We start from the raw sequence: 62663 nt of genomic DNA, 5'->3' as shown, positions 1-62663 counted from the left end.
GGTTGGCAAAGGTAATAAACAAAACCCACTGACTTGTCTGCGGTGTGACAGCAATAGGCTTGCGCGCTGAAGCCTTATGAGATTTGTCAGTAATGTTGAAAACTTTGGATTCCTTAGAATCTCGGAGATGTGAAGTCAGGGTGTCAGCCCAGGGGTGAATAGTGTGCCCAGGGGTGAATAGTGTGCCATTGAGTTGCACACATGCCTGGTGTTGGCTTAATGGTTAGAGTGATGGGCTTTGGATCTGAGGGTCCTGAGTTCAAATCCCACTTATCTGTATTAATACCAGGTGGGGTAGACTCTGCCAGTCATCCTTGTGAGGTTGGCAAAATGAGTGCCAGGTTGCTGGTATCCTGTGTCGAAGTGGCGACCCATCCAGGATTGTGTCCAATAGCCAAGAAGACTGCTTTGGCAGCATCAGCGCTCTACACAGAGTATGGTCCCAATGGATGGATGGATGGAGTTGCACACGGACCTTGTAGGCTGAGTAGTTTTATTTTTCAAGGAGTGATTCGGAACAACGGAAGAATGATTTCAAGGAATAACGATGCTGGAGTGACAAGTTTGAGGTTTTCCAGGATTGACGGATGTGTTCTATTAATCAGACCAGAATCGAATCAATTCCGCATGAGCAGACAGTGACACAGCTATTGGTGGGCGAGAGTACTGCATGACAATGTGGAAGAGTGCAAAAAGGAGGAGGGTTTTCTGGTATCAGAGGTTACGTATGTACTGTAGTTGTAGTTGTACAAGACTGGGCCTTGTCTCACCCAATATTCTTACCTGCAGGTTTCTTCCCCTACTCTACTGAGCCCAATCACAGTACTTTGCCTTTTTACCCCTTGCATCCTTGCTCATCTACAAGGCCGGATTTTGGACACAAAAAGAGGATGAAAGTATCAATCACCCAACATTTTGGTTCCTTGCTCTTAAGTGACTTGTTTTTCTGATCACATATCACCTGAAGAACGTTAAAAAATGAAAGCATCACCAACGAGTACATGTCCATGACAAGGCAACACTAAGATCTGATGTTTTGACCACCAAGTGGTTTTTCACTGGTGACTGCACACCTTCCAAGGGGAAACTCGGGGAGGTTACGGGATTCCATGATGTGGATGGTGTGATCCAATGTTTTCATTTTCACCTTGCAGGTGGTATTAGATGTGGTCATTTATATGGGTGGACATCTTTTGCTTTTATCTCCAACAAAGGGCTTTAATGTTAACGGCTATACTGTCAATAAATCTGAAATATTCAACGCCATCCAAACTTTAAAAACACCTTCCCCCTTTGTATTTGTTTCAATGGAGGCTTGACTTGTAAATGGCCAATCACCAATGGCCTAGTGACATCTTGCCGAACGTTTTTTGATATCTATAGTCGAGGATCATGGAAGAGCGAGCCCAAGTACACTGAACGGATCATGATGCAACAGGTCAAATAAAAAGGAACATTAGAGAGAGGGGGAGTAACACCAATAGCAGAGTTGAAGGCCAAAATAGAGGGACATTTGGACAAACAATGGGTGTGGGGAGGGATGAGGGTCAGGAGAGGATGCATATGTTGGACAAAACGGATACAGAAGGAAACTCTCAGGAGGGAAAACTGGAAATTTGGAAGGAGGATGGATTGGGGTGGGGCAGTGGCTAATGAGGACAGAAAAGATCATGGTTTTGGATTGGGGACGATCTTAGATGGTGGTGAACAGCTGTCTTGAAGACATGAGGGGGGGGTGGGGGGGATGAGATTGAAGAGGATGTGGAAGTCGGTTCCACAGGCAGGAAAAAAAGGAACTCATGGGTGGAGGTAAGCAGTGATCCTGGATATATGTTGTTTCACCTGTAGGGGGTTGATGGTGGAATGTGTGAGCCCTGCAAAAACCTGGGGGGTGGGGAGGGGGACAAAGCACAGAATTGAAAGAGCAGAGGGTGCAAGACCAGAAAGGAGGCAGTATAAGACAGAGACCACTGACCCGTCTGTGATGGCGAAGTGATCGGCCCATGGAATCAGCTTCATCGTCGGAGATTCCAATCGTTTTAACGTCCTTGGTTTCCACGACATTAAGCTGAGCATGATGTGAGGCAGGATAGAGAAGAGGAGAGTAGTACTTAGAGAGGAGAGCAAAGAAGAAAGAAGAGCAGTACTCCATCAATCTGCAGATGAAGGCCTTGTTGGTGGATATAAGTTCAGGTGTGTCAAGGAAGGACTTCGTATGACGGAGGATGCCCAGTTGGCGACTGGCTTTTGAGGCCAATTTTGAAATGTGGTTTGCCCAAGAAAGATCATGGCAGATAGTGAGGCCCAGGAGTTTGAACAAGCGAACTTCCTCAAGAGGATTGTAAAGAAAGTAGAGGAGGGGGGGGTGTTGCCAGATGGTCCTTTCGGAGTGAGAGAGTGCGAGTCTGAGATTTGTCAGGATTGAAAGTGTTTGACCATCTTGTAATTTTTTCTCAAGGTCTGGAGAGAGAGTGAAGAGGCTGCAGTCTGCCTGTCTGAAGGATGAGGGATGTCATGGCACAGGGTGGAGTCATCAGCAGATAAATAAAGAGTATTTTCCAGAGGGTCAGAGAGATCTTTTATGAAGATCAGGAATAGGACTGGGCCCAGAATTCACTGCCTTGGGGAACTCCAGCCTTGACAGGGAGAGGAGATGAAAGGGTGAAATTGTAACGGTCTTCAAAATTGCAGGTGGATCAGTTCCTAAATGATTAGTCTGATCTTCATAGCCAGCTGTGCTACTTTGGGATGAAGCAACTCCGACGTGATGTGGACAACGCCAACTGCTGGTGCTCATCTTTGTTTAGCTCAAAGTAATTTGGATTTTGGCCATCTGGCCAATATTTGATTTGTGTTTAATATGAAAATACATTTCATCTCAAGATTACCGACAGAGCTGAAAGAACAATCAGGCCTGATCTGGTGATGGAAACAATAATTTATTGGCACAAAATTGGTTTGACTGTCGAGCTGTTGCCGGTGCAACAGGCAAAAACTCACGATTGTAGCTACAAGTTAAAAAAACTCATCTTTTACAGGGTCTGGTGCAGAATGTTAACATTTTAACGACATTCTAAGGGTAAAGGGCCAACATTACCAAACAATACCCAACACCCAGAAATTCTTCCACAATAATAGGGATTTTTTTTTGTTTGTTTCACTTGATCCCATCCCTCCATCAATCCATTGGGACCACACTCTGTGCAGAGCGTTGGTGCTGCTTAAGCAGTCTCCTTGGCGATTGGGCACAATCCTGGACGGGTCACCACTCCGACACAGGATCCCAGCAAGCTGGCACTCATTTTGCTGACCTCGGAAGGATGACCGGCAGAGTCAACCCCACCTGGTATTAATTCAACAGCAAAGTGTGATTTGAACTCAAGATCCTCAGATCCCAAGCCCACCAACCTAACCATTAAGCCAACACCAGGCATACCTGATTCCAAGATGATACATTTCCATGAGCTTGTGCCATAAGAGGGTTTTTGTAAAATGTCTGCTCTGCCTTCACATTGAAAGATGACATGACAAGTTGTCCTACACTTAAACTCACCTGATGACTAATTGGAGTTTGCTGTTAGAATGGCTTCCACACGGTGACAGAACCCCAAGTCCAATCACCCCAGTGCTCTTTTTCTCTTAATGAAATCATTACACATGTATTTAAACAAGCAGACAGGACACATCTCTAGCATTTAACCCCCCCCCTTGATATTACCATCGTTCACACTATCGTCTCGATTTTATGAACACGTCTTGAACATAGCCGTCTACAAATCCTCCTAATTTACCTGAGTGGGTACCTGCTTGCCACGAACGAAACCTGCCACACTTACAGCAACACATCAGGCTAGAATACCTGCACCTTGAGCCGTGATTGGCAATCTACCTGGACACAAGCAATAGTATATCTCTGGTGACGAGTTCATCTTGCCACGCAACATCACCGACGTCTGAACCCAAGAGGGCTTTCACGACCTCACCTTAGCTCTGTGGGCACGAACCGACACATTTAGGGGCCAAGGCTTAACTGGACTGCCCAGAACTTATTCTGGCCAGAAGCAAAATAAGGTGGAACCAAGCTCGAGGTAGATACGTAATCGATGGACATTTTACAATGCATGAAATTTCCATCCAATGAAAAAACAAACAAACACCCAAATTCCACCCAAACATAACTTGTATAATAATCGACGATGCCTACATTATCAGTGATTGTAGTATTCTTGTTAACCCTTTTCTTTATTCTCCTGGTCATCTTTATTAATCGTTTGCGTGGATCGGTGGAGGTGCTCGCAACGCTCGTCTCTCCACACGTCGTTGTGGAGATTGACGTCACAGATTTGCTGTGTTGTCATGATTTGCACCAATCATAATACAAACATTTATTTTCTACAAATAAATTTGTAATATGGGTGATATATTTATTTGAAATTTATTTGTGATATAAACAGATCAAAATGGTCGAAATGGTCACAGGTCTAAACTGTCTAAATGATGTAAGGGGTCTAAAGGGTCTTCAGGGTCTTTTGGATCCTCGGTGACTTTTGGGTCATCTGGGTCTTTTGGTTCTTTCAGAGTATTAAGGGTCTTGGGTAATTAACGTTCAAACAGGACGTGATTCATAGGTATATAGTCTTCATGGACTGACGGACGGCTTCACCGACTCCCAGGAATACCTGACCCCACGTCGTCTTGAGAAAAAGGACATGGGAAAGGTTTTCTTCAACTCTTGCTTTGTGTTTCCAAGCACAATCTACATTTCCTCCGAGCTGCAATTTTGTCTGAATCCCGATATTCTCTCCAAGGCTGAGAGCGTGAGCGGCACGTTTGATCGGTCAAGATGACGTAAAATGGCGTGATGTTTTGTCCAAGTGCTGCTAAACTGGAGGTTTTCGAAAGTGTGAAGAGGCGATTTGTGTTCCACCGTGTTCGAGTATACGACTCAATTGAAATAAAATAAAGATTTTAAAGGTTGGAGAAAGGAAAAAAAAATTCCGAGGTTTCCCGCCGTTGACGCGACGTCTTTTACACCGCCTTATTTAACACGTCGCGTTAGTGTTTTGAAAATAAAAAATAAAAAATAAAAACCAAGACTAATCTTTTGTTCGTGCCATTTACATGTTGGCGCTCGTGTTCTAGCGTGAGTTTTATTGTATTTGACCAACAGGCTTTGCGGGCTTATTACTGACGGCTCCGGCATCGTTCAAGCAAGGTTTGATTGGAATGAGCCGGTACAGCGTGAACCTGCTTATGGAGACGTGTTCATGACGAGCTGACAACTCCTGCCATGACTTGCAAGGAGACAGTGACATTACTACCATCCGTTGCACAATCTATTTTGAATAAAAAAAAATAATATAAAAGTTTTAAATAGTTGATGGACAGTTCCTTCAGGATCGTTTGAGTAACCTGACTTAACGACGCAATTTAGGTTTACCATCACTGTGCTTGTGATAACCGGATTTGTCCTATCTCACAGACATTAAATAACACTAACGTAGAGATCATTGCCTCCGTTACCAAAGGTGGACACTGGACAGGCTAAGGTTTTCACTCCTGTTTGTTTTGTCTGTGAGCAGGACATCTCAAACAACTTACAGACATCAGAATGAAACTTGGTAGACGGCTTGGGTGTGTGCCAGTGAGCAATTGGTTCGATTTTGATGAAGATCCAAATCCAAATTTTTTTCAAAGTGATGAGAGACGGGGCCAAAAACGACGTAGAGCACGATATCTCAAAAAGTTGTCGATGAGTATTGAAAAAAAAAAAAACACTTGGTGGATGAATTTGGTCGTTGACAAGAACAAGCCGATTCGATCCTGGTTGAAGCCCAGATGCAGGTCCGGCCTATTCGTGGGATACAAAACGTAAAATGTTCAGCAGTTGGCGGAGGTATGCGCTCTACCGAGTTCCATTCTAGTCCGTAGATGTAATTAATGAATACTTGAATACCATAACATTATGTCAGTAGCAAGTACAGATGTTTCCTGCCAAACAATGATGGCAGGTATGGCTGAGCTTTCTATATTTTCCTTTTCAAAAAGGAAAATATTTACAAGAATTCGATTCCTCATGATACGATTCCCAGACATCGGTGTAACAACCATCCTTTGCGACGACGAAATGTCTTCCTCGAATACATTTGGCAACGATGAGACGACACAAGCGAGTAGAATGCGAGTTGGAAAACATGCCCGTTACTCAGCCCGTCGCAACCATTCACTTTGAGTCACGTTCTCGTTTCCTTTATCCAATCAGCAGATTCCATTGTGTGCGGTTGCCTCAAGAGTTGTCAAAAACTTCAATTTTCATTTCCTGATAAAATTAAAAAAAATAAAATGCAGAATATAAAATGGAAACCAGGGGATAAATATTGACGAGGAAGAACAGGCAACAGATGTCCAGCTATCTTATCAGAAGCGGATGAAAATGGTACAATGTGTTATAATTATATATTTAACTAGTTAAAGGTTTCCCCCCCCCCCAAACCCCCATCATTTATATAACACCTCGTTCAATCTCCAGGGAATACCTCATCTGATGTTTGTCTCCTCTGACTTCAAATGTTCTGGATGCATTAGTCACCGTCTATAGATACTGAGGTCCTAGGAATCCTTGGCATTGGAAATCTGTTTCCAAAGCAAAGCCTTTAGCCCATTCAGAACCAAGGAGTGGTGGAGCTCGAGCCTGGCTCTACCACCGCGCAACGCTGTGCAGACGCCAAGCTGCCGCTTCAGCTCGTCTCTAACTGCCATTGGGCAGTCATCAATCAAGTAGTCCTGGAGCAGGCGACATATTCTGGGAAGGTTAGGCTCCAGAGAGTCGGGGAGACAACGCTGAGCAAGACGGTCACATGAAGCGTGGCAAGCCGATCCAAACAAGCAGTCAGCGTGCTCCTTGCAGTGCCTCGCAGCAAGATCGGCACGTACAGATGCTTCTGGTGCCATTCCATGAAGGCCAATGACCTTGGCATCATGCCGGTCTGTGCGAGCCACAATATCGGAAGTAGCCTCGCACAAAACAAAACTCCCTGAAGATCCATGGAAAACTTCTTCGGTAAACTCCAGCAAGCCAATTGCGATACGGGCCCGGTGGGGCCAAGCGGGACCGAACCAGCCTTGGAAGACGCGAGAAAGCCCAGCGGGTGCAAGAGCATCCAGGAGTCTGGGAACACCATACAGCCCACCATCACGAACGTACTCTGTCACAAAGGTATCGCCACAAAATCCCAAGAGCCGAGGAGTGTGCTCAGTTCCACGGAGGGCGACAAGGAACAGAAAGTCATCGCGATGGGCCAGGGCCCACAGAGACTTTGCCTCAGCCAATGACACTTGGCCGTCTCGGTCAGCATCTGCCAATGAGAGGTGACGCTGGGCAAGGTCCTGCAGGTTTGACACCTCTCCAAGACGTGACTGCAGAAAAGGATTGAGGTGTTGGGATTTGGGACACAGATCATGCATCGTTAATATCATGCTTGCATTTTGGGTGTGGCTTTTGCGATTTTGGAGTTTGTGTTTTTTAACCTCCACAATCATTATCATACTGTGGAAGAGCAGGATGACAGATGTGGAAGGATGTATAAAGGGGGCTGAGAAAAGATCACAAATGAGCATGGAAGTCGACATGATGTGATAGTGGACTGCCTACCACCTTGAAGCACTGGTGAAAAAAAGTGGGATTGGTTGAACAAAGGGAGATTATTACACCAGCAAGATTATTCCACTATTCTTTTTGTGAATCAGGAACGAGATACAGTAATACCTCACTTAACGCTACCCCATGGAACGTTAATTAATTACAGAGCTCTTTGAACTGGATAAATTATTCACTAACAAGCAAATACAACTATTCGCTTCACTGATGGGAATATTGTGGGGGGGGGAGAGGGAGGTGAGGGAGAGGGAGGAGGGGAGGAGGAAAGGAAGGGAGGGAGAGAGGAGTAATGGCGAGCAAGGGGGGAGTGAGGAGGGAGGAGGGATGGGGGAGCTAGAAAAGGGGATAGAGCAAGGAAGGGGGAGTAGGGAGAGCGACGCCTCAAAAACGTCTCGATACACTCCTGGGGGATGGGGGGTGGGTGGGAGCGAGGAGAATGGGGGAGAGAGGAGGTGAAAAGTGGGAGGGGAGAGGGTTTGGGAGGAAGTAAGCGTGAGGGGAAGGGTTCTCGACTTGCTTTTGGTCGTGGGGATAGTACAGGATTGAATGAAATTGGGTACATTAAAACAGCATGTGGAGACTGCCCGGAGATTTCCATGGGGGATGGAGAGGGGAGGGAGTTTGGGAGGAGGTAAGCATGAGGGGAGGAGGAGGGAAGGCAGTGTGAGGGGAAGGGAAGGCAAGGCAGCATGAGGGAAAGAGAAGGCGGTGTGCTGGGTGGGGAAGGGAAGACAGCGTGAGGGGAGGGGAAGGGAAGGATGATAAAGGGCAAGTCCAAGAATTTGCGCACGTTATGTATGGGACATTCAGAAAGTTTAACCCTCTGAAAAGCAATTAAGATAGTCATTGATTTCAGTGATTTTCATTCTAATGTTGGGCATCTGCAAGGAGAATACCCACAAAAATTTATATGTCACGAGTCCTTGGGATGATTATGTAATTCAAGAAAACATTGTGCGTTACGTATGGAACCACAAAAAAACACGATTTTTAGAAGAAATCTGTTCAAGTTCAAAGTTCTTTGAAAGTATTTTATCATTCACCAGAATTTTCAGTGTGGAGAAAGTTGAAACACCTACATAACTCATAATCCAGTATGTTTCATAGAAAAACCAGAAACTTAGAGGTGCCTGAAATAATGATCAACAAAATCTCATATCTTCTTCAAAAGGAGGTTACACCCCTCCTTACAAATGGAATGATCCCACATCATTTAGTCTGCCTTAAACTGGGCCATGTGTGCAGGACAGGTCTCATGAGAATGCATAAATTTCCAAAATGTCTACTGGTGATGTTGAAGTAGTCTTTCCCACAGACTTTGCAAGCGATGGCCCATACGTAATGGTATTGTCCCATACGTAACATTAAAAAATTACTTGTGAACTAATTATTTACTTATATTTTAAGCTAGAAATACATGATGTATGACCAACATGATGGATTAGAACTTCTGAAAATGGCATTAAATTTTTTTTTCGGAGCTTTTAGTGTAATCCTAAAAAAATCCATGTAATTTTGTTACGTATGGGACATCGGTTGTTAAGAACAGGCCTAATTTGCATAATTAATGAAGTCTACAATTTTTTTTTCTTGTGCATTAAAAGGACATGGAAGAGTATTGATATCAATGTAAAAAATTGTTGTAAAGTTTGGTTTAACTTATGACATCACTATTTCAAATTGTCCCATACGTAACACCTAATTTGCATATATGTAAATTAGTTGAGTGATTTCACACCTTAAACCTATGACTTTGCCATTTTCTTTCAAAGATTAATAAAATTTCACATTCAGACATGAAAATCTCATTGAAGTTAGAGCTGTGGCATGAATATGAAATTCTGCCATCTGAGGAGACCTTCTCTTGGACTTGCCGCAAAATGCACCCAAACAGCAACATTTTCTTTTTAACCGATGGGTTCTACATAAAACCGGGTGGGAACATTTAAAACCCACGCCATCTACCTGGCAAAGGCCAGCCTGCATGCATGCATACCTACACATGCCGCGACCTGTGCACCCCTCCAGTCGTCTCGCTCTGAATCGGATTCATACATGCTACACCATGGGTTCAGTAATTACTTGTTGAGTAAATGGACCCGCTGCCATTGTTTGTACTGCATGCCCACACTCTGAGCCAATCAGCCTTCATTTTGCAGTAGGATGAGTCTCCTCTCACCTCGTCTCCCAACACTGCCATGCAGAGTCAGAGCGACAGCAATTATTACCTCTGCCACAGAAGGTGGATGGAGGCTGTTTTTACCCCCGTTTGTTTGTCTGTCTGTCTGTCTGTGGACAGGATATCTCAAAAAAGTTGTGGACAGATTCAGACGAAATTTGGTGGACAGGTTGGGGGTGTATGGCAAGGACGAATTGATTCAATTTTGGATTGATATCTCCATATAAGCAATGGTACTGTATAATGACCCCTTTTAGCGCATTTTTGATTAGCGATCTTTCCCAGGAACGCATCCAGAGTGTGAAACGATAGTTCTTTACGGTACAAAGAACTCACTTTTATGGGGCAGTGAAGAGTAGTGGATACCTATGCAATTGTTTTCTCGGTAGCCTGCCATCATGGCCACCATCGTTAAATGAATCAGACCAGGTGCATAGGATGACATTTCAATACAAATGTGATGACACTGGCACACACACATATCATGTTCACTGGCATACACATCCTCACACATGTCATGTTAGCCGATAACTTAGCCTGGAGGATCCAACAGACCTTTTATTATGATTTTAAAATTGAAAGGTCCATCCATCCATCGGGACCATACTCTGTGCAGAGCGTTGGTGCTGCCTAAGCAGTCTCCTTGGCTATTGGGCACAATCCTGGACGGGTCACCACTCCGACACAGTTTAAAGGTCCACAGAATCATAAAATCATGTTTAGTTAAATGAATAGATTTGGCTTCACTTAACACTTAATCGTCGTTGTTTTCTTGAATAAATATCTTGAAAGGAAGTTTTTAATGTTATTTGGTGCTCTTTTACACTCGATTGGCCGCGCCCTCCAAAAAATGCTCGATTGGCCTTGCTCCTCCTATGACATCATCTCGACCTCAGGCTCATTCATGCATGTACGTTCTGACAGCACCTTCTACATAATTATTTGGACTATTGTCATAATCTGGGGATTCTTGATTATTCGTCAAATTCACTTTCTGTCGAATCTGAAGCGAGCGGTGCAGCAGTTATCCATTGGTGCTGACAATTTTTCCCTCGATTACATCATGGCAGTCATTTTATCTGGAATATTTATGGGCAGTACCCAATGGGTTTGTTGTTTTGACTGTAACATCTCACAAAATTATTGGAATTAAAAACCATGTTCAGTTATTTGTTTATTACTTTAAAATTAATGTAATCACATCAAAATAAATATTTATTTTTCTGATGCTATGGACCTTTTGAAGCATCGACCAATTAGGCTGATGTGATTGCAAAACCTCGTCTTGGCAAATATGTGTGTGGATAAATGGAATGATGGATCGCTGCTAACAGAGGGAAAGAGATCAATGAAGTTTATGATTTTGTCGTGCAGCTCCTTGATGAAATTCCTGAGATTCGGCATCTTGGGAATTGGTGGACGCAGGACCGGCAGGAGACTCAATGTAGAATGAAGAACTAGTCTTGTTTGTGGAGGCATTAACCTTTCGTCGGAGCTTCTGCTCGAAAAGGGGTTATCACCCAAAACATCAGCCTCTCCTGTCTTCCTGCAGTGATTAGCATACCTCAATCAACGTCCTGTTCATTTCCTCCATTGTTCTACTGGTTCGTCAATGCAGATCAACACTATCCTTCCCTTAGATCTTCAAGCCAACAAACCTGTTGAGTGGATTTTGAAAGCTGGAGTTGTGCTTCATATAATTCATCTGAATGGACGGACAGTCATAAACCAGGCAAAAGTATGGTGTTACCAACTTCAGTGGTTTAATGGTTCGAGTGTCCGCTCTAAGGCTGGGAGGTTGGCGGATGGAACTCCGCCCGAATCACACCAAAGACTAAAAATGGTACTTGCTGCTTCCTTGCTTAATGCTCAAGATTTGAAAAGGATAGAGCATGGACAAACAACCATAGGTTGGTAATAATAGCGCAGGCTTTGATGGACCTAACGGCCTTCTCTGCATCAAAATTCTTTCCAAGGGAACTCATATTATTATACCACGAGCAAAAGTACCCATCCCCAGTGACGGGAAAAGTTTAAGTTAATTTATCAATTTAAATTCTTTCATGAACTTTAAAAAGGTTTATTGTGTAGCACTCTTGGTTTCACTCAAAGCCAAAGCTCTGAGCTACTTATACCACCCATTGCGAAATGGTGGTACAATATAAGGCGGCGGAGGTTGGATTTGTTTAAAAAGAGTGCAAAATATCCTGGTTGCGATATAAAATTTGGTGACAACATTACTCATGCCTGTTCTCCCATCATTTCAAAAGTGAATGTTGAGTTTTTCAAATGCAGTGAAGGAAGCAGCCGTCGTAAACGGGACACAGACGGACGCATTGGACAGACACCATGGTTTGCAATATATAATAATTAGATAACTTTCCTTCCAAGGAACTTTAACACAGAAAAAGACCATTCAGACCATCAAGCCTGCACAATGGTTGCCAAACTATGATAGTTCTTTTGTATACAGCCAAAGCGAGTGGAAGACTCAATACTGACTTTAGGACTGACTCAATCGGTCAACTTCCCGACCCGGATCTCAACCAATGGTACTCCATCTCTTCTGGATCTGATTTTGACAAATTTCCCTGACAATATCTGCTGCTCTTCCTTCGCTCCAATTGGTTCTTCTGACCACGTCCTTGTTAAAGTGGACATCTCTCTGGCTGTTATCAGAGAACCACCTCACCGCCGTCAAGTCTGGCATTTCACTCAAGCCGACTGGCAGGGTCTCCGAGCAGCCATCAAACTTACAGACTGGTCTCCTATCACTACTTTCTCAAACATCAACTCATCCTGGGAATTCTTTCAAAGAAACTTGCTCTCCCTCATGCACAAATTTATCCCCTCTCGTGTTCAGTTGTCTTACCCTTCCTCCCGCCCTTGGTTTACTGAAGCTTGTGGCGAGGCAGTTGTCCTGAAACAACTTGCCTTTGCCTCATGGAAAGCAAACCCAACTGAGGGCAATCTCAGTTCTTTCCACAAAGCTCGGAACAAGTGTGTATCTACCCTCAGGAGAGCCAGAAAACAACATCTTTCTCATCTCAAGTCTGAACTCTCAAACCTCTCTCCCTCCTCAAAATCCTGGTGGCGATTAATCAAATCTGTTTCTGGTGTATGTTCCCCCTCCATCCCCTCCCTTACCTCAAATGGCCGCACTGCTGATACCACACGTGATAAACCTGAATGCCTAAACTCGGTGTCTGCAGCTAAATCTTGTGTCCTAAACCCATCACTATCTCTACCGACCTTACCCAGTCGCACCCAACTGTCCCTGGACTCTGTATCCTTTTCTCCTGACAAGGTGGAGAGCTTGCTTTCAAACCTCGAGTCAGATTCTGCAACCGGTCCAGACGGCATCAGCCCACGTGTCCTCAAAGCCTGCTCTTCTGCTCTTGCTCACCCTCTCTCTGTTCTATTCACCCTCTCATTTGCCCAAGGTCATCTGCCATCTGCTAACATCACTGTCCTGCATAAAAAAGGTGCAAAAACGGATCCCTGTAACTACAGACCAATCAGCCTTTTCCCAATCATCAGCAAGGTGATGGAATCCATCATCGCTTCAGACATGAAATCCTTCCTCTTCTCCAATGGCTTGATTTCCAATCATCAATTTGGTTTCAGACCAGGTCACTCAACCCTGGATATGCTGCTTCTGCTCTCCCATCAATGGATGGAGGTCCTCAATGCCAGACAGGAAATCCGAGCCGTATCCCTGGACATATCACGTGCTTTTGACACAGTCTGGCACCCTGCCCTACTCACCAAACTCTCTTCCCATGGTATTCAAGGCCATCTCCACTCATGGCTCGCAGACTTCCTCTCCTGTCGCAGTCAACGTGTGGCCCTAAATGGAGTTCTTTCATCCCCTCTTCCTGTGCAGGCTGGAGTTCCTCAAGGTAGCGTTCTGAGCCCTGTTATTTTCTGGTTTTCATCAATGATCTCTCCGACTCTCTGGAAAATCCTCTATTTCTCTTTGCCGACGACTCCACCCTCTGCCGTACCATCTGTCATCCCTCAGACCGGCAAGCAGCAGCTTCTTCGCTCACTGCAGATCTGGATAAAATCACAAACTGGTCCAACACGTGGAACATGTTTTTCAATCCAGACAAATCTCACACTCTCACTATGTCTCTTCGAAAGGACCGTTTAGAAAACCCCCCCATCCACTTTCTCAACAATCCTCTGGAAGAAGTCTTTTCTTTCAAGCTTCTGGGTCTCACTATCTGCCATGACCTTTCCTGGGAAAGTCACATTTCCAACCTCGCCTCAAAAGCCAGTCGCCGACTGGGAATCCTCCGTCGTGCAAAGTCCTTCCTCGGCCCTCTTGAGCTCCTGACCACTTACAAAGCTTTTGTCCGTAGCCTGATGGAGTACTGCTCTCCCCTCTGGGCTGATGCTCCTGCCTCCCACCTTTCTCGGCTTTACGCTGTCGAAACCAGGGCATTTAAGATCATCGGCATCTCCCGCAATGAAGCTGAGTCTTTGGGCCTCTCACTCAATCACCGCAGGTTGGTCGGTGGCCTTTCTGTCTTCTACCGACTCCTCTCCAGCCTTGCCCCCCCCTGCTCTCTCTGAGATTTGTCCCCACCACATTTCCACAGGGCGCTCAAGGTCCGCCAACAACCCCCTTCTGGTAAAACTACCAAAATCACGAATCACTGCTCATCTTCACTCTTTCATTCCTCTTTTTTCCCACCTTTGGAATAAACTTCCTCACTCTATTCTTTCCCATTCTTCCCTCCAGGCTTTCAAAACAGCTGTTCACCACCACCTCTTATCTTCCCCCATCCAAATCCTCGATCTTTTCTACCCCCGATAATCCACCCAAGCCCACTTCCTTCAATTCCCCTGCTTTCCTTCCTGAAAGTCCCTGTAATGTCCATCTTCTCTTCGCCATGTTCCCTGTCCCATCCCCATCCCTCTCCCTTCCACAGTTCACCTAATGTGTCTGCTCCCCACTGTTTTGTCCCTTCCACTCCCGCCCCTCTTGTCTCATGCCCCCTTGCTGTGAGTTGTGTGTTCGCTCTCATACGAGCCTCAACAAGGTATACAAAAAGAAAAAAGAAAAAAAAAAAGAGACAATGCTGAACAGATCAGAATACAACAGGACAAAAGGAACAGTACAGGAGTTGGGGGGGGTGGGGGGACACCAACAGCGGAGTTGAAGGACAAAATAGAAGGAGAATGGGACAAACAATGGATGTGGGGGAAATGGACAGACAGGATGGATACAGAAGGAAACTTCGATTTCATGGTGCAGCAACTTGATGAAATTTTTGAGACTCGGAACCTCTCTCTCCCCCGCCCCCTCTCTCCCTTCTCTCTCTCCTCTCTCTCCTCTCTCTCCTCTCTCTCCTCTCTCTCCTCTCTCTCCTCTCTCTCCTCTCTCTCCTCTCTCTCCTCTCTCTCCTCTCTCTCCTCTCTCTCCTCTCTCTCCTCTCTCTCTCTCTCTCTGTCCTTGTTAAATGTTGAGTGTCGAGCAAGGAAGCAACACGCACCATTTTAAAAGTCTTTGATGTAACGAACGATTTGGCCGTGGTTTGAACCGCCAACCTACTCGAGTCAGAGTAACGCTCTAACCCTTAATGAATTATATCATTGAGTCCACAGGCTATTACATTTAAGTTTATTTTTTTAACTCTTTGAAGTTTATTTTTAAGTGTTATTTTTAGGTCACAATGCTAAATGGAGGTTTTTCTTGAATTAAATGATCACCCTGCACTGCAACCCTTGTTCAAATAATTTCAGTAAAGGCTACTGTTTTTTTCGCAACGCTGACTTGGTTTGTTCAACTTTGTGATAATGCTCAGGTCGTATCTCAACACACTGCAAAACAAACTGTGATTCCATGTTATATATATGTATGTGTATATATATATATATATATATATATATATATATATATATATATATATATATATATATATATATATATATATATATATATATATATATATATATATATATATAAAGACCCACCCATATCTTTCACCTGTAAATGGGGGGAAGAGCCAATCAGCTCTCACCTAATCAACAAAACCCATGTGGCTAGCATTATATTATAAACAATTGACCTCTCCCACACTCCTCCAGCCAAAAAAGTTGCATAAAGCTTGTGTAGGTCTTCTTGGGTTGCTTTATGATATTGACCAGCACGTGACCGGAAATGAGCGGTCGTATAGAAATAAAAACCGGACACTTGCTGAGGCCGGGGTCTGTTGTGCCTGATGAAGCCGGCGAAACGTTGCCCTGAGACCCGGTTTGTTCTCGCCTTTTTGCTCAAATCAGCGGAGTTGATCGAGTTTTTACTTTTGATTGGAAGCACCTTCTTCATCTTTAAAATACATACATATACATATATATATATATATATATATACATATATATATATATATATATATATATATATATATATATATATATATATATATATATATACATATATATATATATATATATATATATATATATATATATATATATATATATATATATACATATATATATATACATATATACCGGGCGTAGTGGCGTGCGCCTGTAATCCGGCGACTCGGAGGCTTGGGTTGGAGGATCGCTTGAGGACGGAGGCTCTGCACTGGGCAGGGTGTAGAGCAGCCCGGAATCATGGCGAAACCCAAATCCTGATCCCTGTGTCGTAAGAGGCGACCAGGGTTGCGTCAGGAAGGGCATCCGGCGTAAAACCTGTGCCAAATCAGTATGCGGATCATAACGGATGATCCGCTGTGGCGACCCCTAACGGGAGCAGCCGAAAGATGAACAACAACATATATACATATATATTTTAAATATATATTGTTACGGATCTGGAAACCATATGCATTCAACATACAGATGTCCCAAAAGTCAGTTATGTCGTAAGTATGTGTGTAGTCAGATCCCCTTCCTTTTGTCTAGTGGGAGAATCAAAGGCGTGCGTTGAGATTCCTTTAAGTTAGGTTATTACATCTAACAAGCCATCTAACAACCATCCCATCTGCATGACCCCTCGGCCCATCAAGATCCATCAACAACCAGCTGCCTTCTCGCACCCTGCCGTGCCAAGGCAAGATCTCACGGTTCCGGTTTCTCGGCTCCCACAGATGTTGTAACTCTTTCACGACGACTTTTTGCAACGTTGATACTGTTACTCGTCAAGTATGAACCCGCGTGGAAGAGTGGCTGGGGTTTCCCGGCAAGGGCCGTTGCAGCATTTATACTGTTACTCGTCAAGTATGAACCCGCATGGAAGAGTGGCTGGGGTTTCCCGACAGGAGCCGAGGCCCCACCCCGGAAGGGTGGGCCGAAGGACCTTGTCCAATCAAAGGCGGACAGCGAGGTGTGTTTCACCAAGGGCCCCTCCCCGTTGAGGGAGGTCGATACATCCCCGAGCACTCTCTGAGAGCGGAGTTTTGGTGGGTTTTTGCTGTCACGAAAGGGTTTTTTGCTGTTACGAAGGGGTTACGAAGGCTGTTACGAAGGGGTGGTAACAGTGGTTGTTACAAGGGCTATCACGAGGGTTGAGCAGAAGGTCGTTGAGGCGGCGAACGTGTCTCTGCTGGCCCTCTACAAGGAAGGAAAGAGTGACGTGGACCCCGGCCATTCACTACCCGAGCTCCGCCATGAACCTCGAGTCCCACACGTGCGGCTGGGGACCAAACCAGCGACCATTGTCAGGTGCCGCAGCACGGAGTACCCCCTTTCTCCGATGGCCTGGTACGCATCCAAACTCGAAGCCCCAGCTTGTCTCTCTCCTCGGCTGCAAGGGTCCAATAAAGAACTCTGGGTTTCTTTTCATTTGTGTGTGTCTGCTTGTGGGCCCGTCATTAAGTAGAACTGAATCAGTGTTTTTGGATCATTATAAATATTCCTTGCTTGCATATTCGCATTAAGTCTTGCTTTGTGTCTTCATTTGCTGTAAATAAATCATCACAGAAATGTTCCCAGTCCGTTTCCGTCCCTTCTTGAATTGGTCCAGCATGGTTCGGATCTGAGTTTAGGCTGGGTTTTATCCCCGGTAATTAATCGGACAATTGTAGCCGGGACATCCTGGGCAGGCCCGCTCGACTGCATCCAAGCCGGAAAGGTGGGTGGCAGAGTGGTCGTCGGTAGGTGTAATTTTACCGCTGCCGGTAGAGTGAATCCGGTTCGTTCAGGCGTTCCGAGGGCGTGGATCCCCGGTAGCCGAGACCGTGGGATTACTCAGGTACATTGGATCTAGATTCGAGACAAAATAACCTTACGCCACGCGGTTGAAATATTGGCGACCACGGTCGGTTAAACGACCTGCCGGCTTGCGGAGTTATCCGAGCGACGGCCTTCAATTCCGGGGAGTTTGGTGGGAGACGACACAAGTTTTCCCCACCTTGTGGTCGTTCTCGCCACCGATCCCAGGCGCACAACAATATATATCTCTTCTTCTTCTTCTTCTTTCGGCTGCTTCCCGTAAGGGGTCGCCACAGCGGATCATCTGTATGATCCGCATAGTGATTTGGCACATGTTTTACGCCGGATGCCCTTCCTGACGCAACCCTGGTCGCCTCTTACGACACAGGGATATGGTACACCTATTTTAACCGGGGTATACACCGGCCCAGTATACTGGTACTCATTTCGCCGACCTCGGAAGGATGACAGGCTGAGTCAACCCCCTGGTGTATTAATTCAGTGGCCCAACGGGGCTTGAACTCAGGACCTTTTGGATCCCAAGCCGCTGCCCTAACCACTGCGCCAACACCAGGCTCATATATATATATATATATATATATATATATATATATATATATATATATGTATATATATATATATATATACATATATATACATATATATACATATATATACATATATATATACATATATATATACACACATATATACATATATATACACACATATATATAAATATATATATATATATATATAAATATATATATATATCTACATATATATATATATATGTATATATATATATATATATATATATATATATATATATATATATATATATATATATATATATATATATATATATATATATATATATATATATATATATATATATATATACTGTTGTGGTTGACGAAATTCGCAAACCACCATTCAGGTCCCTTAGGTGAGATATCTCTGTAAGTATATGTGTAGTTAGGCCCAAACCCGTTGTTTAGAGGGAATAAATGTCATCCATGCGGGCTGCGACCCCTCTAGATAGCCGTTTTTCTTTTACTATCTTTATTTTGGACCAGCCGCCATTACTACCATCACAACCACCACCAACCACGTCTCATCAGCCATCACACAACAACCACCAACCGCAACGCCGCTTCACAACAACAGCCACGACCTTTACCGTCACAACTCACCCTCGCAACCATCGCATCACCGTCATTCCCGCGCCGCTTGTGGGCACCGATGCTGGACTCGTGCAGGGCACGCACCGAGCAGCGGGTGCAGAAACACCAGCCTTTCCGAAGAAATCGGATCAAAAACGACTCACGCCCACTTCTGTTCCGTCCTATCAGCGAGCGTGGGGCGATTTGGCCCCGCCTCCAGGTGCATCGGAGTAATATCGCTATATGCAGATTCATGGATCGAAAAGCATTCACGCCCACTTTTCCTCTGTCCAATGGGGAGCCAGCCAGAGGTAAAGGGTCGAAGGTGAAGGAGCGAGGCCCCGGGGGCTATAAAGGGCCGCGTTCGCTCGCCGGCAGGGGAGTTGAGTTGGGAAGTCAGTGAAGAGAAGAGTCGGAGAAAGCAGTTGGACGGGGCTGTGGAGAGTTGGAGAGGTGGCGGCGGCGAAGGCAGTCGAGGGGGCGCTCGTTTCAGAGTCGGGGAGCTGCGGAGAGGGGAGGCCGATAACGCGACCGAGGTCGCGGTGGAGACGCTCGTCGCGGGACCCGAACCAGCGAGATATCCTCATCCCCCCGAGCATCAACAACCCCCTCCTGTTTCCCCCCCCCCCACGCTGAGATAGTGCGAGAAGGGGGCCCCGTTCCCACCCCATTCCAGACACTGTCCGCGAGGCCCGCGGAGTCGGGGCACCACCGCCATTTTGCGGCTCATCACCAGACGGGTAAGCTCGACGCGGTCTCGGCCCCCAGGCCCGTCTGCCCCCTCATAGTGGAGGGTGGTCCCTTTTTCTTTTGCTTTGAGTATATGTGTTGTCGGCGCCGTCTGTGAAGTAAAACTGTATAAGTGTTGCCGTGTGCTCGGTAGTCGGTGGTAGATCTGCATTGTGTTTTGCTTTTACATTTGCTTTTTGTGCATTATTGTGTGTTTCTTCTTCTTTTACATTTGCTTTTGGTGTATAATTGTATATGTGTGCTATCCGTGTGCCATCGCGAAATAAATGTGCTCTATGTTGAACTGTTTCTCCCGTTTCGCTTCGTCTTTTCTCTAATTGAATCTCCATCTTACTTCACGTAAAGGGTTGGTCGTGGGCTAAAACGCCCGATAATTAATCGAACCGTCCAGGTTGACGATAACACCGCTCGGTTATCCCGATAGTACGGAACGGGTCGCTTAAAGTGGCCCGTGTCCGAAGTCGACCTGCGGCGAGGTGCGATCGCCCGGTCTACCCTCCGTGTGGGTACTTAGGTAGGTCGAATTTGGCGAGCAACCCTATCCCACGCGGGGGGCCGATTGGCACGATCGTGGTGAGGCCGAAAGGCCCACCTGTGACTAGTTCCCGGCGTTAGTCCGAGAGGGTCACGACGGGATTGTCCGTCCGGTGGGCGACGTGCCGCGATTCGAGTTACGTGGCCGTTCGCACGCCGGCGGGCGCGAATCTGCAACAATACACATATATATCTTCTTCTTCTTCTTTCGGCTGCTCCCTTTCGGGGGTCGCCACAGCGGATCATGCGTATGATCCGCATAGTGATTTGGCACATGTTTTTATGCCGGATGCCCTTCCTGACGCAACCCTGGTCACCTCTTACGACACAGGGATATGGTACACCTATTTTAACCGGGGTATACACCGGCCCAGTACACTGGTACTCATTTCGCCAACCTCGGAAGGATGACAGGCTGAGTCAACTCTCCTTATTAATTCAGTGGCCCAACGGGGCTTGAACTCAGGACCTTTTGGATCCCAAGCCGCTGCCCTAACCACTGCGCCAACACCAGGTATATATATATATATATATTGTTGCGGTCTTCGCGCCCGCCGGCGTGCGACGGCCACGTAACTCGAATCGCGGCACGTCGCCCACCGGACGGACAATCCAGTCGTGACCCTCTCGGACTAACGCCGGGAACCAGTCACGGGTGGACCTTTCGGTCACACCGCGATCGAGCCAATCAGCCCCCGCGTGGGATAGGGTTGCTCGCCAAATTCGAACTACCTAAGTACCCACGCGGAGGGTAGACCGGGCGATCGCACCTCGCCGCAGGTCGACTTCGGACACGGGCCACTTAAGCGACCCGTTCCGTACTATCAGAATAACCGAGCGGTGTTATCGTCGACCTCGACGGTTCGATTAATTATCGGGCGTATTCAGCCCACTACCAACCCTTTACGTGAAGCAAGATGGGGGTTCAATGGAGGAAAAGACGAAGCGAAGCGGGAGAACAGTTCAACAATAAAGCACGTTTATTCTCGGCACACGGGAAGCACACAAATACAATTCCACCAAATGCACACAAAAAAGAAAACACAATTCCATTTACACAAAAAGCAAACATAAAAGTGAAAACAGTGCAGAGCTAATACCGACTACCGAGCACACGGCAACACTTATACAATTCTACTTCACAGACGGCGCCGACAACACATACCCAAAACCAAGGAAAAGAAATACCCTCAAGAATGAGGTAGGCCTGGGGCCGAGACCTGGTCGGGCCTACCCGTCTGGTGATGAGACGCGGAGCGGCGATGGCCCCGCAACCCGCGGGCCTCGTGGACAGTGCCTGGCAGGGGGTGGGAACGGGGCCCCCTTGGTCGCACTATCTCAGCGCGGGGGGAAACAGGAGGGGGGTTGCTGATGCTCGGGGTATAGAGGATCTTTATTATATGCGACGAGCGTCTCCACCTCGGCCAGGTCGCGCTGCCGGCCTCCCAGGGGTGCAGCTCCCTGCACGACGCGAGCACCCCCTCGTCCGCCCTCGCCGCCTCTCCACAGCTCGTCCCCTCCGTTCCGACTTCAACGCACACGACGAGCAGCTCCACCGCCCGCGAAGTCTTGACTCTCTATTCCGACTCCTTCGCCTCGTTCCGACCTTTACTACTCCTTTGACTGACGAACACCGTCCTTTTATCCCCCCGTAACTTCGCCTTTGACCCCCTCCCTTTGACCTTTCAACTCGCTCCCCATTGGCCCGAGAAAAAGTGGGCGTGAAGGCTTTTTGATCCACAAATTTGCATATATCGATCGCCCTGGGGGCGGGGCCAATTCGCCCCTCGCTCACCGATTGGACGGCAAAAAGTGGGCGTGTGTCGTTTTGGATCCGTTTTTGAAGCACAAAATCCGTGATTTTGTACACGCTGTTCAACGTGCGCCCTACACGAGTCCAGCATCGGTGCCCATGAGTGGCGCGAGATGACGGTGATGCGATGGTGGCGAGTTGTGACGGTAAAGGTCATGGCGGTTGTGGTGAAGCGGCGTTGTGGTTGGTGGTTGTTGTTGTGGTTGTGATGGTGGCGATTGGTCCAAAATAAAGATAGTAAAAGAAAAACGGCTATCCTGAAGAGTCGCAGCACGTATAAATGACATGTATTCCCACTAGACAACGGGTTTGGGCCTAACTACACATGCACTTACCGAGATACCTCACCTAAGGGACCTGAATGGTGGTTTGCGAATCTGGTAACCACAACAATATATATATATATATATATATATATATATATATATATATATATATATATATATATATATATATATATATATATATATATATATACATCCATAAGGACCATACTCTGTGCAGAGCGTTGGTGCCGCCAAAGCAGTCTCCTGGCTATTGGGAACAATCCTGGACGGGTCGCCACTCCGACACAGTATACCAGCATGCTGGCACTCATTTTGCCGACCTCGGAAGGATGACAGGCAGAGTCAACCCCACCTGGTGTTAATTCAACAGCTGAGCGGGATTTTAACTCAGGACCTTAGGATCCCAAGCCCACTACCCTAACCATTATGCCAACACCAGGCATATATATATATATATATATATATATATATATATATATATATATATATATATATATATATATATATATATATATATATATATATATATATATATATACATACATATGCAAGTACAGACACCACGGTTCACATTACATAATAGACAGGGACGGAGATGAAGCATTAAAGAGAAAGTTGAGGCACAAGTGAGTTTTCCTGCTTCGATTTACATTTATCAACTTTAGCATAACAGTTTAATCAAAAGTGAACGGAAATGTTTTGGTTTTTTGATTGCCAGTGCTCAAGTTAGAGTTGAAAACAGAATGTTTGCAAGTGTGGGCTAGTTGTTTGAATTAGTAGACAATGGTGCAATCAATCTTTCTGAAAAAAATGAATGTGTTTCAACTGGTAAAATTATTCACCGTTTACTGAGAACGTCACAATCCATTCATTGTGACGTGCTTTTGAACATTGTACCTTGAGAAAGTCTAGAAGCATCGTGCGAAACTCGTCAATGGAGGTGCCTTTGCTGGGATTTCTGTAAGGTGCAGTTTTGTGGTTCAAACCCAGCTCTCGTCCTTTTTCAGCCGGTGCCTGGGATAGGCCACATCGGATCACAACTGGAGCTTTACCCCATACACCTGTGTACACCTGAGGTGAAGGTGGGGGGAAATTGAGAGATAAAGACGATTCTCAAAAAAGAAGTCATGAAGATGGAAGAATCTTCGTGACTTTGGCTAAATCCCAAATGAATTATCTACATATTACATCTGCAAATGAAATCCTTACACCCTCAAAATACGAAATATACATCCAATATATAAAGCTCTTTCTCACCACTGATTCTCTGACTGCCTGATATTAAATATCGGTACCTTCCGGGTGATTTCAAAAGCTGAAATTTTGCATGCCGATGGACATCGAAGCCTATCCACGAGGAAAAAAAATCACAGAACCGTCTTAAAGCGTCCGTAAATGAAAAAAATTACCCCCGGTTGGGGGTAACAGTCATCTCTGAAGCTCTGTAGATGTGGAACTCTGATCGGCTTAGAATGGCTTCGGCGTCGTCTTGTCTTTTGGTTCAACGTACAGACGAAAGCCCGGGAGTAAAAATCTTGAATTTCAAGGCAGTGTTTTCTTCGGTACTGCACAGATCGGCCACGTGACAATTTGCCAACTATGAAGTCATGCGACTCGAAAACGAGGACAAATTCGAAAAATACGACCCGACCAGATTCAGATATTGTACCCTACTATCATAATCCGTTGGAAATTCCGCCGAGATCGGATAATAAATGGCGGAGATGATGTTGAAATTAGCTGATTTACTTTGGAATGTCCTTCAATCGTGTCTAAAGTCATACCATCGTGCATCACTCATCGACCCCTACCAACATACCAAGTTTCGTCAAGATCGGACAAAAAATTTTTTTGACCGTATCACATCGACGATTTTTCCAAATTTGAAGACACGTGACTCGATAACCAGGACGAATTTCAAAAAACCGGCCTGTCCAAATTTAGATATTGTTCCATATTATCAGAATCCAAAGGAATTTCGAAGATCAGATCATAAACGGCGGAGGAGATAGATTTTTGAAAATGGATGATTTCGCAACTTTGGAGTAACCTTGACGTTGACCTTGACCTTCAATCGGGTCAAAGGTCATACCGTCGTGCATCCCTCATCGACATCTTCCCACAAAGCAAATATCAAGAAAATCGGAAGAAAAAAATGGGGACGTTCGTACGTACGGACATCGAGACTGGTTTTATTAGGTCATCTCTTTAGAGATGACCTAATCAAATGCAGGTGAGCAACCCGAGACAATGGAGAAGCCTGGATCGTTATTGCTTACAATGTGTAAGCATACCAAGCTTGTACATATATATATATATATATATATATATATATATATATATATATATATATATATATATATATATAGTTTCAGTTTCAGTATATATACATATAGCAGTCTATCCTCTTTCAACATAAGTTAATGGACATTGAGGTTGTGTATAAACAAGGTTGTGCTCTAATCATATAAATCCAGGTATGTAAGAGATTCTTCCAGTGTCTGTTTAGCTCTCTGTACAGTGTGCCCTACTCGTGCATTCTTGACATTAGCTATAAACTGTCATCCTGGTGTTTCACATTCAGGGTGAGGCATCATTGTGTGCATCATCCTTCAGATGGGCATTAAACTGGATGTCCCTTGCGCTCGCATCATTTTGTGGATGTTAAGGATGTCACGGTGTCTGTCCCAAAGAGTTGGCGAGCTATCACTGGCACTTTGGCTAAATCCCAAATTCTTGCTCTTACCTACAGGGGGCATTGCATCAGCAGCACAGCCTGCTCTGTCGAACTTAATTGCTTTGTTTCCCCTTTTTACCACTCGTGGAATAATCTCCCTTTGTTTAACCAATACCACGTTTCTCACCAGGTCTTCAAGGTGGCAATCCACCATCACATCGTGATGTGATCTTCCATATCAATTTGTGATATTACTGATGTTACACACAGCCATGTGCTGTATAAAAAAAGAAGAGCAACCCTTAACTGCTTAAATAAGAAGGGGTTTGGAAAAAACAAAGTTCTCTGGACAGGCTTGCCTGGCGAGAAGGATGAGTGGAGAGGCAGTGACGGAACTGCAAGCTGTGGTCATCACAAAGAGATCGACATGCAGAGCCTGCAATCACGCCCTTGTGATACTGGTCACACTTTGGGGAGAGGGTAAGGATATTTTATACACACAATATAACCTCCACAACATGGGTTGCAACTGATGACAACAATTAAATGCAGACATCCACTTGAGAGTTCATAGAACACCTTACCCCATGCAGTGTTCAGGTATATGATTCAATTGAAATAAAATAATGATTTTAAAGGTCGCATAAAATAAGTTCCGGAAATTTAGTGCCATTGATGGTGTCTTATCCATCCATCCATCCATTGGGACCATACTCTGTGCAGAGCATTGGTGCTGCCTAAACCGTCTCTTGGCTATTGGACACAATCCTGGACGGGTCGCCACTCCGACACAGGATACCAGCAAGCAGGCACTCATTTTGTCGACCTCAGAAGGATGACAGGCAGAGTCAACCACACCTGGTATTAATCCAAAAGCCCAGGGAGATTTGAACTCAGGGTCCTGCGATCCCAAGCCCACCACCATAACCATTAAGCCAACACCAGGCATGGTCTTATACACCACCTTATTTAACATGTCCAAGTACTACTCAATGGAAGGGTTTTGAAAGTGCCAAGAAGGCGATTTGTGTTCTACAGCGTTCATGTATATAATTCAATTGAAATAAAATAAATATTTTAAATGTCATAAGAAAAAAATTCCAAAAGTTAACTGCTGCAGATGCATTGTCTTTTACACCACCTTATTTAACATGTTACATGAGTTATTCATGCCTGTTGTTTGTGTCCTTTATGGCATCCTAAAGAACAGTAAGTTTCCTGTTTGGAATGATTTTCAATTTCGTTTGACTACCAGACGGGCAGAGTAAAAAAAAACAAAAAAAAATCAATACTCTGCACACATGTGATCGGGAGAAATTCAGAACCAAAGTACTGCTAAACTCCAGGTTCGTGTTCCGTTTCGTGTTCAAAGTATAACATTCAATTTAAATTAAGTTGTTCCTCGATTGTAAACTGACATTTGTAGACAGACAGGTGGACAGACAGAAGTGAACCAATTGCTTCACCCTGCTTTTTGCTTCACGTAACAACACAAAAAAAAAACAAAAAAAACATGAATGCCAGTATTTCTAGTTGTGTCCGATTTAAGTGTGTTCGCTCCAGGTACAACACAATCTGATGAGAGTGGCCAGAAAATTAGTGCTCTGACCTCTGGGCAGCTTGTCTCACTGGCTCAAACCTCTGATATGAGAAAGGAGGGAGGGGATGGGGAGAAAGGAAGGAGGGAGGGGAGGGAGAGGAGGGAGCATGGAGGGGGGAGCAAGGAGGGGTGGCGGAGCTCGGAGAGGTGATGAAGGGGGGAAGAGTGAGGAAAGGGGGGTGGGGAGACCAATGCCTCACCAAACATCACTATACAGTCTGGGACCGGGGTGGGAGCAAGGCAGATGGGGGAAAGAAGAGGGGTAAGTGGGGAGGAGGTTCTAGACGTTTGGTTTGGGTACGCTTGGTTGGGGAATCAAAGGCAGTGTGAGGGGAGGGGAAGGGGAGGCAGCATGATGGGGAAGGGAAGGTCAATAAAACGTGCCCAAACAGCAACATTTTCTTTTTAACCGTCGGGTTCTATATAAAACCGGGCGGGAGGATTTAAAACCCACGCTATCTACCTGGCAAAGGCCTGCCTGCCTGCCTGTATGCATGCATGCATGCTCGTGCATGCAATGATCTTTGCACCCCTCCGTTCGGCTCACTCCGAATATGATTTGTACATGCTACACTCTTGGAAAGCCGTTTTAAATCAAAAACGAAACTGTCAGTACTTAACAATTCCCCTTAACATAGAGGGAGGGGTGGAGGATGAGGGGGAGGGGAAGGGTGGGAGAGAGAGCGATGTAGATGAGAGAGGAAGGGGAGAGAAAAAGTGTGGGGGGGAAGGGAAGGTGAAGGGAGACAGAGAGATAGGGTTAGGAGAGGGAGAAGAGTGAGGGGAGAGTGAGGGAAGGGGAGAGTAAGGAGGGGGAGAGGGAGGATTCCAGCAGATGTGATGTCCAGTTTAACGTCCATCCGAGAAACAGCACACAGACTGGTGAATCACCCTGCAATCACCAGAATAACACCAGAATGTGAAACACCAGTTTGTAGTTGGGTCGGGATTTGAACCCAAGCTTTGAGCGAGCGTTGGTACCTCTCGGCTATCCTCTTGTGATGTGGCGATTCATTTCTTTGTAAAAACTGAAAGCATTTTTTACTCATTGTAATCTTCCAACTTATTTTGCCTTCCTAACTCCGGAGATGAACCAACAAAGAACCACGCTGCGGTATCATCAGGAAGCCTGTAGAGATCGACGCTTGAAGAGTGCGCCAAGTAAGCACTCCAACGAAATGGTTGAAGAAACTTCGAAAAACTAAACATTTAATTTTTTATGTATCTATGTATGTCAAAGTGATGGGTCGTACACTGAATGAAGATCGTTCAAAAAGGGGAAACGTCGAAATAAAATTGCACATTTTCAGCGAGCGAGCCACCGCCTGAGGGACTGCACGACAACAGATTTATCCCATCTCGTCTTCAGTTGTCCTACCCTTCCTCCCGCTCATGGTACACTGAAGATTGTGGAGAGGCAGATGTCCTGAAACAACTTGCGTTTGCCTCATGGAAGGCAAATCCAACTGAAGGCAATCCCATTTCCTTCAACAAAGCTTGGAACAAGTGCATGTCTACCCTCAGTAGAGCCAGAAAACAACATTTTTCGAATCTCAAGTCTGAACTCTCAAACCTGTCTCCATCCTCCAAATTCTGGTGGTATCTAGATAACTCTGTTTCTGGTGAATGTTCCCCATCCATCCCCTCCCTTACCTTAAATGGCCACACAGCTAACACTGCAAGTGAAAAGGCTGAATGCCTAAACTCTGTTTTCTTCTAAATCTTGTGTCCCAAACCCATCGCTTTCTGGACCCACCTTACCCAGTTGCACTCAGCTGTTCCTTGACTCTGTGTCCTTTTCTCCTGACAAGATGGAGAGCTTGCTGTCAAACCTCGACTCAGATTCTGCAATTGGTCTAGACAGCATCAACCCACGTGTCCTAAAAACCTGCTCCTCTGCGCTTGCTCACCCTCTCTCTGTTCTATTCACCCTCTCATTTGCTCAAGGTCATCTGCCATTTGCTGGGAAATCAGCAAACATTTCTGCCCTGCATAAGAAAGGTGTAAAAACAGATCCCTGCAACTACAGACCAATCGGCCTTCTCCCAATCATTAGCAAGGTTATGGAATCCATCATTGCTTCAGACATTAAATCCTACTTCTTCTCCAATGGCTTGATTTACAATTATCAAATTGGTGTCAGACCAGGTCACACTACCCTAGATATGCTGCTTCTGCTCTCTCAACAATGGATGGAGGTCCTCAATGCCAGACATGAAATCATAACCATATCCCTAGACATATCACGTGCTTTTGACACGGTCTGGCACCCTGCCCTGCTCACCAAACTCTCTTCCTATGGTATCCAAGGCCATTTCCACTCATGGCTCGCAGACTTCCTCTCCTGTCGCAGTCAACGTGTGGCCTGAAATGGAGTTCTTTCATCCCCTCTTCCTGTCCAGGCTGGAGTTCCTCAAGGCAGCGTTCTGGGCCCTGTTCTTCTTCTGGTTTTCATCAACGATCTCTCCGACTCTCTGGAAAATCCTCTTTGTCTCTTTGCCGATGACTCCACCCTCTGCCATACCATCGGTCATCCCTCAGATCGGCAAACAGCAGCTTCATCGCTCACTGTAGATATGGATAAAATCACAAACTGGTCTAACAGGTGGAACATGTCTTTCAATCCGGACAAATCCAACACTCTGACTTTGTCTCTCCGAAAGGACCGTTTGGAACCCCCCCCCCATCCCCATCTACTTTCTCAACAATCCTCTGGAAGAAGTCCTTTCATTCAAGCTTCTTGGTCTCACTATCTGCCATGACCTTTCCTGGGAAAGCCACATTTCCAACCTGGCCTCCAAAGCCAGTCGCCGACTGGCAATCCTCCGCCGTGCAAAGTCCTTCCTCAGCCCACCTGAGCTCCTGACCACTTACAAAGCTTTCGTCCACAGCCTGATGGAGTACTGCTCTCCCCTATGGGATGGTGCTCCTGCCTCTCACCTTTCTTGGCTTTCTGCTGTGGAAATCAAGGCATTTAGGGTCTTTGGTATCTGCCACGGTGAGGCTGAGTCTTTGGGCCTCTCATTCTCTCACCGCGGGCAGGCCGGTGGTCTTTCTGCCTTCTACCATCTCCTCTCCGGTCTCGCCTCCCCTGCTCTATCTGCGATATTTCCCCCCCCCCCCAATATTTTGCACAGAGTGCTCAAGGTCCGCCAGCAACCCCCTTCTGGTAAAACTACCAAAATAATGTATCACTGCTCACCTTCACTCTCCCAGTCCTCTTTCCCCTGCCTTTGGAATAAACTCACACAATCTCTTCAATCGCACTCTTCCCTCCAGGTCTTCAAAACAGATGTTTACCACCACTTCTTATCTTCTGCCACCCAAAACCACGATCTTTTCTACCCCCGTTAATCCATCCCAAACCCACCTCCTTCAAATCCCTGCCTTCCTTCCTAAAAGTTCCCTGTCGTGTAAGGTCCTGAAAGTCCCTGTGGTGTCCATCTTGTATACCCCGTGTTCCCTGCCGCTTCCCTCTCCCGACCACCCACAGATCTCCTAATGTCTATGTTCCCCACTGTTTTGTCCTTCCCTCTCCCACCTCTCATGTCTCCTGCCCCCCCCCCCCAACCGTTGTGTGATGTGTGTTCACTCTCATACGAGCCTTGACAATGTAGATAAAAAATAAAAAAACAACCAAGCTCGGCAAGTGGCACTCCAACGAAATGGATGACAAGGAACATCTGGCTCGGCAAGCAATTCGCGATCGCTGTTCGGTCATGTAAGCACCATGCAAGTGGAGATGCCCGGAATGTCAGGCAATGTTCAAATTGAACAAATGAACACTTTTTTTTAGCAGTCGGAACTGCTGAAAACTTCAATTCCAGAGTTTACATTTTGAAATTCGGCTCAGATTAAGAGATTCCAGAGGTTATAGAATGCGCAGAAATGAAATAAGCCACGAACGCTGGCGTCTCCGGGTGTTTATAAGCATTGTGATGTCTCCAGCGATCTGTAGGTATGATGATCAGGCATTCGATAATATGAGTGAGGAAAGTGAAAAAAAAAACTTTGTCAAGAAGAAACCATTGCGGCCTGTTCCAAGTCAAGGCATTGTTGAGGAGGCCAAAAACAAAAATGGTGAATTAAGACCCCAGTGAGGGACAGCGAGGTGACCAAGGATGAGCCTTGATAAAGGAGAATTAAATAAGGCCATTAATTATCTTCAAAAGAGGTGTTTAAATTCACCCAAACACCAAATTTTCACTCATGCACTACCTTCGAGTTCGCTTTGTATGCATGCAAAGTTTCAGGCCGATAGGTTTCATGGTTTTGGAGTTATAGAGGAGATACACACACTGACTGACTGACTGCCACACTAACACACACTGACATTTATTATTATAGATTTGCGGAAGTCTCTAAGTTTAACAAAGTTAAATTACTGCATCTCCATTTGGTCAGGTCAGTGCATGTCAGGTCAAAACAGTGGGGAACATAGACATTAGGAGAGCTGTGCTACCAGAACAGCTCAGCTCTGCCATTCATCCTGGCCTTGCAACTCTGGTCAATGGTATCCAGTGTCCTTGGAGAGACAAAATTCTTCTTCGTCCGACGATGAGTTCCAAGACATCCACCGGTAACATCAAGGGCGGTAGTCTTGAAGGCACTCCACAACTCTTCAGGACCCCCCAAAGCACCCAGACCCCCCAAATCTCCACTCAGCCTGTTCGCAAACTCCTTAGCCACCCTCTCATCTTTGAGCTTGCCAACATCCAGCCGAGGCTGGGATGGTACCATTCTCCCGGATTTAAGCTGCAACTTCAGAGCTGCTACAACAAGCCTGTGGTCAGTATTGAGGAACTGAGCACTCCGGTAGACCATGCAGTTCTGGCTCATCCTCCAGTGACCATCAACGAGCACATGGTCAATCTCCTTTGCCACACCACCAGCGTTGGGATACCAAGTCCAGCGATGAGCCTGTGGGTGCTGAAACCATGAACCCACCACCCAAAATGTCCATGACTTCTTGCAAAGTCAAGGAACTTAATGCAAAGTCAAGGAACTTATTGCTATTCCGATTCATAGTTCCAGACTCATGGGGACCAACACACATCTCATAACCATCCCTATCAGTTCTAATTGATGCATTAAAATCCCCCAAGACTGGAAGAGTATCTCGCCTGGGGCACTGATCAACCACAGACTCGAGCATGGCATAGGATGCGTCCTTCACAGTAAGATCACTCGCCTCAGTCGTAGCATATACAAAGACCAGGGGAACGACACCGAAGGAGTGACGAATCCTTAGTCTCATAATATGCTTGTTGACCGGTGATACCTCAATTATCAATGGAGTCAGGTAATTGGACACAGCTGCAACAACTCCTTGGGCATGGTAACCATCAGAGTGACCAGACCAATAGTAGGTATAACCACCCGCCATGATCTCGCCACAATCCGGTCGCCGAACCTCAGAGAGTGCTGCAGTACCGATGTCAATAAAGCGCTTGAGCTCAGATAACAGAGACAGGTGATCATCCTCTCTTGGGGATAGGATATTCCAGGCACACATCTGAAGGGACCGCCTCAGGTTAACCCAAGGAGACCGCCGTCTGGTGGACTACACCTCAGCACCACCCAGATAACACTACTGCAATCTGACCCTGGAAGGTTACCCGTGGTTTCCCTTCTATCATCAAAGATTGGGGGTCCCGAAGGCTTTGCCCCAATCACGTCATCCGGTGGGCTGCCCAACGAAGGGAAACTTCACAGGAAGTACTCCCACGGAGTGGGTTTTCAATTTTCTTTGCGTTTTTCTTGTGTTTTGTGGAATGAAGGGTTTTATGGTGGCCGGAGTGCAAATCCTGCCACCAACCTCCTAAGAAGAAGTAACCCAACTGCAGGAGGACGTCCGCAGTCACAGTTGGGTACAAGATATGGATGGCCATTGGCTCACAAGGAGCTCCTCCACCCTTTGACAGGTTTTGTTTGTAATCCTGCTGGGTGTCCATATTATACGCCATTTGGTCTGGACTGCAAAAACTCATGTTTTCGAAAATTAGGGACATTGTCGAACTTTTGAAGGGAACAACATGGTGGAGCGCAGCTCTACCCGAGAAAACAAGCTGGCGCAGCAGAGCGACTGATACTCAAATGAAATAAGAACCACTTTGATTGGGGATGAAATTTGGATCAGACAAAGTAAAAGTCTCTCCATCCAGGAATAAGTTGATAAATAAAGTCATTTGGTTCCAGACAATCTCTGTTGTGGGGTCATACCTTCAATTGCCTCCACTAAGCCCATCCCCACCATCCCCCGCAACCTTCTCCCAAAAGAGTTGCATCATATTAATGTCAGATGCAAAGCTACTCTGGAACACATCAGTTTTTGGTGAGAAATACATCTACTTTTATCAAAATACTTGACTTTGCATATGTGTTGGGTCTTGTGCCAAAACAATTTTTTTGCCGAAAATAAAATACATAATTCACCTTATGTGTCTCTTAATGGTTGCATGTGTAAATGTCCTCTCATTAACTCCAAGTTTTAGAGTACAAAAGATTATGCTTTGCAATTGATGACAACACACACACACACACAAGCATTTAAAGGCCATTTTCCCCGCTAATGCAGGGGTTAGCCTTGCGGGCCCCATGACAATCTTCTCCACTTTACCCTGTTTTCTGCATCTCCCCTTATTAATCCCCTTGCCCACATTTCCTCTTCCACTACAAATAGAAGTGGACTTAGTACCGACCCCTGGTGCACTCCTACCCTCACCTCAAACTCACCACTGTTCCCATCCTTCATCCTTACAGCTGTGCGTGCTCTCTCGTACATGGCCATCACTACTCTGATCTACCATTCCTCCACTCCTAACTTCCTCAATGCCCATGCCATTACTTCGCGTGGGACCCTATCAAATGCTTTCTCCAGATCAACAAACCCAAAAAACAACTTCTTCCTCTTCTCCATGTACTTCTCCTGCAACTGCCTTACAATAAAAATTGCATCTGTCGTTCCTCTTCCTGGCATAAATCCAAACTGCATTTCGTCAATCTTTCCTTCTTCCTTATCCTCTTCTCCAACACCCTTTCCAATACCTTCATTGATGATGATGACAACAAGCAAATTTAAACAAATCTCGAGGCATAAAGAAAAAGTGGTAAAAGTAAGAACAGGAGGTGAAAAACTGTGAACGAGTGTTGGAGAAAGTGAGTGCGCTGGAAGTGAAAAAGACTCACAGTAAAGAATGCACAGGTTGTTGCTCTGCAGAGATCCGAGTGTGAGGAATAGTGAATGTAGAATATCCAGCTTGCCAGCAGCACAAGCAGCCAGAGCAGAAAAAGATGTGTGGCTCGTATGCCCTGCAATTGCACACACGTTTACTCAGCCTGATCTCCCTGGAGAAGTTGAATAAAGTACAGAGTACAAACATCTTTGCCAAGTCCTGGATATAACCACACAATAAAGTAGTGGCAGAAAATAAGAAGGCATTCAAAAATATCAAATCTAGTTCTGTTACCCATGATGCCACAAATAATTAAGACTCTTTCAGCAAAGCTCTTCCGTTATCACTGACTAATGCAGCACCAAGCTTTGAAGATGTATCGAATAAAAGGGAACCTGTGGGACTTGTGCTCTGACTGAGTGCTTATTAAGCAACTAGCAAATACCACCCATCGCTTCGCTGACTAATACTAAAGGGGGGAGGGAGAAAAAGAGGGGGGAAGTGGGAGAGAGAGAGAGAGAGAGAGAGAGAGAGAGAGAAAGAGAGAGAGAGAGAGAGAGAGAGAGAGAGAGAGAGAGAGAGAGAGAGAAGAGGTGGAGGGGACAGGAGAGAGGAGGGAGGGGGAGTGAGGAGGGAGGGGGAGTGAGGAGGGTTGGGGAAAGGGGAGACAGTGCAAGGTGAGAGGAAGGGAAGGCAGACGTGCGGTGGAGCATTAATTACGATTCATGCTGTCTCATCAAAATGATTCTGCGGAGAATAACAGTGAAGATGAAAACAAAATAATGTCCGAAATCCATTTTCTACCAGTCATACTAAAAACACAAAGGCAAACACGGCACAGACACGTCCGGAGACAAAACCCGCCGGACGCATGCGGAACCAAGCCGTCCGGAGACAACACTGCTCGGCCACATCGAGGGACATACTCTCATCTGGACAGATCCGGAAACAAACTCCTGTCTGGACACATCCGGAGACAAACTCCCATCCAGTCAGAAATACCGTCCAGACAGGTCTGGAGACAAACAACGCCCGAACACGTTCAGAGACAAACAACGCCCAGACACCTCCGGAGACAAACAATTCCCAGACGCATCCGGAGACAAACATTGCCTGGAGGGTCTGGAGACAAACACCGCCCCGACCTGTCCAGAGACAAACACCACCCCGATGCATCCGTAAACAAACACCACCCGACGCGTCCGGAGCCAAGCTGTCCAGAGACAAACAACGCTCGGACATGTCCAGAAACAAACTCCTGTCCAGACATAAACACCGTCTGACACGTCTGGAGACTCACGAGACAAACAGACAGAGAGAGAAGGGGAGAGTGAGAGAGAGTAATGGGAGGACGGTGTTGCACTGTATTGGGAAGAGGTAGAGCAAGGATTGGACAAAGCGAGAGAGGGGAGGGGAGGGGGTAGAGGAGTTAGCAGAGAGAATACGTTATGCCTTAGGAACAACACACGCACACGCACACGCGCACGCACGCACGCACGCACGCACGCACGCACGCACGCACGCACGCACGCACGCACACACACACACACACACACACACACACACACACACACACACTAGTGCTTGGCTGATATCGGCAATTTTTGGGGAATCGGCAGGTTGGAGTCAGTGTAGTTACCGACTACAGTACATACTGTATACAACCCAGAAATCTTGAGTTGCTTTCACCAAAAAACAATGTTAGATTTATATACACGTTACAGGGATATGTTCAGAAACATTAACCTTTATAAACAGCTGCGTGTGACAGGTAGAAAAAAAAAACATTTGGCTCGGTAATTTAGAAAACACGTTAATACGGCAAACATCTCAGAAATCGGGTGTTATTTAACAACTCGCTCAGGATGACGGAGCATGAACTACTCGCTCAGGATGACGGAGCATGAACGACTCGCTCAGGATGACGGAGCATGAACCACTGGCTCAGGATGACAGAGAACGAACCACTCGCTCAGGATGACTGAGCATGAACCACTGGCTCAGGATGACAGAGAACGAACCACTCGCTCAGGATGACGGAGCATGAACGACTCCCTCAGGATGACGGAGCATGAACTACTCACTCAGGATGACAGAGCATGAACCACTGGCTCAGGATGACGGAGCATGAACTACTCGCTCAGGATGACGGAGCATGAACGACTCGCTCAGGATGACGGAGCATGAACTACTCGCTCAGGATGACGGAGCATGAACCACTGGATCAGGATGACGGAGCATGAACCACTCGCTCAGGATGACAGAGAACGAACCACTCGCTCAGGATGATGGAGCATGAACCACTCCCTCAGGATGACGGAGCATGATCCAAAACTCAGGACCCAGCAAGGTTCCCCCGGAAAACTCCTGAAGACCTCGGAGAGTGAGGTGGCCGAAGATCGCCTTATGAAGGATATAATTAAACAAGGCCGTAAATTCTCTTCAAAAGGGATGTTTTAATTAATCCAAACACCCAATTTTCAGGTCATGCACTTCCTTGGAGTTTTCTTCGTATGCATGCAAAGTTTCAGGTTGCTCGGTTTCATGGTTTTTCAGTTACAGAGGAGACACTGACACACACACACACACACACACACACACACACACACACACACACACACACACACACACACACACACACGTATGCAGAACTTCGAACAAAGCTTCGGCATATCCACAACTATGTCTCCCGCTACGACGTGTTGATGTTATATAAATCATATTACAGTATTTTCATTTGAGACGTGTCTGTTTGTGTGTGGGTATGTTTGTTTGTGCATTTATTTGACTTATATGCACTCCTGCACCGCTGACCAGAATGACTTGAAAACTTGTGGTTGTATCCAGGGTGTGCCCAGGAAAATTTTAGGCAGTAAAAAAAATCATAGTCCGGGGGTGCAGAGTGGGGAAAGGGTGACTCCAATTCTCTGTGTAATGTGCAATGTATCGCACCGCCTGGTGGGGGTGGTCTCCTGAACCGCTGGGAGGAATTAATTGAAAACTTGTGGTCCCCTGCGACGAACGCTGACCCAGCGCCCAAATCCAGTTCATCGGATCTGCATAACTGGCGTGGTGGGCAAGACCATCTGCCCATGAGAGTTTGGGGCACAGTGCTCACCAAGATTGCCGGGCTGGCGGCGTCTAGCACGCAATGACCCAGTGGTTAACCACGTACGGCTAGGCCAACCCAGGTCAGGAGTCTGAGGTTGCTGGCAGAATGGCCGTCACCAACCCCAACAGACTCCCCTGAGAGGGCCATGCCGCATGCTATGAGTCGCAATTACCATGGAGAAAATCTCAGAGAGGGGAGTAGGACTCGTGTCAACGGGGTATACCCTTCTGGGACATAGCGGTAGTACCGCATGTCTTGTGGAAGGGACCCGTCCCCACGAGCCCAGCCATACCATGGACCGGTCACTGCATGCAGTAACCGGTCCATGGAAGGCAGGTTGCCACTTGAGACACCACGTGACTCATGGTCGACTTCAGCCAGCATGAAGTCGACATGAGTACTTAAGCCGCCACACAGGGAACCACAAGTGAACCAATATTGGGATGGTTCACGGTCCCTATTTGCCACGGACGTCCACTCCGGTGGTCTAGAGCTTCAGTCTGCCGCCTTGATGCCATGGTGGGCAACACCTGAAAAGCGTTGGAGTGAGGAGGGGAAAAGAGGGCAGGACAACAGGCCAGCGCCCTTAAACCATGCAGGGGAAATGTCGAGCCATTGTCAATCCCTCCCCATGGCTCCACTTTGCAGTGAGGGTATGCATGGGAAGCTTTTAGGGAGGATTTTTTTTCCTATTCCTAGACACCATACAATATATTGTTATGGATTTTAGAATCTGGTCTCATGAATGCATCCACACATCCAGGCCCTCAGACAGTTATTTCCTTAAATGCATGTTCAGGTTAGCTCCATTAAATGCAAATAAATTATTTGTCGATTTCCAACCTGTCCGTGTTTATCCTTTCCTTCTATTGGTCTAGCATTGTCCGAACCGAGATAGACTGGGAGGTAATTACCACAGATTTGACCCAAAAAATCATCGGCACGCACCAGCGGTTAAAACGCTCGGCCACCCTAATTAAAATCTAATCGAGATAATATTGGTGCTTTGCCGAGGGCATGCTCCCCGCTCAGGTAACCATGTGACCTCCAGTTAAACAGAATAATTAGACGGCGGACACTGGAACTCGTGGTTTTAAAACAACCCACCATACTGCAACGTTAATTGTGAGCGGTGGCCTCAGGTCCGGCTCTACCGAGGACAACCGGGGATTAATCCCCCTGAGTGACAAGCTGGTGTCTCAGTATCTGTGGTCGCAACAATAAGTTTTAATATTAACATTATCAGAAAGCCTGGTGTTGGCTTAACGGTTAAGGCAGCTGGCTTAAGATTTTAGGGTCTTGAATTAACACCAAGTGAGTCGACTCAGCAGTCATCCTTCCGATCGACAAAATGAATACAAACTTACTGGTAACAGGGGCACATTGCATCAGCGGCACAGCCGCACCCACAGAAAATAATACAACCAAGCAGCCATGGACTGCATACGAATAAATATAAACATTATAAGAGAACACAACAAAGCATCCAGATGCTGAGCATGACAAACATCGTGAAGATTGACTGACGAAAAAAACCTGAAAGTGGTGTGAGCTGCTTTACAAATCATAATGAAATACACCATAGACATCACAAGTGGGGGAATTAACCCAAATGTAAGGATGGGCTCTAAATTGCTGGTGATATCAAATTTCTCAACAATAACAACATTGGAACCATTGCCTCATTTCCATGCACTATTCAACCAAGGTTGAATACCTGGCTGTCCCTGATACGATGTTTCCATGTTAATTTAGCCAACCCGCATTGACAGGCAATCCAAGCAGGGCCCGATTCTTGTTGGACTCATTCCCACAATAGGCTGAAGTGGGATGGGTGGAATTACATCACAACACTGAAAAATGCAGTGAGGAGTGTGCAGAAACATTTAATCCACCCAGAAGTGGAGCGGGGGGAGTTCAGCCGTTGGGGCTGGCTGACAGTGTTCACCTAAGTCCTATCTATATCTTGTGTCTGTGTCTGTGTCTGTGTCTGTGTCTGTGTCTGTGTCTGTGTCTGTGTCTGTGTCTGTGTCTGTGTCTCTCTCTCTCTCCCCACCCCCCCCCCCCAGTGTATATAAGTCTCTAATGGTAAATTAATGTAGCCATCAACATAAATCCTACATAGAAACACTTCAGGGCAAACAGCTCATGAAGCCAAGTAATTCATCATCATTATCTGATGGTACAGTTAATAATTCTGGAGGCATTGTAAAACCATTCATCAATGATTGTGGAAAACAGCAGTTTAAGTCAAGTGTGGGTCCAGGGACATTGACTGATGAAAGTGAGATGGCAAGCTTCTTAAAAGTTTTGTTCTTGCTTCAATATTAAGATAAGAATAGTCAGGGGAAGTACCAGTAAGGTAAAGTAAGGTATTGATCTGAAGTCGGAGATTATCCGAAGGCTCTTCTTTCACTGGCCTCTACCTCTTGGGAAGGGGAGCACCGCTGTTATCCTCAAATCAACTTACTGTAATTGATTTCTTACCCCCCCGCCCCCCAGCAAGCATGTACTCGTTTTGTCAACCTCAAAAGCACGACAGATTGAGTCGACCCACCTGGTGTTATTTTGGCACGACTGGAGTTTGCATTCACAACCCTAAGGTTCTTACCCGTTAAGTCACCACCAGACAAGAAGAATATGTAGCTGAGAGTATCTGTCTCGGTAAAAGAGGAAAAGAGAAAGAAACAACAAGATAATGTTCTGGGACCAGATAATATGCATCTGAGAGTCATGAGGGACATGACAGAGCAGATAATCACGATGTTAGCCAACACCATTCACGACTCTTTCAAGCAGACGGCACAGTACGAGGCAGGTCAGTGAAGCTAATAGGGTCTTCGGTTGTATTCGTAGGGGGATAACCTACAAATCAAAAAAGGTAGTGTTAAGATTGTAAAGAAATTTAACAAGGCCTCATCGAGAATATTGTGTACAGTTTTGGTCACCATATCCAAAAGAAGGACACAGCTGTGCAGGGAGAAGGCACCAAGTAGGGCCCCAAGATTGATTCAGGATGAGATACGTAGACTAAGATATGAGCAGCAACTGAAAGAGGATTTCCTCCTGCACGAGTTTCTACATATTTTCAGTTTCCCTTGACAAGTCAACCCTCAGGATCGATCATATCATTGTCATAATTGATTGATGTGTGCAAAGTTTGCTAACCAGTCTCACAAAGAGCTATCCTTACTGTAACACTCCTTTTTTCCATTCGTCTGTCTATTCCCTTATTATCCCCATGCTTTTTGAAAAAAAACGGGGTATTATTGTAATCTGCTCCGTCTGTCCATCCGTCACACGATCTCCTCCTAAACGGTTTGGCAGAGATTCACCAAACTTGGTCGTTATGATCACCATATGGCAAGAAGGTGTAAGAGCAGTATCATTTTTGGCCCCACACCCTGGGGCAGGGTCAATAGGTTGGATTCCAAAAAAATGCAATGACGGGCACATTTTAAAATGAAACTTTGAAGATGCAATCAACGTTGAGAGACACGTTAAATATGCGACTTTTTTTGGATGGGACCTTCAGTTCATGCCCCAGGCGGTGGGGACTTAGGGTCACGTGGGATAAAAATGGGGAAAAACTCAATTTTGATATTGGGTCAATCCTGGTGGAACTTTTTGCCATCTCTTCAAATTTTGCTTTCGGTGGGAAGCGTGGGGATTTGTGATGACGCACCGTCGACTTCGCTCTCGTATCTTACTTATCTTGAGAACGGAATGTTTTAGGGCCAACAAGCTTGGCAGACAGAACGAGGCCTCATGGGGAGTGTCATGGGGTGGGGTTGGGGGAGGAGGGGTTGAGCTCTTTGTAATGGCTTACGTGATCGTGAACACAAAACAGAATGGTGGACAATTGGGAGTAAGTGTTAGGGAGATCTCTATAATCTGGGTCCGGCTATTCACAGCTCGAGACAATGAGTCATAATTAAAAATATATATATATTTTAACATGGCACTCATTTTCTTCGCCTTTTCTCACTGAACAAGAATCTGTGTGAATTGCGTTAAAATTCCATTGTTTAATCAAATTATGAATGACTAGCAGAGTACTCGCCCGATGGCCGATCTTGTTCCAAGCATGTAACACATTCTTCTGACGCATACCTTTAACATAACTCACAGTTCTGTCTAGGCAAAAAAGCAAAACAAAACAAAAACCCCATGAGGTTACGTGCATGAAGCAAAATCATACCTACTGCTTATAATTCATAACACCTCAACACACTGGAAAACGTAGGGACAGGAATACTGCACTTACTGTAAACAGTGAGGACTTGTAATACTCTCCCCCACCTGGAGGTGGCGCGACACGATACACATTTACATAGAAAATTTGTGTCCCACCCTCACCCACAAGACCACCGGCAAAGATAAAAACAACGCTATCCACTAATTGGGGCCATGCTGATCCTTTTTCGGAAGTCTGGATGTAATCAACCTGAAACTATAGGAGTAGTAGCATGACAAACAAACAAACAAACACACAAACATCGGTCTGTGAATTATCGAAAGGATTTACACTTCTGACATTGCCGCACAGGAATAATATGTGAATCCTCGTATTTAATTTTCAAACTCCGAGGCCTAGCTATTCCCTACTCGTATTTTTTCTTCATCTACACTGATGTGTACATTTTCCCTTTCAGTTTATGCGGTGAAGAGTAACCGACTAGACGGGACTGCAAAAAAATTGGAACCGAACTTATGTTTTCCACCATTTTTATGATGCTGTAATTCCCACACAAACTGGTAGCACTCTTCTATTATGGCCTATATACTGGGAATTTCGGCCTTCTATTACCAGAGGCCGAGCCCCTTTCCTCCACTATCGATTCATTTTTCCTTGCGGTTTGCGTTGCCAATATTTTTGTGGTCAGCTTGAGTGTGTGACAAGGACGAACTAATTAGATTTTGGTGAAGATCTGGATCCGGATCTGACTGCTAGAATTTTCAGTGATTCTTCACCATTGAGAGATAGGGCCAAGAACGATATAAAGAATGATATTTCAAAAATGTGTTGGACCTGATATGTTCTCGTGGATCAGGCATTGTGTGGCGGAGATATGCGCTCTACCGAGTGCCCTTCTAGTATCAAATTGATTCTTTTTAATGCACCTTGTTCTTTATGATGTGACTGTGTCTACGACTTTGGGATACTAGTTTATTTTTTATTATTCAATGCATGTTATTATTCCTCCTGCTCCACATGCGGTACAAGGCTGTGGGTCGCATCATTGGCTGAGGGTGCAGCTATGCCACTGATGCAATGCCTCTATTACCGGTACACTGGTACTCATTTCACTGACCTCAGAAGGATGACAGGCTGAGTAAACCCCACCTGGTGTTAATTCAACGGTTGACAGGGACTCAAATTCAGGACCATAAGATCCCAAGCCAACCACCCTAACCACTAATGACTAAGCCAACACAAAGCTTCATGCAACTGTTATCGATTCTTCATGCCTTCTCAGAGCTTCAAGCAGACCCTATTTCTCAGCTCTGCAGACCGAGGTGACACATTCAACTTGAGTGCAGAAATATTCTGATTCGTAAAAAGTAACTGAACATCATCTTGTTGACTTTTGCTTTTCGCAATCACTCGTGAACATTCATCACATGATTGAGAAAAACTCTATTTGAAACCGCATTGTCCATGTGCAGAGCGTTTGCTAACCAGTCTCACATCAGCCTTATTGAAGTGGCCCTCCAGGCCACTCTCTTCTCGCTGGCTGGATCAGGCAGAGGTGACACAAATGCAAAGCTGCCCTTGTCACACTCCATTTTCTACTTGTCTGTCTGATGTTTGTCCACTCCCTTGTATCTGTACTAATAAAAGGGTGTGTGTGTGTGTGTGTGTGTGTGTGTGTGTGTGTGTGTGTGTGTGTGTGTGTGTGTGTGTGTGTGTGTGTGTGTGTGTGTGTGTGTGTCGTTGATTGGTATTTACATATGGTGTCTCAGAATTTGGAATGGAGTTCTCCCAGGGTAGGCTCAAAGTATCTACCTTTGTTTCAGTAAAGCCGCTGTCACACCTTGACGATTTAGCCAGCGTATGCCAATTTATGAAAAATTTGTCTAAAACGTTGGCACACGTCGAATACGTTACGGGTACGTTTTGTATACGTTAAGAGCACGCTGAAAAACACTGCCATACGTCGTAGTACGCTGGCTTTAAACGTTGTACTTTTGGGTTGTCCTCAAATTTTTGCATGCTTGAAATTTTATGACGTATGCCGGCGTATGACTCACACGTTCCGCTACGCTGGCCATATGTTGTAGGCACGTTATGCGATCGTTGACACACGTCGACACACGTTACTTGCAAGTTACTCATATGTCGAAAAACGACGAGGTAATGTTTAGCGTACCCGAAACTTATTTCTAACCCATGAGTAACGTTTTGTAAGCACGCTACACGAACGTTGTTCACACTTCGCAACACGTTACTTGAAAGTTCCTCATACATCGAAACACGTCAAAGTAATGTTTAGGGTACCCGTGACTTATTTATAACCTATGAGTAACGTGCTTGGGAATTATTTGTAAAGCATGTCCTACACACAAATACGTATGTAGACATATTTGACGTCTTCAGGACGACCACAGAACTTACTGAACGCGTTTGTAATTTACAGATACCGTATAATGGCATATTGGCAACGATTAGGGGAATTGGTATATAAAAAGGGGCTTCGCAGGAGGAACCCGTCTTTTTTTAGACTTTATGGTAAGTACATGTCCATGTCATTCCGAGAGATGGAGGATACGGCAACGCTGAGACGACAATACCTACCTGTCCTCGAACATCAACATGACCTCATCGAGTTGACACTGCACCAGTTGCGTGCCAATAGAGCCGGGAGAAGAAGACGTGAACGGAGGAGAAGGAACTGGGTGAGACCATGGATCGGGAGGCGACGCCATTACGGCATATATGACCAGCTCATGGTGGAAGTCCGGAACGAGGACCATGCATCCTTCATCAACTTCCTGCGAATGCCCCCAGCGATGTTCGACGAGCTGCTAGCCACAGTGGATCCAAGGATAACCAAGCAGTATACCTTCTACAGGGATCCGCTTGAGCCTGGCATGAGGCTGGCACGGAGCCTGCTGCTGTTGGTGCCGTGACTGCAGTGAGGTGGAAGCGATTTAACTCGTTCAATGGAAACGATTTCAATTGCTGAACACCAGCGTCCAAAAACAATAGGCGAGTGACAGGCATTTATTAAAAGTGAAGTTGCAGCCTATGAATAGAAAACCTCACGTAATCGTCGACGATACGCTGCCACGCTATGCATATGTTAGACTATCGTTGGGCATAGGTTGTGGACGCCGAAAACACGCTAATCAATCGTTGGTATAACTTATGTATAAGTTATCGAAGCGTTCTGTGTTCATTACTAGTACATTATGCATTTGTCAAAGTCGTTTTGAATACTTTAAAAACTGAAACAAAATATAGTTCATCGTGGGAATGAGAAAAAAAAATTAGCCGAAAAGAACATTGAACAATGGTGCAAAGTAGTCTCCTATTCGTGGACGCAACGAGGATCCATCATCACCCACACCCTCCCCATCACGCTCACCTACTACTACTGACATGGACCTACTACTACTACCAATACTACAACTACTACTACTACTACTGACACGCTCACCGAATACTACTACTACTGATACTACTGACATTGACATCTACTCAACATGGAGTCTGGAACACTGACGGGTTCCTCTTGTGAAGCCCATTTGTATATACCAATTCCCCTAAACGCTGCCAAATCGCCATTATACGGTAGATGTAAGTTAGAAACACGTTCAGTAAGTTCTGTGGTTGTCCGGAAGACGTCAATCTAATTAGTCTACATACGACAATGTGCGTTTGACATACGTTACACATAGGTTCAAAGCACGCTACTCATAGGTTTAAAGTACGTTACTCAAAGGTTAAAAATTAAGTTTCGGGTATGCTAAACATTACCTCGACGTGTTTCGACTTACGACTAACTTTCAAGTAATGTGGGTCCGACGTGTGTCAACGATCGCGGAGCGTGCCGAGAACTTATGCCAGCGATTGCGGAACTTGTGAGCCATACGTCGAGTACATTGTAAACTTTTCAGCATGCTTGAAATTTCACGACGTACTAGACGTACAACGGAATATGACAGCGTACTTCATTGCTTTTCAGCGTGCTCCTAACGTATACACAACTTACCCATACCGTATTCGACGTGTGCCAGAGTTTTAGACACATTTTTCATAGGTCGGCATACGCTGGATAAATCGTCAAGGTGTGACTGCGATGTTGACACTTCCAATGTTCAGGCGGTTATGATTTAAATCGGCGTGCGGCAGCTTTTTAACAGAGAACGCCACGAGTTCGTCGGCGATACGTGCAGCGCGCTATGCCTAAGTTAAACTATCGTTGGGCATAGGTTATGAACACCGACAACAGGCTAAGCATTCGTTGGTATAAGTTAACTATAAGACAACGAAACATTCTGTGCCCGTTACTAATACGTTATGCATACGACCAACACGTTATGAATACGACCAAAATTTAAAAGAAAACCTCAAAACTTCAGCGTATGCCAACGTTTTACATACATTGCTGGCTAAAACGTCAAGGTGTGACAGCGCCTTAAGGGTCACGATTCATGGACCAAACTGTGAAGTTTTCTGTTTTCAAAGTTTTGTGCCGAGGGCTCTCTTCAGGATCGTCACTGAGCCCCAGACAGCTTCCAACTGTAGTTTGTTTGTAGTCATATTCCCAGGGATGGTTTTTGATATCTGTCAGGTTCTTTGTCATCATTCCCATTAGGTTCTTCATCATCACAGGTACAACTTTTCTTCAGCTTCCAGGATCTTTTCACTTCATGCTTGAGGTTTTGGTATTTAGTCATTTTCTTGATTTCTGCATCGTTGGTCCAAAATCACAGGTATTAACACCTCAATCAGAAATGCCTTTTTCTCTTTTTTTGCACCGCAGTATGATATCTGGACACAATGCTTTGGTTTCGATGTTCACGCCCGATTGGATCACAACGTCGTACGTGAGAGGTACTTCAATGTTTTCAGTGATTGCTTTTGGTTCATTTTCCCACAAATTTTCTGGAACTGGAATATCAAAGCTTTTCAGATGTGCCATCAGATTACTTTACAAACTCTGTTAGTCATCATGTGTTCAGCTGTCCTGACACCTTTTTTTGTTGTTGTTTTTTCGTGTTCGGTCATTAAGCGTCACATATCATTTTCTTTGCTCATCCCACCTCCACCCCTCACCTGTATTTTTTTTTCCTCCTCTCCCCCATCCTTTTCGCTCACTCTGTCCCCTCCTCGCTCCTCCCTCCTTATAAAATGCAGCACTCTTCTCCCACAACTCTGTTGCTCTCTCTCACACACCCCTCCCTCCCGCAGTGAACAGCATCGCTTGGTGAGTTGTCGCTCTCACCACCTCCCACATAACTCCCCCTGCCCCATCCTCTCTGCCTCCCCTTTCCCCTCTCACCATACCACCTGCCTTCTCCTCTCTCTCTATCTCCTTCCCTCTTCCCCCCCCCCCCATCACTTTATTGACCCGTCAGCGAAGCGATGGGTTCCCCAGCACCAATGGTTCCCCCGATTCATCACCATCCTGAATGCAGTCCCCATGATGACTCACCAACACCATCTTCTTCTTGTCTTCCCTTTATAAGGGGTGAGGTCCAATTTTTGCCATTCTCTCTTTCCACATCCGCAACCGTCTCCAGACAGTAAAGGTAGGCCGGCGTGACACACATCAGAACCTTCCCTTTCAATTTCCTTGTTATCTTTACATCTGCCATGACTCCCTCCACCCTCCTCCACGCATTCGCTCCCCACCTGATTCCTCCTACACTCCTCTGCCACGGGCTTACCATCCATGGTCACTGTTCCTCCCAGATACTCAAACCTATTTCCCTGTCTGATCCCCTTCAACTCTAACCTGATATTCATTTACTTTCTCTGCTGCCCACCCCACATCACCTCAGTCTTCTCCTTGCCAGTCTCTTACATATTGCAAATCATGGTGTCTGTCCATGCATTCTTCTGTCTCCCGTTCCCGGCGGCTGCTTCCCACACTGAGATTGAAAAAGAAGCCGATTGATTATTTTGCATTTTCATTCCACTTTTCTTGATGTAATGTAGTTAGTCACTTTATTGCCCTGTCCGGTCATCGATAAAACCAAATTAACATCCAGATTAAAGCAGATTTAATACAGATCTACATGGAGTAACACACTTTAAAATAGCTACATTATACGGTATTTTTTAGACAAAATGAACCTCCGCCACCCGATGTTGCACCACAATCCCGTGCAACATCGGGTGGCGGAGGTTCAGTTTGTCGAGCCATTTCACCGCCAAATAGCATAGCTAAAGCCGGTGCTTACCTGCTCACCACCGAGCCGTCAGTTCTAATTCGTAATGACTAAACCCGCTGTTTAAAAGTGGTGGAAATTATAACTGCCAAGCTGAAGCTACAGACAAGGGGTGCTGCATCTTGGAGCAAGCACGCAGGTCCTTCAAGGGGCACGACTCTCGTTTTGCGTTGCTCACAGCCACGTTCCCAAAACGCGCACGTACAGTGGCCTTTCGTGTCAGGCCTATCCCACCAAAAATATATATATATATATTCCGAAATCTGTGGACCACTCAATCTTTCACCTTGACGGAGTAAAACAAAGGGGCAGAACAGAAATCGTTCGCCATCAGTGTTTTAAACTGTTAACGTTTTCTTCCTAAAAGTTGTTTTTGCGATGCGATTAGCACTTTCAACCGTTTCCACGTCGGTGTCGAGTAAATTAATATGTATGCACTCCCCGTCACTCCGAAACAACACCGGCTCATGTTTACTTGCATCCATTCGTCGATCGTCCACAAGGACGTTTCGACCCACAAACAACTGATCATTCACCACCACCTTCACCTCTTTCAATTATGTACCATCAACCCGACGATTCGACCTCACCAATCCCCTTTACCCAATCATCCAACCCCTTCCCCTGTGTGCCCCTTTCGCTCCCCCCCCCCTTTCTTCTTATCCCACCTGCGATCCTCCACACCTCGCCCGCAGTAGGACGCGGCGCATGGCGCGGGCCTCACAGAGCGGCCACTTGACTTGCCGGCCCCGCGTAGTGAACGCCGTCGGAGGAGCGGTTGTGCTGACTGTGGGAGGAAGAGGAGGGAGATAAACTGCACTCGGTGGGAGGGAGGAGGTGCTAGGATGGGGCTTGGAGGAAAGAAAGAACATTTGGTTGGGGGAAGGGCTTTGGGACCGAGTGATTAGTGGGTTGAAGGATGTTGGGGGTGAAACTGCGAAAGAAAGAGACAAAAGAGGAGAAATGCCATTGTAATGGCAGCAAGCTGGGAGAGAAAGGTGAAGCGGAAACCAGAGAGAGAGAGAGAGAGAGAGAGAGAGAGAGAGAGAGAGAGAGAGAGAGAGAGAGAGAGAGAGAGAGAGAGAGAGAGAGAGAGAGAGAGAGAGAGAGAGAGAGAGAGAGAGAGAGAGAGAGAGAGAGAGAGAGAGAGAGAGAGAGAGAGAGAGAGAGAGAGAGAGAGAGAGAGAGAGAGAGAGAGAGAGAGAGAGAGAGAGAGAGAGAGAGAGAGAGAGAGAGAGAGAGAGAGAGAGAGAGAGAGAGAGAGAGAGAGAGAGAGAGAGAGAGAGAGAGAGAGAGAGAGAGAGAGAGAGAGAGAGAGAGAGAGAGAGAGAGAGAGAGATTTAAAAAAACAAGATGGGACCGAGATGAAGAATGAATGAAAATTGACTGTAAGAAAGCTTACACGCATGGATGTGACATGAGATGTACCAAGAACGGTTCAAGGTTAGTTAAACGGTGCTAGCCAGGGTAGTTTCATAAATGAGAGCAAGCGAAGTACACGTTGATGAGAACAGCCCCTTAGCTTTATACATAAACTAGAACGGCATTGTATCCCACTAATCAGCTGGATCTGGATTCCGACCATTCGTACTTGTCACACACCAAAATATAATCGGATTGTTATTGTCACCTGCCCAACTCAGACACCAAGTTTCCCCCCCCCTCCCAATCCGTCAATAACTTTTTGAGATATCCTGCAGCATGTCTTTTTCAGTCTATCTCTCAATGGTGAAGAATCACTTGAAAGATTCTAATATCTGGATCTGGATCTTCACCAAAATTGAATCAATTCTTCCTTGTTTCATAACCAACATGTAAACCAAATTTCAACCGAATCAGTCATTAACTTTTTGAGATGTCCTGTTGTATATTTGGCCACTATCTCTCAATGGTGAAGAATCAGCTGAGAAATTTAATAAATCTCGTATGCAGATCCGGATTTGGATCTTCACCGAAATCGAATCAATTCATCCTTGTCACACACCCAAAATGCCCACCAAGTTTCATCCGAATCCGTCCACAACTTGTTTGAGATATCGTGCTTTATATCCTTTTTGGTTCTGTCCAGAGGCGGCGTTGGGGGCATGCATCCCGTGCAATTGCAAGGGGCCCCAAGACGACAAGCCCCCGCCCCCCACACGACTGATCGTGGGTCACAATCTTTCGAGACTGGCCCCTGAGGGTGGGGTCTCACTTTCACGAAACAAACATATCAAATTGTGAGTGGTGATAAACATGTTTCCCTTGAAGTTCATGCCTGGTGTTGTCTTAATGGTTAGGGTGGCAGGCTTTGGATCCCAGGGTCCTGAGTTAAAATACCGCTCAGCTGTTAAATTAATACCAGATGGGGTTAACTCGGCCTGTCATCCTTCCGAGGTCGGCAAAATGAGTGCCAGCATGCTGGTATACTGTGTCGGAGTGGCGACCCTTCCAGGATTGTGTCCAATAGCCAAGGAGACTGCTTAAGCAGCACCAATGCTCTGCACAGAGTATGGTCCCAATCTCCTCCTCCTCCTCCTCCTTGATGTTCAACGAGACAGGACTACAACGAGATTAGGGGGTGATGTTAGGTTAGTCGAGAAAGCAAGTGGAATAGTACCGATGTTTAATGTGTACAAATGCAACAATAATCACAATAAACTTTCTATAATTCCTAATGTTAATACATATCGATATTGTTCAGTAAATCCACACGACAATACGTATGTTGTACTGAAAGATCACAAAACTCCCCCTCATTTGTAAATAAACTAACCCGAACGTTGCAGTTTTTAAAATTAGAGCACCTGTCCCGGAGATGAAATGAAACGACCCTGGCGGTGCTGAAAAGGAGAAAAAAGCTCAACAATGGGGGAAAAGGGTGAAAATCATCCGAAATTAACTTTTTTCATGACACGAGCGACAGAACCAGAAAAAGTTCTGAGGCTGAGCACATGTAATGGGGTATGTTCCATTGTAGAGCGCTCGGCAAGTGGCTTAAGCACTCAAGCAAGTTGTCCAACAAAACGGTTGATAGGAATGGCTAGCTCGGCAAGCAATAGCAACTTGATTAACAATGTCAAGCGTTTTGGTGAGTTTGTGCTTTGGGCCGGTGGGAAGATAAGGAGGTTACCGTTATTCTAATCACGTAAAATAATCTGAAATTTATCCATGGGAGTGGCCAGTCATGGTGCCGAGACCGAGATCCATCTCAATGCAGGGCTCATGGTGCCGAGACTGGGATCCATCTCAATGCAGGGCTCATGGTGCTGAGACCGAGATCCATCTCAATGCAAGGCTCATGGTGCTGAGACCGAGATCCATCTCAATGCAGGGTTCGTGGTGCCAAGACTGGGATCCATCTCAATGCAAGGCTCATGGTGCTGAGACCGAGATCCATCTCAATGCAGGGCTCATGGTGCCGAGACTGGGATCCATCGAAATGCAGGGCTCATGGTGCCGAGACCGAGATCCATCTCAATGCAAGGCTCATGGTGCTGAGACTGAGATCCATCTCAATGCAGGGTTCGTGGTGCCGAGACTGGGATCCATCTCAATGCAGGGTTCGTGGTGCCGAGACTGAGATCCATCTTAATGCAGGGCTCATGGTGCTGAGACCGAGATCCATCTCAATGCAGGGCTCATGGTGCCGAGACTGGGATCCATCGAAATGCAGGGCTCATGGTGCCGAGACCGAGATCCATCTCAATGCAAGGCTCATGGACCCAGGGGGGATCACATTGGTCTTTTTATTACTGCCAATTATTGTCATATTATTATTGTTCATATTATTATTAATCTTATTATTTTGCAATACTGTCATGTTAGTTTTATTATTAATATGCTGTTGTCATAATTCTGAGATATCCATGGAAAAATGGAACGATGAGGTGGAACATGCTCAAGCTGCTCTAATTCCATCTTTCCAATGTGGAAAAGGTAATAAGTAATAAAACGGGAAGTCCTCCGGATTTTTTTTGCAATCGAGGCTAAAGCAGCATAGGCCAAGCAAGTGTGAAAATAACACGGATTCCTCTTACTCGTGAGTCATGATACAATTGAGGCCTTGAGGGTTCTGAAGAGTCACTCATAATACCCTCTCCCACCACCACCAGGAGCAGCGCTACATTTACCAAGACAACTTCTGTCGCATCATTTTTGGAATTCCTGGTGAAGGGCAGCAAATAAAATTGATACAACCTTTGCCTTATGATCTGTAGTCCTCTTGGCAAGTTCAATTGGTTGAGATGCCATAAGTAATGACCGAAAACATCGACGTCAGACAGATGGACGTCAAAATGCATATATTTTTGTGTTGACAGATTGACACAAGCTCCCACTGGTGAAGAATCACTTTTAAAATTTCAGTCGTCGAATCCAGATCTTCACCAAAATCTAATCAGTTTGTCCTTGTTACACACCCAACCTGTCCACCAAATTTCATCTGGATCCGTTCACAAATTTTTGAGCTATCCTCCATACAGACAGATAAACAAACAGACAAACAAAGAGAGAGGAGTGAAAACATAATCCCCTTCAACTTCAGTGGAGAGGTAATTAGCATGGACAGACGTTCATACGGACAACCCGAAAACATAATGCCTCTGGCAACTTCATGAGCTCAGGCATAACAAAAAAAAAGTTTCCATTTTACTGTTTGCCTTTCATCATACATGTGATTGTCCACCAACTTCCGAGCTTCTTCCTCAAAGGCAGCACATTCACGATTTGCAAAGATGCCACGAATGTATCTCAGCCTTCATATGTATTTGAAGGATTTTGTGGTGTTGAACTGATGTATAATTGTGTCCCACACAATGCACAATATACTTGAACAGTGTGGAACACAAATCGCCTTCTTTACACTTTCAAAACCGTTCCGTTTCGCAGTACTTGGACATGTTAAATAAGGTGGTGTATAACACACTGCATCAACGGCGGGAAACTTCCGGAATTATTTTGTGTTCTGGAGTGTTATTTTAAACACAGCATGGGGTAATCTGTCCGATGAACTCTCTAGTTATCAATTTGAATAAGGCTGGAGAAAGAAGGTATGAATAATGAACAAATAGAAGGGGAGGGTTTGGGTGAGAAGCTTTTATTTTGGTTCACAGGCACCAGCAGTGACCACTATTTTCGTAGTGTCTGTGTGTCTCTCTGTCTGTTTGTGACTCTCTCCAGAGCATAGCTCCATGACGTTTGATGTGATCTTGATGAAACGTGGACACAAGCTAGATATCATGGTCTAGTTGTGTCTTTTTGTATGAGGGGCGTCCCACGCCCCTTGTGGGCGGAGCCACGCCCACTTGAACGTTTTTCTCGATTTTTTTTCTCGCAATTTCATTTCCTAGAAGCTGTGCGCAATGTCCATAAGTACAACATATAAAAAATCCGATTTGATTTGGTCAATTTTGACGGAAGAGATACGTTTTTAGGGAAGGGCTTCCTCAAAAGCTTCCACTAACTCAATTGTACCTATCGTGGCATTGTTCAATAATACCTGCGAACCATCGTCGCCTCCCGGCTTGTATTAATGAATTTCAAATAACTAGTACACCCACTCCCTTAGGGAGTGGCAGGAAAGGTCATATTATTATCCTCTCTGGGGTATATAGATTACAGTAGATCTATCCTTAGGTCCGTCAGTCTGTGGGGGACACGAGATATAAGCATATCGGTAATCCCTCAAGAATGTCGGGTTTCCTCCCTTTCAATTTAGTGTTACGCAGCAGCAGCGACTGTTTAAAATGATTATCATACGTGTTTGTGGTTGATTGTGTTTTTCACTTCCGGTGGAGGTGCCCCACAAAACGCCACGATAAGCTGTATATACACATTAACACAGCGTTTGTCCAAGAAGGAAAATCCCCTTGGGGAGAGGGTATATTCTTAGTATTAAAAAATTAGTAACCCTAAAAATTCCAGATCAACTGCTATGACGTAATCAAAGGTTTAAAACCTCTCAGCAAACAATGGATGATGGCTGCACAACTCGTCAGAAAGTGAATTTGACAAATAATTTTATGATCAAAAATCCCCCAGATTACGACGATAGTCAAAATCATTATGTAGAAGGTGCTGTCAGACTGTACATGTGTGAATCCGAGGTCGAGATGACATGGGGTCACGTGATATTGTTGTGGGCCGGGGTTCGGTGGCGATAAATGACCACAAGGTGGAGCAGTGGAGTCGTCTCTCACCGAACACCCGGAATTTAGGTCGTGACTCTCGGATAAGTCCGAGAGTTCACGGGTCCCTTCAGGCTTAGAGGACCGTGGTCGCCAATATTTTGATGGCGTGGGGTGGGGTTAATTGCCTAATTTCAATATACCTAAATACCCACGTCATCCAACTACCAGGAAAAACCACACCCTCGACTGACTTTGTCCGAATTGAGTCGCTATCACCGACTCGGATCCGGTGTAAACGAGCGGAAGTTACCAAAGCCGCGCCGGAGCAAATGAACAATCCACGGCACGAACGGCCCTACCAATTCACAACACGCACCATGCGAGGCCAATGGAGGAAAGCACAGAAAACGAGCTGGTACATTTAACACGGGGGTTTATTTTAAAATAATAATCGGGGAGGGAGCACACAGAGCAGAGTTATCACGAATAAAAGGCAGGCAATGTACAATGAGCAAGGAAAAAGCACTTAACAATTCTACTTACAGGATAGCGCCACACACACACACACACACGAAATGGACCTCAAGGGTCTATTTTCGGAAGAGCCGGGTACCTCCCTGCCTCGTGCGGTTTCACCGGACCCGCACTTGTGGAGCTCGAAGTCTGTGGACGGGAACGGGGATCGCAGCTCGAGCGCTCCAACGCAAAACACTACGGTGGGACTCGAACCCACAACCCAGACCAAGCCGCACTCACCACCAAGACCGCAGACTGGAATAGCCACGATCCTGCAGAATGCACCCTTGTCTGCCCAACACTGGTCCAGACAACCACTCTACTCTTCTGAGGTGGGAGGGGTCTCTTCTCCTCGCCACTCGCATCCTGATTGGATGAGGGGTTGTTGGATGACTTGTGGTCACCTCCCGATTGGCTGGGGATGCGTGTCATGCTCGCCCTTCGCTCATTGGCTGGAGGAAATGGTCCATGCCCTTCCTTGGAGCGAAGCCTCGACCTAAAGCGACGGAGGCTCCGCCTACGCCCTCTGTCAAAAACACATGGGCAATGGCGACCGGTGGAGTGAGGTGACGGTCTGCTGTTGCTGTTGTGGATGTAGTAGTAGTTGTTGTTGTTGTTGATGATGAGAAAAAAAAACCGAGCTAAAAAATAACTCGTAGCACACACATGTAATTCCCATGAGACAGAAGGAGGGATTCCAACTGTAAACACATACTTATCAAAATAACTAAGCTGAGGAACTCTGGCTGTTTGTGTACACAAGGTTTCCAAATCCGTAACAATATATGATCGCCATTGAGGGATGGGGCCAATCAAGCGATTTTTTTGGGGGGGGGGGGCGGGGTTAATCCAGCGTCAAAGGACACCAGAAAATATTACAATCTTCGTTTCAAGATATCCATTCAAGAAAAGAACGATTAAGTGTTAAGTGAAGCCAAAATCTATTCATTAAACCAAACATTAATTTTTCATTCTGTGCACTGTTTAAGACTCATGCAAGCATTCCACTCAAAACCGTTGATGAGGAACGGGTGGCTTGGCAAGCACTAGCTAGCTGCTTGGTAACTGAACGCATCCCAGTGATTACCATTATTTACCGGCAAACTACCCACCGACACCGACACTGTGCTCTCGAAATATTTTTTGGTCATCCACCTGTGATATCGATTGTCGAACACAACGCAACACTGCACGACGTGAAATGACGTAACAAGTTATTTCTCAAACGATTTAACGAGTTTGTGCGGTGTAGCGGTTGGAGCGTCGTTGGGTGGTTTAAATCCGACCCTGTCCCCAAAGATTTTTTTTAAACATGGTACGTGCTGCTTCCTTGCTTGACCCTCAGCATTTAAAAAGGGTAAAGTATGGGAAAAACAATCATACAGTTCGTCAAACCAGCGCAGGTTTCGAGAGGCCAAACGGCTTCCTTGTGTGACGAAATTCCTTGTGAGGGAACCCGTGTAATCGATTTACATACATACATAGGAGGATCCAGCCTTCTGTCTGACTGTCTGTCCCAACACAAAAACGTTCCTCAGAGGGAAAAAAATTTCAACACCCAGGGATGTGTTGCTTCAAAAGTTGCTTAAAATTAATCCAAATCTTTGGGAAAGATGTGGATTAATTTAAATCAAATCTTTATTCAATCGAACAAAAAAAATAATTAACCTGGGTGGTGTGTAAGGCAACAGAACACTGCTTTGATCGCTCCAGGAATTTTTTTTTAATTCTTTTTTTTCTCTGTTAAGAAATAATACAAAATGACAATTTATGAAATTTCACAATACTCCATGGAGTATATTTGTTAGCTAATGCTGTCTGTCTGTCTGTCTGTCTGTCTGTCTGTCTGTCTGTCTGTCTGTCTGTCTGTCTGTCTGTCTGTCTGTCTGTCTGTTTCCCCCTGAGACATGGAAATTCTCCTCAGAGACAATATGAAATTAAATAAAAGGTTGCTTCGATATCTATCTATAATTCCAGCAATGTGTGTGCGTGTGCGTGTGCGTGTGCGTGTGCGTGTGCGTGTGCAACCGCTGTTTCTCGACAACCTCTGGTCCGATCTAATTGAAACTTGCCAGGTATATTGCTGGGGACCTGAGGATGTGCCTTTTCAATGTTTGATATTAATCGGACAAGTGCTTCCCAAGTTATGGCCATTTATTTACCAAACCAATGTGAAGACACGTTGTTGTGTGGGCGTGGCCGATGGGGAAGGGAAGCACAGCCACATTCCCCATTACGGGTTACAACGTACGGGCTTCCGGATAATGATGACTTCGTGTATTCTAATAATTTCTCGATTTCTTATGCGCATTTATACATAAACAGAATGGCCCAAGTTATGATCGTTTTCATATTAGACGGTGTATAAATTTCGGGAACATCACAGTGCTGGTATGCTCCGAACCAGGAAGTAAATATTTTCTCTCTCTTCTCTTCTCTTTTTGTTTTTCCTTGCCACGACATTGCGAAAAGGTAAAATACGTTGGCGCTAATTGAATAATTGGGTATTAAAAATAAATTGCGAATAATCGTAACTGCAAATAATATCGAACTTCCGGGTCACACACGTACGGGCACGTGAGAGCGAAGAAATGGCCTGTGTGGTTTATTTATTTATTATTATTATTATTTTTTTTTTTTACGGGCACGTACTAGTTAATCCAAAGAAGGAAATCCAACACACGCGGAGGCTATTCAGCCCATCGTGCCTGCGCGAACACCACATCAACACAAGATCCAAGGAAGAAAATGCAAAAAAAAAAATTTAATTAATAATATTTAATAAATTTCTTTTTGTATTTTCTGCATTTTTGTTTTTAATTTTTTTTTTCCTTTTCTTCCCCTCGGGGAGGGGGATAGGCTTGGTTAAAAAACACAACATGAACCACATAACCCCCCCTTAACAAGACCCCCACCAACAGCACTCTGCATACTATCACCATCAATACTCAAACTACCTAAAACTCTTAATATGGAATAAGCAAAGCCGAGAAGCGAACGGAGAATTCTTCTTACATTCGATGCTGCAATTTCCGGTTACTTCGGCCTGGATTCGGGATCAGCGATCAAATAATGTAAATCACGATTAAAAATTATTTTTTGATGATGCTGCAGATATCTTTATTATAAAATTAGGTAGACTTAAAACTGCGAGAGTATTTACTCTCTCGTTTTGTTGTTAATTTTTTAGTCATAAAGGTGCGATTGGGTATACTGTAGATCAAATTAATTATTTGTGCATTTCTATAACCGTGATAACACAACTGCATATTACCTCAACATTACCTTCACAACGACAACTACACCGTCAAGAACAGGATCTCATCTGAAAAAAAAATTACCTCAACATGACCTTCACAACGACAACAACATCGCCTAGAATAGGATCTCATCTGAAAAAAAAATTACCTCAACATTACCTTCACAACGACAACGACACCGCCTAGAATAGGATCTCATCTGAAAAAAAAAAAATTACCTCAACATTACCTTCACAACGACAACTACACCGCATAGAACAGGATCTCATCTAAAAAAAAAATAATATTAACTCAACATTACCTTCACGACAACTACACCGCATAGAACAGGATCTCATCTAAAAAAAAAATTAATATTACCTCAACATTACCTTCACAACGACAACTACACCGCATAGAACAGGATCTCATCTAAAAAAAAATTAATATTACCTCAACATTACCTTCACAACGACAACTACACCGCATAGAACAGGATCTCATCTAAAAAAAAATAATATTAACTCAACATTACCTTCACAACGACAACTACACCGCATAGAACAGGATCTCATCTAAAAAAAAAAATTAATATTACCTCAACATTACCTTCACAACGACAACGACACTGCATAGAACAGGATCTCATCTAAAAAAAAATTAATATTACCTCATCATTACCTTCACAACGACAACTACACAGCCTACAACAGGATCTCATCCAAAAAAAAATTAATATTACCTCAACATTACCTTCACAACGACAACTACACCGCCTACAACAGGATCTCATCCAAAAAAAAATTAATATTACCTCAACATTCCCTTCACAACGACAACTACACCGCCTAGAACAGGATCTCATCTAAAAAAATAAATACCAGAAGTGAACGTAGAATTCTTCTTACATTCACTTCTGACTTTACCTATAACTTGCTCACAACTGTATACGCAATTTCCGGTTACTTCAGCCAGGATTCAGGATCAGCGATCAAATAATGTAAAGCATGATTAAAAGTGATTTTTTGATGATGCGGGAGATATCTTTATAAAAATCAGTGGAGGAAATATACACCATGTCTGATATTTGGGCCTTTCATGTCTCCGATGATGCCTTTATCTCCCCATGACAAAAACCGGAAGCAAAAAAAAGCGGAAGCAAAAAAAAACCAGAAGCAAAAAAAAAACAGAAGCAAAAGTGTCATAGCCAACAGCACAGATTCCAAATTGCCAGAGTATTGTGTTGTTGTTGTTGCTGTTGTCTATTCTCCCATGTGCATGCATTAAGTATGAAGCTCACTACGTTCGCAATCAACATCCTTTTACCCCTCTATCTCCATAACTTCCAGGTACCGATCTAATTCTAATTTAAACCCATCTACTGTTTCTGCTGTTACTACCTTTCCAGGGAGACCATTCCATGCAAAAGCCGGTAGGCAACATGGGTGGTCGCTATATAATTGCATACTAGTCATACAGTTTTTGATGGATGGGGCTGAAATTTTTTAACAAAGAGGTTGATTATAGTGTGCATAAAAGCACGGAAGCTGATTTTTGATTTTCGAAAAAAAAGACAAAAATATTTTAAAGAGTTTTTTCTAAAATTTCAAAGTCCCGTTGCTAGGCAACGGTGGCGTCCATAGCAACTGTGCTCAAAAGCATACAACTAGATCCTGGTATGAACCGACCAGTCAAGTTTCATCAAAATCAGTTGACTCTTCTGGCCTCCAGAGCTGTCCATTACATACAAACAGACGGGAAACCTGAGAATAACGGTAGTGTAGCGACCACCCAATTAATTACTCTCTGAGTGAAAGTCTCCTGCCCTACTACCGTCTCAACTCTCCTCTTCCTTACTCTCAGGCTATGGCTCCTGGTCCTATCACTGTCCACTCTGTTAAATAAATCATCTGCACTTATTTTATCTTTACCTTTCATAATCTTAAACATCTCTATCATATTTCTTCGTAACCACCTCCTTTACAGTGCATAGAGCCCCTGTCTCCTTCAGCCGCTCCTCACAGCTGAGTCGAGCTAGGCCCGGAATCAATCTCATCGCCCTGTGCTGTATAGAGTGAATGAAGATCATTATCTGAAGAGCAGAGATCACAAAAGTTGTCACCTACATACAGCAAACTTGGAGATGTAAGCACCTTGAATAATTCGGGCCAAATGATCCCTTACCCTCTCTATGGCATCGATGACCTTACTGAGTTGTCGTGACCAAAACTGCACACAATATTCTAGATGTGGTCCTCACTAAATTCCTGTACAATGTTCACACCACCTCTTTTGATTTATAATTGTTCCCCCTCCGAATACAGCCTAAAACCCAATTTGCTTTACCTATAGCTACCTGACACTGTGCCACCTGCTTACCTCCCATATCTATTACTACCCCCAGATCCTTTTCCTGTATGACACGCTCAACAATGATCCCTTACATCCTGTAATCTCCATTTTCATTGTTCTTTCCCACCCCCAACACCTTACACGTGTTAAGGTTAAATTACATCTGCCAATCTTTTGCCCAATCTATGCAAGTATCAATACTTTCCTGTATCTGATCACCACCCCCTCTGCTATCCACCTCACCTCCAAGCTTTGTGTCATCTATAAATTTGGAAAGCCTACTCTTTACCCCATTATCCAAATCGTTGATGTAAATAATGAATAGTAATGGTCCGAGTACTGATCCCTGAGGTACCCCACTGTTTGTTTCCTATCACCAAGCGAGTTTGCAATCCAATTACCCACCTGACCAGCCACTCCACAAGTCCTCACCTTGGTAACAACCTCCGATGTGGTACCTTATCAAATGCCTTCTTAAACTCCACATATACTATGTCCACTGCCTTCCCCTCATCCACCCAATCAGACACTGCTTCATAGAACTCTAAAATATTTGTAAAACAGGAACTACCTTTGGTAAACCCATGCTGACTACCTTTAATTAGTTTGTATTTATTTAAATGGTTCCTCATCCAGTCCTCAATTAATGTCTCCAAAACTTTCCACACAACTGAAGTCAAACTAACAGGTCTATAGTTTCCCAATTATTCTCTGGATCCTTTCTTGAATAATGTTGTTACATTTGCTACTCTCCAATCCTCCGGTACCTGTGCTGACTCCAGGGAACTATTGAAAATATCCGTTAACATCTCGCTTACCTGCTCAGCACCTCTCTCAAAACTCAAGGTTACATATTATTTGGACCCAGAGCCTTATCTTCTCTTATATTTCCTAGCTGTTCCTTTACTTCCTCTACTCCAACCTGGATCTTCTGTAAAAGCCCTTCCTCACCTCCTCGAGAGATACTCTCAGCTATTGGAAATTCTCCTGACTGTTCTTGTGTAAAAGTTGAAGTAAAATACCAGTTTATTAAGCCTGCCATCTCACTTTCATCACGAACCACTCTCCCAAAGTGGACACGCTCTTGCATGAGGTAGAAATCTATGGGGAAATTATATATTTTTTCAATCGGACAAAAAAGTACCTGGGCGGTGTATAAGGCAACATACTCCAACTTTGATCGCTCCAGGATTAATTTTTTTTAATGTATTTATTTGTTATTAAGAATTATTGCAGTATGATAACTTTGAAATTTCACAACACTCTCTACAGTATATTTATAAGCTAATGCTGTCGGTTTCCGCCCCCCCTGAAACATGGAAATGCTCCTCGGAGACGATATTTAAATGAAGTAAGGGGTGCTTCAAATTAATCCAAACCTTCAGGAAAATTATATTACTGCCTCCATTTCGCTCTTTCAACCAACGCAACAACAAAGACTTCCTTTGATTTCAATTTTTCTGCATGATATTTTACCACAGCTTCCAGCCAGTGACGTCATTTAAAGGATCCACAGGGAGGCGCCAAACCTACGCTGCGCATGCGCAGTAAGCGGCTCCTTCGGCGATCTGCAGGGGCGCTTCAATTTTGCTTTTTGCACTCAGATTTATTTTTTTTGTACATAAATAAGGGTTTGATTTCCGATTTTTGTTTACACCGTGAAGAAAATTTTACCTCGTGGATAATTTATATTTTCGATAACCAACGACAATTGCACGTGCTTTTGTTTTTTTTGTTTTGACATTTACGATCTTGTTGGTTTATTCTTATTACTATTGTCATTCGCGTTGCTCTTATTCGCCGTCTCCGTGGAAATTGTCCTTCGCGGCCGTCGCGTCTCCACCGTCCTTCCCATCGTGAGTGGACTACGAGGAGGAGGTCTTGCAATGCTTTGAGAAAGGTGAGGCCCCTCGACTGCTTGTGGACTGTTGTGGGATTCGCTCGGGCCTAATGAATGATTGAGGTTGTGGGTCGGGATCTCGTCTGAGGTGGAATTACCGACCGGAGGAGTTCATAGACTCCGATTGGACGAAATTGTCCGATGAGGTAACTGCTGTGACTGGTCGCGGCCTTCGGCACAATTACTCGTCTGGGTGAAACGTCTTGATTTCGGACTCGAACACGAAACGGTTCGTTTCCGAACAAATGGTGTAAATTATTATTTGAACGTTTTGTGTTTAGTATTATTGTCGGTCTTCCTTTTCTATTGGTACACAAGTTGTCGATTTGGTTTATAATATTTGTTTTTGCAAGAAAGATGCACAGAGTGGTGTATTTCTTCTTCTTATCCCCATTTTTTTTCCTTTTCCGATTTCTCAACTCTCACACCCTACACCCCGCTCCCTACACCCTACACCCTACATCCTACACCCCGCTCCCTACACCCTACACCCTACATCCTACACCCCGCTCCCTACACCCCGCTCCCTACACCCTACACCCTACATCCTACACCCCGCTCCCTACACCCTACACCCCACATCCTACACCCTACACCCCGCTCCCTACACCCTACACGCTACACCCTACACCCTACATCCTACACCCCGCTCCCGACACCCTGCACCCTGCACCCTGCACCCTGCACCCTGCACCCTGCACCGTGCACCCTGCACCCTGCACCGTGCACCCTGCACCCCGCTCCCTACACCCCGCTCCCTACACCCCGCTCCCTACACCCCGCTCCCTACACCCCGCTCCCTACACCCCGCTCCCTACACCCCGCTCCCCTACACCCCCGCTCCCTACACCCCGCTCCCACACACTCCCTACACCGCTCCCCTACACCCCGCTCCCCACCCCCCGCTCCCTACACCCCGCTCCCTACACCCCGCTCCCTACACCCCGCTCCCTACACCCCGCTCCTACACCCCGCTCCCTACACCCGCTCCCACACCCACAGCTCCCTACACCCCGCTCC

At 45.3% G+C, this 62663-nt stretch overlaps 2 protein-coding genes across 8 annotated transcripts in view; one reads left to right on the top strand and one right to left on the bottom strand.

Annotated features, from left to right (window-relative positions):
* Positions 1-2920: 2920 nt before the first annotated feature.
* Positions 2921-48473, bottom strand: LOC147035594 (divergent protein kinase domain 1B-like). Of its 3 annotated transcripts, XR_015049016.1 has the most exons (6): positions 48195-48473; positions 34024-34146; positions 25595-25702; positions 23456-23629; positions 6537-7416; positions 2921-6319 (listed from the first exon to the last, which is right to left on the bottom strand). XR_015049016.1 is itself a non-coding variant. In XM_085844850.1 (5 exons), the coding sequence occupies exons 1-5, from the start codon at positions 48396-48398 to the stop codon at positions 6610-6612; spliced, it is 1416 nt and encodes a 471-aa protein (XP_085700976.1). In that variant the 5' UTR covers positions 48399-48473; the 3' UTR covers positions 2921-6609. The 3 variants fall into 3 exon arrangements, 2 of the variants coding, with proteins under 2 accessions (XP_085700976.1, XP_085700987.1); XM_085844850.1 differs by having other exon boundaries at positions 2921-7416; XM_085844861.1 differs by lacking the exon at positions 25595-25702 and having other exon boundaries at positions 2921-7416.
* Positions 48474-61270: 12797 nt separating this feature from the next.
* CAMSAP1 (calmodulin regulated spectrin associated protein 1) overlaps positions 61271-62663 on the top strand; it is a 132914-nt gene continuing 131521 nt past the window's right edge. For 3 of the 5 annotated variants that reach the window (XM_085844821.1, XM_085844836.1, XM_085844816.1), the window contains exon 1: positions 61272-61643. The gene's annotated coding sequence lies outside the window, so the exon portion shown is untranslated. Of the gene's footprint in view, positions 61644-61853; positions 61873-62663 lie in introns of those variants that run through there. The other 2 variants (XM_085844830.1, XM_085844817.1) reach the window with 2 other exon arrangements.

Source organism: Eptatretus burgeri, chromosome 1, assembly GCF_056783735.1.
Source record: "Eptatretus burgeri isolate ZD-2024b chromosome 1, Ebu_testis_v1, whole genome shotgun sequence".
NCBI classification, from domain to species: domain Eukaryota; kingdom Metazoa; phylum Chordata; class Myxini; order Myxiniformes; family Myxinidae; genus Eptatretus; species Eptatretus burgeri.
This window is presented reverse-complemented; position numbering and strand designations above follow the sequence as displayed.

What these genes read in the sequence shown, in the direction of transcription:
- LOC147035594 (XM_085844850.1), bottom strand. Translation starts at nt 48,398, where the DNA reads ATGTTCTTTCTTTCCTCCAAGCCCCATCCTAGCACCTCCTCCCTCCCA. An exon ending in CGAGGTGTGGAGGATCGCAG is followed by an intron (nt 34,147 to 48,194) that starts GTGGGATAAGAA and finishes GTGCAATTGCAG; the next exon opens with GGCATACGAGCCACACATCT. An exon ending in CCACTCATCCTTCTCGCCAG is followed by an intron (nt 23,630 to 25,594) that starts GCAAGCCTGTCC and finishes CCTTCACCTCAG; the next exon opens with GTGTACACAGGTGTATGGGG.